This window comes from Lolium perenne, chromosome 3, assembly GCF_019359855.2.
Source record: "Lolium perenne isolate Kyuss_39 chromosome 3, Kyuss_2.0, whole genome shotgun sequence".
NCBI classification, from domain to species: domain Eukaryota; kingdom Viridiplantae; phylum Streptophyta; class Magnoliopsida; order Poales; family Poaceae; genus Lolium; species Lolium perenne.
Window position 1 is genome coordinate 242349718 of NC_067246.2, and position 60948 is coordinate 242410665.

At 41.7% G+C, this 60948-nt stretch overlaps 3 protein-coding genes across 4 annotated transcripts; 2 read left to right on the forward strand and 1 right to left on the reverse strand.

The window, feature by feature from the left end:
* The first annotated feature begins 30675 nt into the window (after window positions 1-30675).
* On the forward strand, window positions 30676-33502 carry LOC127343805 (uncharacterized). 2 transcript variants are annotated; one of them, XM_051370002.1, is made up of 4 exons: window positions 30676-30801; window positions 32234-32300; window positions 32404-32616; window positions 33062-33502. In XM_051370002.1, exons 1-3 carry the CDS (start codon window positions 30716-30718, stop codon window positions 32587-32589), a joined length of 339 nt encoding a protein of 112 aa, XP_051225962.1. In that variant the 5' UTR covers window positions 30676-30715; the 3' UTR covers window positions 32590-32616; window positions 33062-33502. The 2 variants fall into 2 exon arrangements, with proteins under 2 accessions (XP_051225962.1, XP_051225961.1); XM_051370001.2 differs by lacking the exon at window positions 33062-33502 and having other exon boundaries at window positions 32404-32935.
* Window positions 33503-35223: 1721 nt separating this feature from the next.
* LOC127343804 (hexokinase-6) lies at window positions 35224-40665 on the forward strand. The gene is made up of 9 exons (XM_051370000.2): window positions 35224-35673; window positions 36991-37138; window positions 37233-37415; window positions 38017-38091; window positions 38292-38447; window positions 38731-38829; window positions 38903-39033; window positions 39747-39828; window positions 39925-40665. Exons 1-9 carry the CDS (start codon window positions 35378-35380, stop codon window positions 40267-40269), a joined length of 1515 nt encoding a protein of 504 aa, XP_051225960.1. The 5' UTR covers window positions 35224-35377; the 3' UTR covers window positions 40270-40665.
* LOC127343803 (uncharacterized) lies at window positions 40634-44390 on the reverse strand. Its single transcript, XM_071828422.1, has 2 exons — window positions 41437-44390; window positions 40634-41365 (listed from the first exon to the last, which is right to left on the reverse strand). The coding sequence occupies exons 1-2, from the start codon at window positions 44147-44149 to the stop codon at window positions 40908-40910; spliced, it is 3171 nt and encodes a 1056-aa protein (XP_071684523.1). The 5' UTR covers window positions 44150-44390; the 3' UTR covers window positions 40634-40907.
* Between the last annotated feature and the right edge of the window lie 16558 nt (window positions 44391-60948).

A 60948-nucleotide genomic window follows, 5' to 3' on the forward strand; every position in this document is an offset into this window, starting at 1 on the left:
ATGATCAGTATGAATAGTAACTTTTGAATCAACAATATAAGATCTAAATTTATCACAAGCAAAGACTACAGCTAATAATTCTTTTTCAGTCGTAGCATAATTTCTTTGAGCAGCATCAAGAGTTTTACTAGCATAATGAATAACATTCAGCTTTTTATCTACTCGCTGTCCAAGAACAGCGCCTACAGCAAAGTCACTAGCATCGCACATAATCTCAAAGGGTAAGTTCCAATCAGGAGGTTCAACTATAGGAGCAGTTGTTAAGGCTTTCTTAAGAGTTTCAAAAGCTTCCTTACAATCATCATCAAAAACAAATGGTACATCTTTTTGAAGAAGATTAGTAAGAGGCTTTGAAATCTTGGAGAAATCTTTAATAAATCTCCTATAAAACCCAAAGATGACCAAGAACACTACGAATACCTTTAACATCCCTCGGATAGGGCATCTTCTCAATTGCTTCAACTTTAGCTCTATCAACTTCAATACCTCTCTCAGAAATTTTATGTCCCAATACAATTCCTTCATTAACCATAAAGTGGCATTTCTCCCAATTAAGAACAAGGTTAGTTTCTTCACATCTCTGCAAAACTTTATCAAGGTTTCGCAAACAACTATCAAAAGAATTCCCATAGACGGAAAAATCATCCATGAATACCTCTACAATACTTTCACAAAAACCATGAAAAATAGCAGACATGCATCTTTGAAAAGTAGCAGGAGCATTACATAAACCAAAAGGCATGCGTCTATAAGCATAAGTTCCATAGGGACAAGTAAAAGTGGTTTTCTCTTGATCTTTAGCTTTAACAGCAATTTGTGAAAACCCAGAATAACCATCAAGAAAACAAAAATGACTATTTTTAGACAATCTTTCTAACATTTGATCAATAAATGGTAAATGGTAGTGATCTTTCTTAGTAACTTTATTAACTTTTCGAAAATCAATGCACATTCTATACCCTACAACTACTCTTTGAGGGATGAGCTCATCATTATCATTAGGCACAACAGTCATTCCTCCTTTCTTGGGAACGCAATGTACAGGACTAACCCATCTACTATCAGCAATAGGATATATAATACCAGCTTCAAGAAGTCGTAATACCTCATTTCTTACCACTTCCTTCATCTTCGGAATTAGACGACGCTGATGTTCAACAACAGGCTTTGCATCATCTTCCATATTAATAGCATGTTGGCAAATAGAAGGAGAAATCCCCTTCAAATCATCAAGAGTGTAGCCAATAGCTCCTCGGTGCTTCTTCAATATTTCCAATAACCTTCCTTCCTCAATCTCTGAAAGCTTAGAACTAATAATAACAGGATATATTTTCTTATCATCAATATGAGCATATTTAAGATTATCAGGCAAAGGCTTTAAATCAAAAACAGGATCTTCCTTTGGTGGAGGTGTTGTACCCAAATCTTCCACCGGTAAATCATGCTTGAGAATAGGTTGGCGAAGAAAAATTTCCTCAAGCTCATCTCTTTATTTCCTAAAAACTTCACTCTCGCTATCCTCCAAATGTTGCTGCAAAGGATTATTAGGAACAAGAACAATAGATGCACATTGCTCCATTTTAAGATCATTACTAGGCAAGTCAGCTTTATAAGGAGTTTTAGTAAATTTAGAGAAGTTAAACTCATAAGATTCACCAGCAAATTTAGTCAAAATTTTCTCTTTCTTGCAATCTATAATAGCTCCACAAGTATTTAGAAAAGGTCTACCGAAAATAATAGGACAATAATCACTAGCAGCAGAACCAAGTACCAAAAAGTCAGCAGGATATTTAATCTTACCGCATAAAACTTCCACATCTCGAACAATACCAATTGGAGAAATAGTTTCTCTATTAGCCAGCTGAATAACCACATCAATATCTTCAAGTTCACAAGAATCAATTTCGTGCATAATCTCCGTGTAAAGCTCATACGGAATAGCACTAACACTTGCACCAATATCACATAATCCATAATAGCAATGATCACCAATTCTAACAGATAGCATAGGAACACTAGCTTGTTTGGGTTTATTAGGATGTGAAACAATATTAGAAGCATCTTCACAGAAAATAATATGACCATCCTCCACATTTTCAGTCACAAGATCTTTAATTATTGCAACAGCAGGTTCAACTTTTATTTGTTCTTCAGGTTCTACAGGTTTCTTTTCACTTTTATGAACCGCACTATTTATAACAGAGTACTCCTTCATTTTAGCAGGGAAAGGAGTTTTTTCAATATAAGCTTCAGGAATAACATGATCAGCAGTTTCAACTATAACACATTTATTAATAGATGAATCAATTTTATCTTTATACGGTTCATGATACTTATCAAAATTCTTCTTTGGCAATTCATAATGAGAGGCAACAGCTTTATAAAGATTTGCAGCAACTTGAGAATCAAGACCATATGTAGCACTCATATCACGAAATTTATCAGTATCCATAAAAGCTTCAATGCATTTATAATCATAAATTATACCTGATTCTCTATCCTTGTCGTTCTCCCATCCTTCAGTATTTTCCTGGATCCGATTAAGAAGGTCTCTTTTAAACTCTTCTTTGTTGCGTGTAAATGATCCAGAACAAGAAGTATCCAGCAAGGTCTTGTCTTGAAAAGAAAGTCTTGCATAGAAATTATCAATAATAACATTACCAGGAAGCTCATGAATGGGGCATTTGAGCATTAAAGACTTCAATCTCCCCCAAGCTTGGGCAATACTCTCTCCATCATGAGGCCAAAAATTATATATGCGATTCCGATCCTTGTGAATTTCACTTGGAGGATAGAACTTAGAATAAAACCGGGGCACAATATCATTCCATTCAAGAGAATCCCCATTATCCAAGAATTTATACCAATGCGCCGCCTTACCGGACAGCGATAAAGAGAATAGTTTCTTCCTCACTTCATCCATAGCAATACCTGCACATTTGAATAACCCGCATAATTCATGCAAAAACAGTAAATGATCACCGGGATGGACAGTTCCATCCCCTTCATAGCGGTTATCCATAACACGTTCAATAATTTTCGTAGGTATTTTATATGGTATCACTTCCTCACCTGGCGCCTCATCCACTACCGTTGCAGTAGTAGTAGATTTCCCAAATAAAAATTGAAGAGAAGATCTCTCCATAATGACTTATAGCAGCGGCGAGAAATAAAATCAGCACAATGATAAAGGTTTTCCTTACCAATTCCACTTACCAATAGCGCTTCACTCCCCGGCAACGGCGCCGTAAAAATAGTCTTGATGACCCACAAGTATAGGGGGTGTATCGTAGTATCTTCGATAAGTAAGAATGTCGATCCCAACGAGGAGCGAGAAGGTGTTGACAAGCAGTTTCGATGAAGGATTCACTTGTAAATGCTCACGAGACAAGTATTCTGTGGGGTTTTGATGTAACAGTTGAATAAAGTACGAGTAAGTAAAGTGCGAGAGTAATAATTGCAGCGAGTGGCCCAATCCTTTTTAGCACAAAGGACAAGCCGGTTTGTTTACTTATAATGACCAAGCGTTCTCGAGGACACACGGGATTTTAGTCTAGTGCTTTCGCTACATACGGCTAAATAATCTTCATTGTTATGATAAGTGTTGTGTGGGTGAACCTATGCTAATGTACCGCCCTTCCTAGGACTAATACATACTTGTGATTATACCCCTTGCAAGCATCCGCAACTACAAGAAAGTAATTAAGAATAAATCTAACCACAGCCTTAAACTCTGAGATCCTGCGATCCCTCCTGCATCGATATACCAACGGGGGTTCAGGTTTCTGTCACTCCGGCAACCCCGCAATTAGCAAACGAATGCAAGATGCATTCCCCTAGGCCCATAAATGGTGAAGTGTCATGTAGTCGATGTTCACATAACACCACTAGAAGAATAACACCACAACTTAAATATCACACCATTGAATATTACTCATCCATAGTTCACTACTAACATTTAGACTTCACCCATGTCCTCAAGAACTAAACGAACTACTCACGAGACATCATACGGAACATGATCAGAGGTGATATGATGATGAATAACAATCTGAACATAAACTTGGTTCAATGGTTTCACTCAATAGCATCAACAACAAGTAGAAATCGATACCGGGAGAGTTTCCCCTATCAAACAATCAAGATCAAACCCAAATTGCTACGGCGGTGACGAGGTGCTGCGGAGGAGATGGCGGTGATGATGGTGGAGATGATGATGATGGTGATGGCGATGATGTCCAGCTCGATGACGGTGACGATGGCGTCGATTTCCCCCTCCCGGAGGGAATTTCCCCGGCGGATTCCTGCCCGCCGGAGAGCTCTTTTCTCTCTGGTGTTCTCCGCCCCGCAGAGGCGGCTGTCACTCTTCGTGAGGAACCCTCTGTGGCTTAGGTCTTTGGGACGAAGGGTTTCGCGAAGAAAAGGAGGCGAAAGGGGTCGTGGGCCCCCCAGACCACATGGCGGCGCGGCCAGGGCATGGGCCGCGCCGCCCTAGGGTGTGGGCCCACCCTGGGTCCTCCTGGTCCCTCCTTCTGGCTTCCTCCGTCATCTTGAAAAATAGGATTTTTGGTATAATTTCCTCCCACAGTTGATCTTCCGAAATATTGCATTCTGACGGTGCTTTTTCCAGCAGAATCCTGGCTCCGGTGCTTGATCCTCCAATAATGATGAAACATGCAAAATAGATGAAATAACATAAGTATTGTGTCCCAATATGAAATATATCAATGAATAACAGAAAATTATGATATAAAATAGTGATGCAAATTGGACGTATCAGCTATCACAAGGTAAAGTGCATAAGTAAAGAGCTCGGGTATAGAGATAACCGAGGCACGCGGGAGACGACGATGTAGCCCAAAGTTCACACTCTTGCGAGTGCTACTCTCCGTTGGAGCGGTGTGGAGGACAAGTCACTCCAAATGCACGAGGGCCACCGTATTCTCCTCGATAATTCCCACCAAGAGGGATGTCCTCGATCCACTATGTAACCTTAGGGAGGTTACCGAACCCGCACAAAGCTTGGGGCTATCTCCACAACTTAATTGGAGGCTCCCAACAAATTGCCACAAAGGCCTTGCCCTTGAAGAATCTCCACAACTTAATTGGAGTCCCCAAGAATACCACTAAGATGCCACAAAGGCCTTGCCCTTGAAGATTCTCCACAACTTAATTGGAGTCCCCAAGAACACCACAAAGATGCCACAAAGGCCTAGAATCCGTCTAGGGTTCCAAGAACCCAAGAGTAACAACTTTCTTGCTTTCACCTCCACGAATCACCGTGGAGAACTCAAACTGATGCACCAAATGCAATGGCAAGAACACCACAAAGATGCTCAAGTCCTTCTCTCTCAAATTCCAACAAAGCTACAAAAGCTATTGGGGGAATAAGAGAGGAAGAACAAATAAGAGGAGGAACACCAAATTTCTCCAAGATCTAGATCTAGTGGATTCCCCTCACAAAGAGAGGGATTTGATTGGTAGGAATGTAGATCTAGATCTCCTCTATCTTTCTCTCAAATAGATGCAAGATTCATGGGAGGGAGAGGGAGATAGCAAGCTCAAAGAAGGTCAATAATGGAGGCAAAAACGAGCTCAAACGGTTGGGGAACTTTGGGGAAGAAGACCCCCTTAAATAGGGCAAGAGAAATCTGCCCGTTATGCACAAAACTCGTCAAACCGGAACTTCCGGTCATTTGGGGCGGAACTTCCGCCCCCCGGAAGTACCGGCCAACTTCCGGGTGAAGTAGGGCGACCCCGGAAAGCTTACAGTATGTTTTCTGCGTGCAGAATCGTCATTTCCGGAAGTTCGGCGGAAGTAGGGCGGAAGTTCCGGCCACCGGAACTTCCGGCCAACTTCCGGCCAAAAAATTGCTTCACGGAAACTTAAATAACTTTTGCATCCAGACTCCGATTTTGATGATCTTGGGCTCGTTTCGAAGCTAGTAACAAGCTCTACAAGATCATGCAGGGAACCATCATAGTCCAGTAAGTTAGGATAGAAACAAATGATGAAAGGTTTGACCTATCTAAAAAAGACATACAGGTAAAACCTCCAATCTTGAAATTGCAACAAGTTGTCCATGCAAAAACCATTTTCGATGAACTAGAGCTTGTCATGAGAATAAGAACAAGCTCTAAAACATAACATGGATAAGATCCAAATAAAACCAAGAAATATGATGAACCAAACTCGAAAACGCAACAAGTGATCTATGTGAAATCCGTTTTCGATGAACTAGAGCTTGTCATGAGAATAAGCACAAGCTCTAAAACATCACATGGATAAGGTCCAAATAACAACCAAGAAAGATGATGCAAGGATGCAAAGGTTTGAGCTCTCTCCGAACGATACGATCGAGTTACTCACTCGAGAGCCCTCTTGATAGTACGGCAACTAAACTATAAACCGGTCTCCAACTACACTATGAGACCGGTGAGAAAGAAACCCTATCAAGAGCAAACCTTATACTTGCGCATTACACTTGAGCTTGATGACGATGATCTTGACCTCAATAAGATGGAACACCTTTCTTGCTTATGCTTGATTGACGAAGTCTTGTGGATTGCTCCCCCATAATCCACCATGGGAGAGCTTCTTCTTCGGCGCATCTTCACATAACCATGAGCACCATGTGGATTGCTCCCCCATAATCCACCATGGGAGAGCTTCTTCTTCGGCGCGTCTTCACATATCCATGATCACCATATGGATGGCAAGACTCAAGCAAAGGATCTCTTCAAGATGGCTCATCTTGAACTTGCACTTCATTTCTCCATGGCAAGCTTCAAGCTTATGAACTCTTCGAGTTGGCTCATCTTGAACTTGCACTTCATTCTTCATTCTTCATCATGTTGATATCTTGAAGTAACTTGAGGGCTCGCTTCATCTTCATCTTCAAGACATACTTGACACTTGATATCCTTCATCAAATTCTTCTTATTGCAATCTTGAAGCCAACAAATGGTTCAAGAATTGCCTATGGACAACTCCTACAAATATAACTCAATGCAAACATTAGTCCATAGGGATTGTCATTAATTACCAAAACCACACATGGGGGCTCCATGCACTTTCAATCTCCCCCATTTTGGTAATTGATGACAATCTCTTTGAGAGGGTTTATATAAGGAATTTAAGTATATAACTCAATGCAAACATTAGTCCATAGGGATTGTCATTAATTACCAAAACCACACATGGGGGCTCCATGCACTTTCAATCTCCCCCATTTTGGTAATTAATGACAATCTCTTTGAGAGGGTTTATATAAGGAATTAAAGTAACAAATAAGTTGAATATATAGAGCAAACTCCCCCATAATATATGCATGTGTGAATGATCTTGACTTTCATTGCATATATTGGCATTCAAAGCCTAGTGGAGTTTCCTCTAAATATTCAACTATGCAAAGCAACAAGATGCAATGCAATAAAGGCACATGCTTAAGCACAAAGCAAAGACATAACCAAATTCCCTTAAAACCTCCAAACTTCTCCCCCATTGGCACCAATTGCCGAAATGGGTGAAAAATTTAGAAGGCCAATATAGTGAGAGTTCCTCCATAGCGTGTGCATTTCTCATAATTTGAGTGGAATCAAATGCACATATCCAATGACGAATATTCGGAAGGAATCACACTATAGATAGGATCAAAGATTGCAAAAAGATAACAAAGTCAAGAAGCTTCAACAAATGAAGCAAGCAACCAAATTAACCACAAGGAAGATACCAAAAGAAAGATAGATATTATGATAAGATCAAGAAGATTGCTCCAAATAATATGAGGAAGCTCCCCAAGGTTTGTGCACAAAACTAGACAATTTGCATTGGAGTATAAGGTGCACAAACATGGAATCATCACTCCCATAATATCATTCAAAAACAAAAGATACCAAGTGAATCAAACTCTAATGATTACCACAAGATAGTGCTCTAAATCAAATGAGGAAGCTCCCCAAGGTACATGCATAAAATAAAATGTTGCATTTGAATACAATATGCATAACATGGAATCCTCACTCCCTCATTACCATTTAAAACACAAACATTTGCAATGGATCATAGATAGAAAAATAAGCTTAACACTTGCAACAAACAAATAGTTGAGCAAAAAGTAAGAGGCACCATAAAAAAAAACTCAACCAATAGGATATGTGAAAGGCATGACAAAGCATATTATAGGACTATTACAAGGATGAGAAAATAGCATCATCATAGTATTCAATGAATTATATTGCTTAGCATGACCAATCAACATGCAACAAATAAATAAGATATCAAATGGAGATGTATCATCTCTTATGTGTATAAGTTTCTCTAAGTGGACAAAATCACTAAGATATTTATCCACAAAGAAACATGCACGCACAAAATAGACACACAAGACATATAGCATGATATCCAAGACGAAGTCATGCAATATACCAATAAGAATTTTTGCTTAATAGCATGGCCAAAGGCTCAATTTTATCTTATTGTACATTCATGAACTTCAACCACAAACATCTAAAATACATCACAAATATCAACAAGGGATAGAAGATAGTTGGGATGCATTTGAGAAAGGCAACAAGTATCACAAACGAGGATACCAAAAGAAATAACTAAATTTGCACTTTCATCTATATTGCACACGTGAGAGCCTTGAGGAATTGATATGCAATAAAATTGCTAGATAGACATAGTTGGGATGGATGAATCATGAGCATGATTTAAAATACTTCCCAACAAATGCACTCATCTCAAATTACTCACATTTACAATAAAGAGGTTTCATAAAAACTTTTTCAAGAAGCACAATATTTGCAAATCAAGAGATTCATGCCAAGATGCAACCATAAGGTTGGATACAAGAAAAGTATGCATGAGAAGATACTTGTTACCAAGATAGCATTGGTGTGGATGTAGTAGATATGTGTTCGTTGACCATCCTAGCTTGCCTCAAGTTACCATTGAGTCACCACTTCTTTCCAAGAGTGAGACAAGCATGCAATTCATATCCATTGTACCTAACACAAAGGTAAGTACAAAATGGTCCCCAAACTAATTGGGTCCTTAGTAGTTAGACACACTACAACATATAGGAAAAACTCCACAATTCTATGTGCATATAGATATGAAATTGAATTTCATGCACATCTTAGCAAAATTAGGATTTGATGGAGTTTACCCTATATATTGGATCAATGAAAGTGACACATGCCATAAGATATACATATATTAAATATGCATGCACAATACTTTCAAGGACCAAAGGAAGATACAATTTGGACAAAACACCAAATAAATCAAGAGACAATGGTTGCCCAAATTATATCAAAGAATCAAATCAACACAATATTGACTCCAAAGACTTATCTCATTATAAGAAGCTAATTAAGCGTAAGCACAAAGGAATGAGATAACCAACTCCCAAGAGAGCAAGGTTCCAACAAATAAACCAAACCCTCGACATTTTTTATGATGGCACAAAGTACCAAAAAGAAAATTTATGTCTCCCAAAACCAAATTTTTGATAATGATCAAGAGAAGTTTAAGCATTATAACAAATATAGGAGAGCTCCCCCAAGATTAGTGCATTATCTAGGATTTAGAATATGGATACAAAATGCACAAAACTAGGATCATCACGCTACCTATATCTACTAAAATGCTAAGAAAGTTTGAATAGGCAAATTAGATCAATGAGATGCAAGGAAGACACATGGGAGTCAAAGCACAACAAATTCATGGCAATAAATACGGCAATTTAAACACAAGAGAAAAATGTAGATATGATCAATAAATATCTACCTCATAATTGATTACCAATTGTCCTAGGACAAGAGATATTAGGAAATATTTCCCGGTGGTAGTTTGTAAGTATACATAAGATCATATTTACAACGAACAAAGCATATGGTAAAAGATAAGAGTTAACCATCATGCAAAGAAAGTTTCTTGATAGCTTCATTTAGTCATACCAACATGCAAGGCAATTAATAGTATTCATACCAACATGTAAAGCAATTAATAGTATTCATACCGACATGCAAAGCAATTAATAGTATGACTTGAAGCACATGGTTTTCCAAAAATGTATTGAGGGACACGTTGTGAAAAACCATGCCAAGAAAAACTTTCACAAATAAGATCCACAAAGATATTAGCAAAGAAGCCATTTAAGCATATTGGAGCTTGTTTGAGCAAACATGCCACATAGGAGAGAGATAAATTACGGTATCAATTCTATGTAACACAACCTCAAATGTTCACATTTTCTAGGCTTGTAATATGCAGAAAGCTTATTACTCCCCCATAATGTGATAAGGAATTTATTTTCACAAGAGGCAAATAAGATCCAACTAGAGATATTAATGGACATTAGAATTTGAATTTCTCATGAAGATGACATACCACATAGCGACTAGATAATCTCGCAATATCAATTCTAAGTGATATTCCTCATGTACACACATTGTTTAGGATCATGAAATTCCCAAAGGAATATCACTCCCCCAAAATGGGATAGTCCATTAATCGCTCATAAGAGCCATATAAGATACAACAAGATGCAAAGAGGTTCCAACACAAACACAATTACATGGTGTGCAACCCAACATGCATAGACTTGATTTCTCAAGCAAAAACAAGTAGGAAGCACAACATATACAAACACATGTTATTAACAAAACTAACACATGCAAAGGGGCGAGTAACTTTCAATATAAATGAGTTGAGAACATGTTACCGCAAGGAGGAACATTGAATATATGATAGAAGCAAGATAACCAAAAGACTTGTCTTGAGATAATATAAATGATGAAGATCCCTTAATTCTTCATGATGTAGCCAAGTCTCCAATGCCCTCCAAAAAGCACCTATTGATCAAATTTTGGATTGTTGGTCCCCAACTAAGTTGGGTCCTAAGAGGTTAGTCACAATAGGCTTGGCAACCCAAATGGTTCTTTTCTTGACACCACTTTGAGCACCAACAAATTTGGCAAACACATTGCCACCCTCATCCTTACGAAGAGAATAAACATCATCAATGGTGATAGAGTTGGATGAGGTACCAATAGTGCAAAAGGAGGAGATGTGGCCCTTCTCACGGCATATGTAGCAAGTTCTTTTCTTCTCCTTCTTCTCACTAGATTTCTCCACAATGGGAGCATTGGCTTGAATCTTCTTGGGAAGTGGCATTTCTTCAACTTGAGGTTGAATATGAGTTTGAGCTTGAGGCCGCTTCCCTTTTTTCTTCTCCTTCAAAGGGCAAGATCTAACATGATGCCCTTCAATTTTGCACTTGAAGCAAACAATCTTGGCCGGGTCTTTGACTTGTAATTGGCCCTTCTTAATCTTGTTGTTCTTGGACTTGTTATTGTTGTTGGAGTTGAATCCAAGTCCACTCTTGTCATTGGGGGATTGTTGCACACTTAACATCTTGTCAAGTTTGCATTTCCCTTCATGACCCTTTACCAAGTCGTTCTTCAAAGAAGAGACTTGGGCCTTGAGCTCTTTGACTTCCTCTACATGGTTAGTAACAACACAAGTACTAGAGGAAGTAGAACCTTCATTGTTAGAGCAACAAGGCAGGGAAGATAATTCATCACAAGATTTAGCAATATTATGAGTGGATGAATTACTAGGACTAGCACATGGCAATATAATATTTTGAGTAGTAGTGCTAGTACCCACATGAGGCTCACAAGGTGTTGCCTTAGATATTATAGCCTCATGAGCTAACTTTAGCCTATCATGAGAGGCTAGAAGATCCTCATAGGAGCTAGAAAGCTTTCCATGATTTTCATCCAATTTCCCATAATTGCAAGTTAGCAATTTAAGTTGAGCCGTTAGCTCAACATTCTCCTTCAAGATAGATGCTTCACAAGAAGTAGAGTTAGTAGCACACGCATCATTATTAATAGCAATGGGAGAAGGCAACTTTTCATGCTCTTTTAGATAAGAAGCTTTAAGTTTCTCATGCGACTCGGTGAGTTTGGTGAGCGCACTCTCAATAACCCTTGAGCCCTTTTTGAGTTGCTCAAAATCCTCAAGGAGTTTAGCATTAACAAACACAAGCTTATCATTTTTTAGCTTTAGTTCATTTGCCACCTCAAGAGCTCTATCATGGTTTTCCTTTTCTCTAGACAATTCTAGAGCAAAGGTTTCCTCAAGAGCTTCCTTGGTGGTTTGTTCTTCTTCAAGTTCATCCTTTAGAGAGGCCACATCATTGGCGTACTCACGTTCAAGAGCATCCTTTTTATCAATGGTGTTCTCATGCATCCAAATGAGTTTTTGGCTCTCAATAGCGGTAGTCAAGATTTCAAAGAAGTGAGAGCAAGCAATTTTATCTTTGCAAATAACCTTGAATACACTCTTACCCTTATCGCGTAGAGAGACAACCCAATCCTCTTCTTCATATTCATCCTCGTCCTTATCACCACGAGACATATTAGGTTCCATGGTAGGAGGTACCGTGGAACCCTTGGCCATAAGGCATATATGAGGACCGTGAGATAAAGATGAGGAGTTACTTGAGGCTCCTTTCAAGATCTTGTCTTGACCAATAGAATCTTTGGTTTCCTCTACATTGTTAGACACACAACAACTAGAGGAAATAGAAGCATTTTTATCATGGCAACAAGACAATGCAAGCATATCATCATTAGATTTATTCAAGCAACTTACACATGATATGCAAGGACTATCAACACAAGCATGTAAATCATTTCTAGTGCTAGATGTGTTTGAGTCCGTAGATGAAGCATTGCAATGAGATAGAGATGAAGAATCATCAATAGTAAGCTCAATATCAACATTGCAATTTTCATCACCACTCACCATATCATTACCTTGTGTCTTGACACACTTTGGTGAAGTGGATGAAGATGAGAACTCATCACGGCCGGAAGTGGAAGCAATACAATCATCCTCAATAATATTGGACACATCATATTTATCTTGAAGCTTTGTCCATAATTCATGAGAGCTCCCAAAAGGCATGATTGACGAAGTAACTACATTGCTCACAACAATGGAAAACACATGAGAAGCAAGAGCATCGAGGCAAGAGTTTTTCTCCTCCTCAAGAGATAAATTTTGAGGATCCTTAGGAGAAGAAAAACCCATGCCAAGATATCGCTCCATGTCCGGGGACATTCCCCGTAAGATTTTAAGCACATAAATTTTCCATAGATCATAATTTGTGCCATCAAATATAAACAAGTTATTGTGCGCTAATCCCCTAACCGACATCTTTACTCTCAAGGCGGTGAAGCCTAAGAATGAGAGACCTTGCTCTGATACCAATTCAAAGGACACAGATGTCGCCTTGAGGGGGGGTGAATAGGCGATTTAAAACTTTTACGAGATGGGCTTAACAAATACGCAATAAAACTAGCGTTTACTTTGTCAAGCCCAAAGCCTATATACTATGGTTCACCTATGTGCACCAACAACTTATGCTAAGCAATACAAGCAAGTACATGATAGCAAGATATATATAACTTCAAGCACGATGGCTATCACAAGGTAAAGTGCATAAGTAAAGAGCTCGGGTATAGAGATAACCGAGGCACGCGGGAGACGACGATGTAGCCCGAAGTTCACACTCTTGTGAGTGCTACTCTCCGTTGGAGCGGTGTGGAGGACAAGTCACTCCAAATGCACGAGGGCCACCGTATTCTCCTCGAGAATTCCCACCAAGAGGGATGTCCTCGATCCACTATGTAACCTTAGGGAGGTTACCGAAACCGCACAAAGCTTGGGGCTATCTCCACAACTTAATTGGAGGCTCCCAACAAATTGCCACAAAGGCCTTGCCCTTGAAGAATCTCCACAACTTAATTGGAGTCCCCAAGAATACCACTAAGATGCCACAAAGGCCTTGCCCTTGAAGATTCTCCACAACTTAATTGGAGTCCCCAAGAACACCACAAAGATGCCACAAAGGCCTAGAATCCGTCTAGGGTTCCAAGAACCCAAGAGTAACAACTTTCTTGCTTTCACCTCCACGAATCACCGTGGAGAACTCAAACTGATGCACCAAATGCAATGGCAAGAACACCACAAAGATGCTCAAGTCCTTCTCTCTCAAATTCCAACAAAGCTACAAAAGCTATTGGGGGAATAAGAGAGGAAGAACAAATAAGAGGAGGAACACCAAATTTCTCCAAGATCTAGATCTAGTGGATTCCCCTCACAAAGAGAGGGATTTGATTGGTAGGAATGTAGATCTAGATCTCCTCTATCTTTCTCTCAAATAGATGCAAGATTCATGGGAGGGAGAGGGAGATAGCAAGATCAAAGAAGGTCAACAATGGAGGCAAAAACGAGCTCAAACGGTTGGGGAACTTTGGGGAAGAAGACCCCCTTAAATAGGGCAAGAGAAATCTGCCCGTTATGCACAAAACTCGTCAAAACCGGAACTTCCGGTCATTTGGGGCGGAACTTCCGCCCCCCGGAAGTACCGGCCAACTTCCGGGTGAAGTAGGGCGACCCCGGAAAGCTTACAGTATGTTTTCTGCGTGCAGAATCGTCATTTCCGGAAGTTCGGCGGAAGTAGGGCGGAAGTTCCGGCCACCGGAACTTCCGGCCAACTTCCGGCCAAAAAACTGCTTCACGGAAACTTAAATAACTTTTGCATCCGGACTCCGATTTTGATGATCTTGGGCTCGTTTCGAAGCTAGTAACAAGCTCTACAAGATCATGCAGGGAACCATCATAGTCCAGTAAGTTAGGATAGAAACAAATGATGAAAGGTTTGACCTATCTAAAAAAGACATACAGGTAAAACCTCCAATCTTGAAATTGCAACAAGTTGCCCATGCAAAAACCATTTTCGATGAACTAGAGCTTGTCATGAGAATAAGAACAAGCTCTAAAACATAACATGGATAAGATCCAAATAAAACCAAGAAATATGATGAACCAAACTCGAAAACGCAACAAGTGATCTATGTGAAATCCGTTTTCGATGAACTAGAGCTTGTCATGAGAATAAGCACAAGCTCTAAAACATCACATGGATAAGGTCCAAATAACAACCAAGAAAGATGATGCAAGGATGCAAAGGTTTGAGCTCTCTCCGAACGATACGATCGAGTTACTCACTCGAGAGCCCTCTTGATAGTATGGCAACTAAACTATAAACCGGTCTCCAACTACACTATGAGACCGATGAGAAAGAAACCCTATCAAGAGCAAACCTTATACTTGCGCATTACACTTGAGCTTGATGACGACGATCTTGACCTCAATAAGATGGAATGCCTTCCTTGCTTGTGCTTGCTTGACGAAGTCTTGTGGATTGCTCCCCCATAATCCACCATGGGAGAGCTTCTTCTTCGGCGCATCTTCACATAACCATGACCACCATGTGGATTGCTCCCCCATAATCCACCATGGGAGAGCTTCTTCTTCGGCGCATCTTCACATATCCATGATCACCATATGGATGGCAAGACTCAAGCAAAGGATCTCTTCAAGATGGCTCATCTTGAACTTGCACTTCATTTCTCCATGGCAAGCTTCAAGCTTATGAACTCTTCGAGTTGGCTCATCTTGAACTTGCACTTCATTCTTCATTCTTCATCATGTTGATATCTTGAAGTAACTTGAGGGCTCGCTTAATCTTCATCTTCAAGACATACTTGACACTTGATATCCTTCATCAAATTCTTCTTATTGCAATCTTGAAGCCAACAAATGGTTCAAGAATTGCCTATGGACAACTCCTACAAATATAACTCAATGCAAACATTAGTCCATAGGGATTGTCATTAATTACCAAAACCACACATGGGGGCTCCATGCACTTTCATCAAGGCATACCACAAGAAGCATGTTTATCGGATTTCGTGAAGAACAAGCTACAGAAGATAGCAAGGTAGAATTCTTAGGCAAACCACATATTTAGATAATCACATCATCATTCCTTGAGTAGAACCATAAATTATAATCCAAGACCTTGTGGAATGAGAGGGGTAATTAGTATAACCATATCCAAATACTTCTAGTGATACTTTAGAAAGCCAAACCTTTGATCATCACATCTTAGTAATAATCATAAACCCTAAGAACTTGAAGTAGAAGCCATTAAGAATAAGCTGATCATGTATAATCCATGACCATGCTTTGGAGATATATAAGGATAAGTTAAACCCTGGGTGATAAGTAGATATCATCCATCACATGAAATCATAGGGAGAACACTAGTAAGCAATCCTAGATTTATATCTCAATCCTCACTTCTGAATCACCTGGTGATCATAAGTAGAATCCTACCACATCTACATTCCACTTATTCCTCAATTAAAGAACACAAGAAAACCTTAGAGCCAAACCCTATACTTAATATGGTGAGTAACCATTCATCCTTATAACCAAAGGTAACCATAATAAGAACCATAGCCACCCTAGATACTTCAATGATAGATTGAAGATAATAATAATAGTAGTTTAATGGTATAAGATAAAACCAATTCTCAAGTCCTTAGTAACTAGAGGAGCACATGAAATATTAAGCAAGTGACCATCTTATCATGGATAGGGGAGACTAAACCCTAGCCAATGCAATATGGTGTCATCTCATCTCTATAACCTAGGATTATATCTCAGCCTAGTTTGTGCATCCCTTGGGTGATCACAAATAAAACCTAAGCCACAATGTAGTTCCAACTCATGTGTCAATAGGTAAATATGAATAAAACCCTAGAAATTGCAGTCTAATTAAATCTTATGTTTAATTATGGAACATAAGATGAATCTAGTGCTAAATCCTATAATTGAAACCCATGTGTGGTGATCAACCGCTCATCCTTGTAACCAAGACCAAACCATGATGGAAACAATACCTACATTAGGTACTTTTAAAGATAATGATAGTGTTAACCTTACAAAAAGGGGTTATAATAGAATTTATAAAACCCTAATAAATTGGTGCTCACATAAAATCATATGTAAGTCATCCACTTCTCAAATAAGAAACCAAATCCTAATAACAACCTCTAAAATACTTTGAGTTGAAAGTATCAACTCTAATAATTCAAAACAAATGTGATTCTACAAGAAAAAAAGAAATCAAAATAAATACATAAAATCATGCCTAATTGAAAATTGCAATAAAGACCACATATATTAAATGATTATTCAAAAAATAACTCAATAATGTAGTGATCCTTTTATTAGTCATAATGAAATTCAAATTGTCAAATACCTTCAAGGCATAACATGATTCAAATTTGAATTAAAAACAGAATTCAAAACAGAAAAAGAAAAGAGAAAAGAGAGGACTTACCAGGTTTACCTGGACGGCCACCGAGCCCAACAGCAGCCCGTGGAGCAACCTACCAAAGGCCAAGACCACCAGAACCAACCCAGCCCAATACCGTTTCGCTCGGATAAGAGCGAAGACGACATCTTCGTCTTCATCTCTGCTTCGTTCGCACGCACAGGCGATCGACACCGCGACGAGGTGAGCCACGTCCTACGGTCGCTGCCGCCGTTGTTGACTGCCAGCGCACGCTGGAGAAGGTATAAAACACGCAAAAACCCTCAAATTCCTCTCTCTGCTTAGTTTTTCCCCATATCAAAACCATAGCCAACCCGGCCTCCGATCATCGCCGTCGTCCGGAGCCTCCCCACGCCTCGCCGTGACCACTGTCGTCACCGCCATGCTCGACATGGCCACTGTGCAGGAGGAATCTACCCCGAGTGTCCCGCAGCATCGTCAACGACCTCGTCTCTCCGACGACCGGGGCTAGCAAATTCTGGCGATACAGGCCTCCAACAACCTCTCTGTTGCTTCCAGATTGCTCACGGTGAGCCACTGACTCTCCCGAGCATCCTCGCCCTCTTCCTAGCGCCCTATAGCGTGCTCGCGCCATATGCCTGTGAGCACCGCCGCGGCACATCATCGCCGGCCATGCTCCGGTGACCAAATCGGAGTGGCGCCGCCACCATACCGTTCACCGCATCGCGCTGAATCGATTGGGCCTAGTAGCTCGTCCGCGAGAGCAGCCTAGCGTCGGTGCCGTCGTCGACTGACCGCCGGCCAGTAGCTCCAGTGCCACGCTAGCGATTTTGACTTCGGTCAATGTCGCGTGGCAGCTGACTGCTGAGCGCGGAGTTGGTGAAGGAGAATTTATGCGCAACGTTGAGTGGAACCCCAAGAGGAAGGTATGATGAGCACAGCAGGAAGTTTTCCCTCAGTAAGAAACCAAGGTTTATCGACCAGTAGGAGAAAAACGTTCTCTCCCGAGGTGTTGCGAACCAACTCGTGGCAGGGTGCACTACCGGCGTCAGCAGCAACATGGAGACCTGCACACAAACAACCAAGTACTTTGTCCCCAACTTTCAACGAGGTTATCAAGCTCACTGGTTTTGCTGAAAACAAAGGATTAAGTGAACCGTATGAAAAAATAATTGTTTGCAGAGAACAGAACAGAAAATGATGTAGAAGATTGCAATTAAAAGAAGAAGGACCGGGGTTCACAGTTCACTAGAGGCGCCTCCCCAATAAAATAAATATGATGGGTAAACAAATTACAGATGGGAAATTGACAAACAGAGATTTTACGCTAATGGTTGGTGCAGAATACATGCTATGAAAGTATGAGGGCATTACAACAATATACATAGACCGTAATCCAACTGCATCTATGACTAATAATCCACCTTCAGGATTGCATCCGCGACACCCTCCAGTATTAAGTTGCAAGCAACGGACAATCGCTTTAAGCAATGTGTGTAAAGTAAACGATGAAACTACCCTTGAATAGAACACCGTTGTTTTCTCTCTAGTAGCAATAGCACATCTACAACCGTAGAGAACGAAGTCACTTCCCATGGTTAAAACCCACTATCGAGCATAAATACTCCATCTTGAAGTCACTAGCATCTACTTGGCCAGAGCATCTACTAGAAATGGAGAGCATGCAAGATCATAATAACATAATACATAATCTCAACCAAAGAAATCTCTCTATAATTCGGATCCACATAAACCAACATGTAGCCATTACAAATAGATGATCTTGATCATGTTAGGCAGCTCACAAGATCTATACATGAAGCACAACAAGGAGAGGACAGCCATCTAGCTACTGCTATGGACCCATGGTCCCGTAGAGGACTACTCACGCATCACCTCGGATGAAGACATGGCGATTTAGAGGCCTCCGGTGGTGATTTCCCTCTCCGGCAGGGTGCCGGGATGGACTGCAGAACCCTCCCAAACTAGGGTTTCGGTTGACGGTGGCGTCGGAACTTTTTGTGGATGGAGGCTCTGGTCCCTGGTGTTTTCCCGATACGAGAAATAAATAGGCGGAGGGTGGAGCAAACGAGGCGACGAGGCGCTGATACATCTCCGACGTATCGATAATTTCTTATGTTCCATGCTTGTTTTATGACAATACCTACATGTTTTGTTCACACTTTATATCGTTTTGATGCATTTTCCGGAACTAACCTATTGACAAGATGCCGCAGTGCCAGTTCCTGTTTTCTGCTGTTTTTGGTTTCAGAAATCCTAGTAAGGAAATATTCTCGGAATTGGACGAAATCAACGCCCAGCATCTTAGAATTCCACGAAGCTTCCAGAACACCCGAGAGCCGCCAGAGGAGGGCCCTGTGGGCCCCACACATGCAGGTGGCGCGGCCCAGGCCCTGGCCGCGCCACCCTATTGTGTCGTCGCCCTGTCAGCCCTCCGACTCCGCCTCTTCGCCTATTTAAAGGTCCCTGACCTAAAACTTCGATACGAAAAAGCCACGGTACGAGAAACCTTCCAGAGCCGCCGCCATCGCGAAGCCAAGATCTGGGGGACAGGAGTCTCTGTTCCGGCACGCTGCCGGGACGGGGAAGTGCCCCCGGAAGGCATCTCCATCGACACCACCGCCATCTTCATCACCGCTGCTGTATCCCATGAGGAGGGAGTAGTTCTCCATCGAGGCTAAGGGCTGTACCGGTAGCTATGTGGTTAATCTCTCTCCTATGTACTTCAATACAATGATCTCATGAGCTGCCTTACATGATTGAGATTCATATGAGTTTTGTATCACTATTCATCTATGTTCTACTCTAGTGATGTTATTAAAGTACTCTATTCCTCCTCCATGATGTAATGGTGACAGTGTGTGCATCATGTAGTACTTGGCGTAGTTTAGGATTATGATCTCTTGTAGATTATGAAGTTAACTATTACTATGATGGTATTGATGTGATCTATTCCTCCTTTCATAGTATGAAGGTGATAGTGTGCATGCTATGTTAGTACTTGGTATAATTACAATGATCTATCATGCACTCTAAGGTTATTTAAATATGAATATCGAATATTGTGGAGCTTGTTAACTCCGGCATTGAGGTGCTCTTGTAGCCCTACACAATTAGTGGTGTTCATCATCCAACAAGAAAGTGTAGAGTGGTTTTATTATGTGATCAATGTTGAGAGTGTCCACTAGTGAAAGTACGATCCCTAGGCCTTGTTTCCAAATACTGCAATCTCCGCTTATTTACTGTTCTGCTGCATGTTTACTTACTACACGCCAACAAGCACTTTTCTGGCGCCGTTACTACTGCTCATATTCATTCATACCACCTGTATTTCACTATCTCTTCACCGAACTAGTGCACCTATACATCTGACAAGTGTATTGGGTGTGTTGGGGACACAAGAGACTTCTTGTATTGTGGTTGCAGGGTTGCTTGAGAGGGATATCTTTGACCTCTTCCTCCCTGAGTTCGATAAACCTTGGGTGATCCACTTAAGGGAAACTTGCTGCTGTTCTACAAACCTCTGCTCTTGGAGGCCCAACACTGTCTACAAGAATAGAAGCGAGCGTAGACATCAAGCACTTTTCTGGCGCCGTTGCCGGGGAGGAAAGGTAAAAGGCATTCACACTCTGGTCCCAGGTAACCAAACACTTTTCTGGTACAGTTGTGAGTGCTCGAAGCTATTTCCTTTAGATCCTGCAATTGCATCTTTTTGTTTCTTGTTTACACTAGTTAGGCATAATGGACAACAATGAGCTTCTTGTTCTATTTCCTGATTTAAGACATGGATGGTTTGATGCGGAAATTAAAAAACCTATGGAACCTTATTTGCATGCTAGTAATAATGATATTAGTTTGAACGCTTTGAACACCATTGTTGCTAATGATATGGAAAATTCTAAGCTTGGGAAAGCTGGCTTTGATGAGCATGATATTTTTAGTCCCCCAAGCATTGAGGAGAAAATTTACTTTGATGATACTTTGCCTTCCATTTATGATGATTATAATGATAGTAGTCTTTTGGTGCCACCTACTATGGAGGATAAATTATATTATGATTATTATACTATGCCTCCTACACTTGATGAGAATAATAATGATAGCTACTTTGTTGAATTTGCTCCCACTATTACTAATAAAATTGATTATTCTTATGTGGAGAGTAATGATACTTTTATGCATGTAGCTCATGATAAGAATGTTTCATGTGATAGTTATATTGTTGAGTTTGCTCATGACATTACTGAAAGTTATTATGAGAGAGGAAAATATGGTTGTAGAAATTTTCATGTTACTAAAACACCTCTTTATATGCTGAAAATCTTGAAGTTGCACTTGTCTAGTTTTCCTATGCTTATTGCATTATGCCTACATAACTTGTTTATTTACAAAATTCCTTTTCATAGGAAGTGGGTTATACTTAAAAGTGTTTCATATTTGCTTTTTGATGCTCTCTTTTGCTTCAACTCTTATTTCTTGCGAGTGCATCATTAAAACTGCTGAGCCCATCTTAATGGCTATAAAGAAAGAACTTCTTGGGAGATAACCCATGTGTTTATTTTACTACAGTACTTCGTTTTATATATGTGTCTTGTAAGTTGTTACTACTGTAGCAACATCTCCTTACCTTTATTTTATTGCATTGTTGTGCCAAGTAAAGTCTTTGATAGTAGAGTTGATACTAGATTTGGATTACTGCGCAGAAACAGTTTTCTTGCTGTCACGAAATTGAGTCCCTACGTCTGTAGGTAACTTAGAAAAATAAGCCAATTTACGTGCGTGATCCTCAGATATGTACGCAACTTTCATTCAATTTGAGCATTTTCATCTAAGCAAGTCTGGTGCCTCTAAAAAATTCGTCTTTACGGACTGTTCTGTTTTGACAGATTCTGCCTTTTATTTCACATTGCCTCTTTTGCTGTGTTGGATGGATTTCCTTGTTCCATTAACCTCCAGTAGCTTTGTGCAATGTCCAGAAGTGTTAACAATGATTGTGTCACCTCTGAACATATGAATTTTTAATTATGCACTAACCCACTAATGAGTTTGTTTCGAGTTTGGTGTGGAGGAAGTTTTCAAGGGTCAAGAGAGGAGGATGATATATGATTAAGAAGAGTGAAAAGTCTAAGCTTGGGGATGCCCCCGTGGTTCATTCCTGCGTATTTCAAGAAGACTCAAGCGTCTAAGCTTGGGGATGCCCAAGGCATCCCCTTCTTCATCAACAATTTATCAGGTCACTTCTCTTGAAACTATATTTTTATTCGGTCACATCTTATGTACTTTACTTAGAGCGTCTGTTTGTTTTTATTTTTGTTTTGTTTGAATAAATTCATGCTTGTGTGGGAGAGAGACACGCTTCGCTGGTTCATATGAACACATGTGTTCTTAGCTTTTAATGTTCATGACGAAGGTTGAAACTGCTTCGTTAATTGTTATATGGTTGGAAACAGAAAATGCTACATGAAGTAATTGGTATATGGTCTTGAATAAGTTGATACTTGGCAATTGTTGTGCTCATATATATTATGTTTAAGCTCTTGCATCATGTACTTTGCACCTATTAGTGAAGAAATACATAGAGCTTGCTAAAATTCGGTTTGCATGATTGGTCTCTCTAAGTCTAGATATTTTCTGGTGAGGGTTTGAACAACAAGGAAGACAGTGTAGAGTCTTATAATGCTTGCAATATGTTCTTATGTGAGTCTTGCTGCACTAGTTCATACTTGAGTTTGCTTCAAACAACCTTGCTAGCCTAAGCCTTGTATTGAGAGGGAATACTTCTCATGCATCCAAAATCCTTGAGCCAAAAACTATGCCATTTGTGTCCACCATACCTACCTACTACATGGTATTTTCTGCCATTCCAGAGTAAATTGCTTGAGTGCTATCTTTAAACAATTCAAAAGTTATTACCTCTTATTTGTGTCAATGTTTTATAGCTTATGAGGAAGTATGTGGTGTTTATCTTTCAATCTTGTTGGGCAACTTTCACCAATGGACTAGTGGCTTCATCCGCTTATCCAATAATTTTGCAAAAAGAGCTGGCAATGGGATTCCCAGTCCTAAATTAATTAACCTTCATAATTTTACAAAAATAGACACTCCTCCATGGTATGTGATTGTTGGACGGCACCCGAGGATTCAGTTAGCCATGGCTTGAGAAAGTAAAGGTGGGGAGGAGTGTCATCTAAATAAAACTAAAATAAAAAGGCACTCCTTCATGGTCTGAGATTGTTGGCAGGCACCCGAGGATTCGGTTAGCCATGGTTTGTGAAAGCAAAGGTTGGAAGGAGTGCCACCCAAAAATAAAAATGTTTCATGGGAGCCGCTCTTTGAAGGTTTGATTGGCAAGGGGGTTAGAGTGCCCATTACCATTCGTTGACAACAACAAACACCTCTCAAAACTTTACTTTTATGCTCTCTCTTTGTTTTCAAAATAAAAGCTCTAGCACAAATATAGCAATCAATGCTTCCCTTTGCGAAGGGCCTTTCTTCTACTTTTATGTTGAGTCAGTTTACCTACTTCCTTCCATCTTAGAAGCAAACACTTGTGTTAGCTGTGCATTGATTCTTACATACTTGCATATTGCACTTGTTATATTACTTTATGTTGACAATATTCATGAGATATACATGTTACAAGTTGAAAGCAACCGCTGAAACTTAATCTTCCTTTGTGTTGCTTCAACACCTTTACTTTGAATTTATTGCTTTATGAGTTAACTCTTATGCAAGACTTATTGGTACTTGTCTTGAAAGTACTATTCATGAAAAGTCTTTGCTATATGATTCAGTTGTTTACTCATTATCTTTACCATTGCTTTGAATCACTTCATTCATGCTTTGCAATAGTATGATTAAGATTATGTTGGTAGCATGTCACTTCAGAAATTATCTTTGTTATCGTTTACCTACTCGGGACGAGTAGGAACTAAGCTTGGGGATGTTGATACGTCTCCGACGTATCGATAATTTCTTATGTTCCATGCTTGTTTATGACAATACCTACATGTTTTGTTCACACTTTATATCGTTTTGATGCATTTTTCGGAACTAACGTATTGACAAGATGCCGCAGTGCCAGTTCCTGTTTTCTGCTGCTTTTGGTTTCAGAAATCCTAGTAAGGAAATATTCTCGGAATTGGACGAAATCAACGCCCAACATCTTAGAATTCCACGAAGCTTCCAGAACACCCGAGAGCCGCCAGAGGAGGGCCCTGTGGGCCCCACACATGCAGGTGGCGCGGCCCAGGCCCTGGCCGCGCCACCCTATTGTGTCGTCGCCCCGTCAGCCTTCCGACTCCGCTTCTTCGCCTATTTAAAGGTCCCTGACCTAAAACTTCGATACGAAAAAGCCACGGTACGAGAAACCTTCCAGAGCCGCCGCCATCGCGAAGCCAAGATCTGGGGGACAGGAGTCTCTGTTAAGCACGGCTGCCGGACGGGGAAGTGCCCCCGGAAGGCATCTCCATCGACACCACCGCCATCTTCATCACCGCTGCTGTCTCCCATGAGGAGGGAGTAGTTCTCCATCGAGGCTAAGGGATGTACCGGTAGCTATGTGGTTAATCTCTCTCCTATGTACTTCAATACAATGATCTCATGAGCTGCCTTACATGATTGAGATTCATATAAGTTTTGTATCACTATTCATCTATGTGCTACTCTAGTGATGTTATTAAAGTACTCTATTCCTCCTCCATGATGTAATGATGACAGTGTGTGCATCATGTAGTACTTGGCGTAGTTTATGATTATGATCTCTTGTAGATTATGAAGTTAACTATTACTATGATGGTATTGATGTGATCTATTCCTCCTTTCATAGTATGAAGGTGACAGTGTGCATGCTATGTTAGTACTTGGTATAATTACAATGATCTATCATGCACTCTAAGGTTATTTAAATATGAATATCGAATATTGTGGAGCTTGTTAACTCCGGCATTGAGGTGCTCTTGTAGCCCTACACAATTAGTGGTGTTCATCATCCAACAAGAGAGTGTAGAGTGGTTTTATTATGTGATCAATGTTGAGAGTGTCCACTAGTGAAAGTACGATCCCTAGGCCTTGTTTCCAAATACTGCAATCTCCGCTTATTTACTGTTCTGCTGCATGTTTACTTACTACACGCCAACAAGCACTTTTCTGGCGCCGTTACTACTGCTCATATTCATTCATACCACTTGTATTTCACTATCTCTTCGCCGAACTAGTGCACCTATACATCTGACAAGTGTATTGGGTGTGTTGGGGACACAAGAGACTTCTTGTATTGTGGTTGCAGGGTTGCTTGAGAGGGATATCTTTGACCTCTTCCTCCCTGAGTTCGATAAACCTTGGGTGATCCACTTAAGGGAAACTTGCTGCTGTTCTACAAACCTCTGCTCTTGGAGGCCCAACACTATCTACAAGAATAGAAGCGAGCGTAGACATCAGGCGCCAATACATGGGCCAGGCGCGGCCAAGGGTGGGGCCGCGCCTGCCCTATGTACTGCCATGTGGCAGCTCTCCTGCGCGTGTCCTTCTGGCTCCGTCTTCGTCCCGAAAAAATAAGACTTTGGGCTTTTGTTTCGTCCAATTCCGAGAAACTTTCATGTACAACTTTTCTGAAACACAAAAACAGCAGAAAACAGGAACTGGCACTGCGTTAATAGGTTAGTCCCAGAAAATGCTAAAAAGTGTGGAAAAATGCACATAAAACATATAAGAATTGTAACAAAACAAGCATGGAGCATCAAAAATTATAGATACGTTTGGGACGTATCACTAACGTGGACCACTGGCCCACTCGTCAGTAGCTGTGGGTAGCTTTAGCCCATGTAGATTTAGTAATTTTTCTTGTTTTAATTCAAATTCAATAATTACTGAAACTTTGCAGATATATATAAAATTCATCTTAGCTCAGAAAAATACAAATGAGATATCAAAATATTCATAAAAATAAAGTCTATCCAATAAAAATATAATATGAAATTCTTATTTTTAAAAAAATTTAATTGTTTAACCTTATTTAATTAAGCCTTTTCTTTTATTCTAAATTCAATTAAAATTCAATAATTAAGAAAAGTTTTTAAAATAAAGAAAAATCAGTAAGTAAATAAAGAAAACATTAAAATTAATTTTCTTTACATGTTATCTTGTTAAATCCTTATTAGAGGGATTTAAACCCTAAATGGTATTTATCCTAATTATTAATTTTCTAAAAATTATAAAATTACTAAAACCATTATTATTTGGTTTCAAGGTTAATAATAAATGCAACTTTATAACCAAGTAATAATTTAAGAACTACATTACTAATAGGAAACCCTAATTCCATGTTGAATGAAATTACAACCTTATCATTTCATGTGAAACCCTAAAACCCGAATTCCATTAGGAACATTAGCTCCATTATTTCATGTGAACCCAAATTTTCTTATAAACCTAAACCCTAGGTTATAACATGTGATCATGATACTTTATTTTCATTCATAGCTACACAATTAGCAACTAAATGCATGTCTATGTACACATAAAATGCACTTTATATTCTATGTTCTTATCCAAATAAAACCAGATGATTAAATAGGATCAACCAAGTATAAACCCTAGTTCCTACTACCAAGGCTACCATCATTAACTATCCATATTCAGCATCATACCATTGTGATGAATCCTAATAACAACCATGACCAATATTTTGCATTATGTACCATGCCCACTAAACCCTAATAGTGTTAGATATTTATAAACCATCCTATTTAAGAACCAATTATTCCTTACTTAGTGAATCCAACAGCAAACCCTAGACACCATCAGCCTTAATTGAAATACTTATTATTACTTAAGAATTATGTTCTTCAAAAAATATTCTTTTAAAGAAAATAAAGAATCATCACCAGTCCTGCCTAATAGGACCTATAAACCCTAGTTATCTATCAATAGTAAGATGTACCAACCTTGATAGCAACCATGTATAATTAATTGCTTAAGATGTGCTTCAATAAAATCATATAGGCTCTAGATGCCGATGAATCCAACTTTGTTGTGATCCATCTAATCCTTACTCCATAAACTACTTGGAACCATAGTAAACCATATAACCCCACAACCATAATTATCATACTTATGTTTCATTAAAGAACATGTTCTTCAAAAGTTATTCTTTGAAGTATATGATAAGGAATCATTAACCATGCTATATAGTACTAAAACCCATAATTGTTCATTACATGTTAAGAGTATACCAAATGCTATTGTTATGTGCTAGTGATGTTATTGTTATGATATACTGCATTACTTGTTTATGATACCAAGTATTCAAACCTTAATAAGAACCTTGTTTGTGAATCACTCTAAAAGTGCAACACACCTTAAATCAGTCATACCAACTCACTAATCCTAAATCATCGGGGTTAGGTCACGCTTAGAACGACTGCATTTCATATCTATGCATTATAGCATATTTGCCAATCTTTTAAACATCGTACTTACCGGACGATGATGCTATTTCAGAATTTGAAATTATTGAGCATCGAAGACCTTGACTGCATAATCTTGCATTCAAGAAAGGCAAGTTCATCGCTTGCTCATGTCAATTTGAATATTTTTATCAAATTACTTGCAAAGTACTATACTTATCACTCTTGCATGAAAAGCAAAAATGCTAATTTCATAACTATGAATATGACTATGTGGTGGGCAATGGAACCATGGTATGGGTATGGTGGAGGTTCCATTGCAAGGGTTTGTGTCCATCTAGGATTAAACAACAAATGTCGTCCAGTGATTCTTGTGCCGTAAGACCCGTGTTAACCATAAGATCTGGAGTGGGACGGAGTAGTCAGTTGTACTTCTTCCTCTCGTACAGCAACAGATGCACTTATCGTAGCAGTTGTGTCTTGCGAGAGCAACTTGAGGGTGGGGATCCCATTCTAATTCCCACGGTAATGTGGTCTATGAGGGGTTGCAACGACCGACGAAGGTATCAGGTCGAGAACCTGATAGTTGTCGAGGTCGGAAGGTATCCAAGGGGTACGCTGACCGGCGAGGACCTAAGGTCGGAATTGCAACAAAGGGTGGGTGTGCGAGATCGCGAAGGAATACAATATTGACTAGGACCTTATACCGGGCCTCACACCACGGAAGTGTGGACGGGTCGCGCGCCCGGTTGGCACCAAGGTTAAGATCTCTTATGGGTAAAGCAACACACCTCTGCAGAGTGTATCAAATCGTGACATGTCACTCCTTATTCCAGGATATGGAACTGTGAACGCGGCCGGAAAGGAACTCCATGAAGTTCTAGACACCCGGTGAAGGCTGACGGACATAGCTCTTCAGAATAAAAGCAATCTTTTGAAGAAATGATTACAAAAACTTGCATTGCCTTGGACTTTCTGGTCCATGGTTGTAGCTAGTGAATTAAACACCTCTTTCCTATAATGAATTTGTTGAGTATGCTCGTACTCATCCCACCTTAAATCCCCTGCTTAGATATGGAGGCATCAAAGGAGAATCTAGAGTGCAACTCAAAGGCCAAGGAGTCAACAACTACTTCAAGAGACATGACCGTGTTAGAAGAGTCAAATACCACATCCAACAAGGAGAAAACCTAGATTAGCAATAGAAGTGAACTAGCTTCCTAAACCTAGCTCCTATTTAGCTAGAATCCATTCATAGCCTCTATAGCTAATCAAATTATCCATAGATAGAGTTCGTGATAAGATTAGACTACGAGTCGTTCTTCTAGAGTTTATTTGCAGTCTTACCTCATTGTAAAGTAGGAGGCTATGTTGATCTTATGTAAAGAGTAGGTGTTGTAATTCTATAGACATGCATTGGACCCGCATATGTTTCTGTTGTACCACTCTGAGCGATGTAATACTAGTGGAACGGTGTTTCATTGGTGTTATGTCAACGAATTGCATACTACACCATGCAGTGGTATGTTGGGTCACCACACGGAGAAAGCAAAGGTGGAGTGCACAGTGGATCGACCCCCCTCATGTCGGAAGGCGTGAACGAGAAGGAGGCGAAGAGGCTCGCCATGAAGGTCTCGCAGGAGCACACACCGACACCGCGACAAGCGCCACCTAGGTATGTTGCGGCGGTCATCCCTGAAAGGCTTCCTGAGGAAGAGGCCCTTCGGGTCGCCATGGAGGCCTCTCGAGCGGCGACCTCCAGCACCACGATCACTATGAGAGCAGTGGCCCGAGCCTGTCTCGTCCTATCCTCCTCATTCTGCAATGGCGTAGCCGCTACTTTTATGGGTACCCAGCTGGCCCTGGGAGCAGTAGCCACCATCTTCCCCGACGCCCATCCTCCTCCGCCGCCGGTGGACCATATGTCGGCACGGCACCCACCTAACCGTGTGTTCTGCTGGAGATCGTGGACCCACCTAGGACGACGACGAGGAGTAGACCATAGGCTAGGGTTTTGACCCATTTTACCGTGTTTTCCTCCATTATTATTTATGTATTTAAGTTTTTTTACCAATGCAATTTATCTTAAAAAAGCATTTTCCTCGGTCACCGGGAAGGCCCGAACCTAAACGGACAAGAGACATGGTGCGGCCGGTTTTATGTCCGCGACTCTATGCAGACGGACCAAAATAGATACATTTGGAGACAGAAAAAGCTCAACTGTGACGCATGGATGGAGCAAGAGGGGCAAGATTTGTATACATTGTCAGAACGCGGTGTGTAAGCCGCACGAGTAGAAAATATGGGAGGCCACCCATGCTACCCTTCAGTTCTACGGTGGCATGAAGTAAATATTTTTTTTGAGACATCTTACCTCCTAACTCCTTTTTAAGGTAAACTCTTTGAAAGTATCATCGAGTTAGGATTAAATTTTAATGTATTGTTGGATAGTGCTTGTCATTATATTTCGAACAACATTGACTAGAACTTATTTGGAGCTTGGGTGCTCAACTTATTCAAATTTAAGTTTCAGCATTTTTTTTCCTATTTTCACGAACCAGGATCAAAACTGAGCAGACTAAGAAATAAGGGGCATGAACTTAATTTTTTCCTTTAATGTAAGTGTGATTGACTCTCAGCCGATTGAAATCACAAAAAATTAATTGCAACTCTTGACTAACACGAAATTTAAAGCAATTTAGCAACCATGTTGCAAGCTGCAACTCATGTCGCAACTTAGGTAGAACGAATCACGAAGCAATCTAATAGTGTGGGAGTCCACTTATAATTAGCAAAACCGTTTAAACTGAGATTTTCATTTAGAAATCCTTAAAAATAATCTTTTGGAAACAACGCCCTAAGAAATGTATTGGGCCCGATTTATAAGAAAGCAATTTTGGAGGCCCAGTGGTCATAATCTAGCTCAAGCTGCAGCCCTGCAGGTCTCGGCCCGACAATGTAAAACTTCTATTTGTGGGCTGAGGCCTGAGAGCCACCCGGTAGATTGGAGAAGTTCTTTTTTGCGAATTGGTAGATTAGAAAAGTTGCGGCATGGCGGCGGAGGGAGCGGAGCTTGGTCCCCCGGCGTCCGCGCAGCCGCCGGCACCGAAGCGGCGGAAGATCGAGCCTTCTCGGAGGTACCAACCGCTTCGCGTTTTCTCGTGGCCCTTCCAATTATTTTCAGTCTGACTGCTGCCAAACTCTCCAATTTAGTGGATGTTTTGCCTAATCTCTCACGGCCGCGCTGCGCCGTCCTTCTAGTTTTGAGAAGAATTCGCAACGTTTCCGACCTTGGCGTTTGGGGCATGCCAGTGGTGGGGAGTGGCTACAGGTGTAGGTTTCTTTTAGGTAAAGATTCCGGACTGGCCTGCCGACTAGCTGATCCTGTGACTCTGCATATCTCTATATGTTAGATTTTGGTGCTCTTTAAAAGGGGCTTTGGAATGTGGCAATGTAGCTGTTTATCTATATTTCTAAAAGTGTCGATATTCCCTTGGGACCTTGTTGATCGAAACCAATATCGGTCCCTTTTGCATTTCTGTCTCAAACGGATAATATTCAGGCAATATTATGGGCTGTGGTGTCGACCACATTCTTTTACGAAGTTGTCGACCACAATTGAGTGGCGGAGTGGGTAATTTGATAACATAAAGCTTAGCTCTCATGTACCCAGGGGTGAATTCTTTGGGGCGCGTGATCCCGACCTGAAAAATCAACTGCACATAGTATTGTCTGCCTCTCTTTTGCTCATGGTTCGGTCCATCCAACCATGCAATCCATGTAGTTCAGAATATCTTAAATAAAAACTTGGTGCAATCAATCTTTTTAAACAGAAGGCGACAACGCACAACTTTAAATTAGTAAAGCCCCAAACGGCGAATGATGATACAAGGTGCTGAGGGAATCAGCTTACAAGGAAGAACAGGAACAAGCAAGCAAAACATAAACAAGGCGCTTCGCTTGAACCTACTCTACTGCCTCGTCAGCTGCAACAATCGCTTAGATCGAAGGAGGTGCAGTCGATTTCAAGTTATGTAGATCCTATCTTGATAACTATGACAAGTCATTACCACCATTAAATCATTGAACCAAACTAGCTATTCTGTTGATTAACTTTACGTTGTGTGTCTATATCTGATTGTCACTGTTAGGTTTAATGACATTATCGGCCTAAATGCACTTGAAGGGCACATCCTAAGTTGCCTGAATTGAGAGTGAAACCAACCATATGCTAATTAGTTACTTGATGCATTGACAGTCACCATGAAAATCTGTTGTACCTTACAGTAAATTGTGCATTGAAGCTTCCTACTCGCTACTCAATCTTTTTTGCAGTTCAGTGTCATGTTGTACTTACTACTTCCTCTGTTTTATAATTCTTGTCGTGCTTTTAGTTCTTGAACTAAAACCACGACAAGAATTGTGAAACGAAGGGATTAGCTATACTAAGAGCAGTGATTTTGTTGGTGTTGACTACAGGAAGAGGTCTACTCCTTGCTGTTGATTGCAATTTGTCATCAAACCAATTTCTTGTCTAGTAAATATATTTCGTTATGCTTTGGAACACAGGAGTAGACCTCCTCCTTCTCAAGATGCTCCTGATAAGGACAAGTTGGCGGCATCATCCAATTCATCGGTATGCTCTAATTCCTGACACGTTGATTGGCAATCAATACCTTCTCTCCTCTTTCTTGATTTCTCCTAACATCCTTTTTTTTATGTGAACACCACTTTTCCAGGTTTCAGCTACACCGGTAGCGAGAGTGGATCTCAACAAAGTTATAGAGGCAAAGAGATTTGCTGTCTTTCAAGCACAGCACGAGGGATGCCTTGGAAGCTTCAAAAGCTTTGATTCTCTGTTTGGAAATTATCTTGTTCCTGTTACCCCAAGCGATGACTTCTTCGAACAGATTTCAAAGAAGTAATACAACAGAGTTGACAGCTGTGAAGAGGTAGGACAATGATTCTGCTCCATGCTAGGTATATCAACTGTCTAAGATCTGTTCCTGCTAGATTTTTTATACTAACAGAGTAATGCTAGCTAAGACTTCAAAACAAACTCTATGAGTACTCTACTTTAGAAATTGAAGTTCTGTTCTTCAAAAGGGTAACTGGTTTTGATGTACGGCTGTAGATACTCCTACCTTGTAAGATCTTCACCGTGCCAAAATGTAGAGCTACTAATTGTACAAGTGGTGCACAAGCGTTACTTTCTGGCAAGCATTCTGTAGTGCCACCTTTTATTTCTCAGTGGGAATTTTCCCCAGTCTAGGCTATCCTTCCAGCACCCAGGAGGATGTACATCTGGACGGGATCATTTTATTCTTGTAGTCTTCCATCACCTAACAAGCTTTCCAATTATTGACGTGGTTCTCTCTACCACTTCTTTCCTTCCAGCCAATTCAACAAATATCTTTGCAGCATGGAGAGTTTCAAAGGAGATTGTCTAAACACTAAAGAAACCAGGGAACAGTTGGCATGTGAAACATGGTTAGGGAGTACGTTCGATTTCGGAACCCACAATTCGCTGCGAGTATCAAAGAAGCACTCTGTTATGCTCGTTTTTATGACAGCTTTTTTTGGGAGGTCTCAGTTGCGAAACCCTTTGGGGAGCCTCTGCGATTCATTCTTTTCTTTCTCCCGAAGCTCGTGCATGAGATTTTCCATTCCACAGGAGAAGAAAAAGAGTTGTATAATTAATTAAAATAGAACCAGATAAATACAAGGCGAAGTGGAACACACAAATAGAGAGTAGTAGGGTTATTTGTATTTAAATTTAGTTGCTTTTCATTCAAACGTGTAACATGTAATAAAATTTGAAGGAAAATCTCAATTTATGCCGTGTTTTTCATTCTTTACATTAGTTCATTGTCTTGGAAAATGGTAGGGCAGGATCAGCCGTTGGGCTGGCCTGGCCAGCCGGACCGCCTCCCAAATTCTATCTGCTCACCAACCCGCAGCCGACCAAAATGAACAGAAACAGACCGTTTGGGTCACCGTTTTGGGTTGATCCACTTGAAATGCCCTTAAGCCAAGCGATACTTACTACCGCCTCCCAAATTCCGTCCGTAGTAGTAGTTATAGAAAGATCGGTATTAAGTGATGAAATAGATCGGTGTTAGAATTTAGTTTAATGCACAAGAAATGAGACGAGTGTGTTCAATCCCCGTGGTTTGTCTCTATGACCAGGTTGTGTTCATCAGATGTTATACTCCCTTTATACCTGTTTATAGGGGTATTACGCATTTCAAAAAATAAGTTTGACTATAAATTTGGTCAATAAAATATAACCTCTATCTATAAATAGATGCCAAAAGTTTATCTAATTTGAATGCATCTTGTCACGATTTAGTGTATAGATACATTCAAATTTGAATAAATCTTTAGCATCTATTTATGGACGGAGGGAGTATAAGATATATGCTACAGAAATTATACCCATTGAATTCGTATTCAAAAGAGGATTCAATAGTATAATTTTGTGATATATATCTTACATTCTGTTGATCAAATTAGTAGTCAAAATTTTTTATCTCGAAATGCGTAAAACTCTTTAAACCGGTATGTATGGAGGGAGTACGAGTTCCTAAGCTAGTAGGTTGAGCACGAAGTTTATGAGATGATCATGTTTCTACTCCTAGTTGCTTGCGTGTGTTTTAACCTAGATACTGCAATGGTGTCCTTTTTTTTCCATGTTTTTTGGATGGTGCGAAAAAAAAACCATGGTGTATCTTATCATCGAGTGTCTGCCTGTAGCACGTTACGTTGGCCGGTTGGCGCGCGAAAGGCGGCGCGACGCAAACGCAACGCACGTATATTCGCTCCTGGTTGGCGGCAGCCCATCCACCGCTCCGTCCGTCCGCCATGCCCCGTGCCGTGCGGGTGCGAGCCGGGGGTCGTCGCCGGCTCGCTCGCCGGCCACGCTGCTGGCGGCGATAGGGTGCGATCGCCGAGGCGCTATTCCGTTTCGTAGCGGGGTGGTGGAGGTATGGTTTTCGTTCGCGCGCGCCCTGGCCATTTTCGTAGCGGGGTGGAGGCATGCTGAACCCACGGAGGAGTGCGACTTCTCCATTCTCCAGCCGTTGCTGCGTCGACACGTCTGCCCGTGCCGTCATCGTGGCGTCAGCTGCACCCCGCCGCCGGCCCTACGCCGCACGTGACACGCATCCCGCCGCCGGTTTCTCTCAACACGTACGTCCTCGCCTAATCACTTGCTTTCTGCTGACAGAACTAATCAGCCGCACACGTTGCATCCGGGAGAATTTGCAGTCGCGTCCTTGTGCTGTACCCAGCCTAGACAGCGGTATGTCACCTGTCGGATACTTGTCCTGTCTCCTGTGTGTGACGGGCTCGTTCGGTTCGTCAGCTTGTTAGCATCTTTTCACACAAAAGACCTCGCAGAGACATTGATATTACGCCCCGCAGCTCCACAAAACCAGGCAAAGGCATGCTGCATGCAGCACCACCCCTTGTCCCGCCGGCCGGGGCAATCCAGACCGTCCCGTTGCTTCTTCGCGAAATCTAGTCCGTTGGTGCGCGAGAGAGTGCCAACAGGCGAGGGGATTTAATTCGGCTGCAAAACGCCCAGTTCGTGGTCCTCGTCCCACTCTCCCACTCTCCCAGCCCTGCGCAAGGTGGGAAAGAGTAGGACAGAGCAGAGACAGCAGGGGAGGCCCCGACTGACCTGCTCCAGTGTCCGGTCGTGTGGGTGCCATGGCGAAGGGGGCGGTCGTCGGGACGGCGGTGGTGGCGTGCGCGGCCGCCGCGGCAGCGGTCGGGGTGGCGGTGGTGGTGTCGCGGAGGAGGAAGCGGAGGCGGGACGCCGAGGCCGGGAGGCGGAAGCAGGCGTCCGACGTGATCGAGGAGGTGGAGCAGGCCTTCGCGACGCCCACGCCGCTGCTGCGCGGCATCGCCGACGCCATGGTGGAGGAGATGGAGCGCGGGCTGCGCGCCGACCCGCACGCCCCGCTCAAGATGCTCATCAGCTACGTCGACAACCTTCCCACCGGGTAAGGCCCTCTCCATCCTCCTCTGCTTCTTCGGTTACATCGTCTTTTTGGTGACACCAACGGTACCTTTGTTGTCACTGTGTGCGCGCGCACAGAGTGAAGAAGTTTGAGATTTTTTTTGGTGGCTTGGTGAGGCGCGATTTCGATAGAAATGTTGAGGTGGACCTGTGTCATCTTACTATTGGGACGACCGTGCCTTGGCCCTGAGGCGGCTTGGAGCATCACTTTAGAAAAACGTAGTTCGTAGCGGAATTGGGGACGTATTGTAGGATTTTGCTTGAACTTGATACTTGTACGATTCATATTGATTCTGGACGAAGAAGGATGGGTGTTTTTTTTTTTTTCGCTCTCTGGGTTGGGACCATATATCGTGCTCGCAAGAAGAATCACTGACATGTGTCAGGTTTGGGTGTTCTTCTCTGATTTGTGTGTTTTCAGTCTCTCCAAAATGGTGTGGTCCCACGTGTCTTCCCCAATTCATTTACATGGTCTTATTTGGTTGCCGGATTAAAAAAAATTTTGCAGCAACACAAAAAACATAGGAATTGGACATCATGCCATGTTGAGTCTTTGAATTCGAACACACGTTTGTGTGATAGAAGCTGTTTGGTTGAGCCACAAGAGAAACGTAAAATTATTTCTCAAGGATTTAGGTGCATGTCGTAATTCTATTGAAAGTGCCGTGTAGTCCTACAAACCAATTAGGCTTGCTCTGTAGGAAAAATCCATAACAAATTTGAGACCCAATGAATGGACCATCAATAGTTTGTACCTACATGTCTAGCTTATTTAATGATTCAAACAATCGAGGTATGATTTTTCGTTTTTTGAAGGTGAGATCCGGGTATAAAGTATCGATGCTCCATCTTCATCTATTTGCTGGCATGGAGAATTCATTATATGACTTATTCCAAATGATCACTTAATACTTGTATTGTCTTATACTTCCACGTTCTCGAATACCCAGGACTCCTACTCCGCTGACAGTATTTTGCCACACATTTTAATCTCGGAACAGTACTGTTTTTCTGACTACCTAAATTAGTGACATATAAATGATTATTTTCTGAAAAATACTTTGATAGTGTTATGCTTGCCTTTTGTTTTCACAACATTTCATTTTGAATTATTTTTCACAACATTTTGGAGACTGAAAAATCTAGAGTGAGAAGTAGTTGATAACATGCAAACTCTAATGGCATACACGTGCATGTGTCTAAAAATGAAAGATGTTGTGCCTACCTCTTTCTACAATCTTCTGTACTTGTTTCCTCTGGTACCATTTTGCTATTCAATGATTTGTCTCACTTTCTTCAGGGATGAGCATGGACTGTTTTATGCACTCGATCTTGGTGGGACCAACTTCCGAGTTCTACGGGTTCAGCTTGGAGGAAAGGAAAAGGGTGTTGTCCAACAATATGAAGAGGTGGCAATTCCACCTCATCTGATGGTTGGGACTTCCGCCGTAAGTGCTTTTTATTGCTCTTTTGGAGTCCACTGTATTAGATTTTATTTTCATTTTTACATGGTTTACTCACATTTTGAAAGCACAAATGCAGGAACTATTTGATTTCATTGCAGCTGAGCTGGAAAGGTTTGTTGGGACTGAAGGAGACGATTTCCACTTGCCGGAGGGTAGGCACAGAGAACTGGGGTTCACCTTTTCTTTCCCAGTACACCAAACCTCAATATCGTCAGGCACTCTCATTAAGTGGACAAAGGGATTTTGTATCAATGGCACGGTAAAAATCAAATTACCTTAGTACATAGTTTGCTGGCAGAATGATATACTAGTAACCCTTTTATGTTACTTTGATGATTAAGTTTGTTCTTTTGATTCCCCAAAACAGACACTAATTGGACAAAGAATTAGCTTTTAGCATTAGCACGCTGCTTTGTTTTGACTTCTTGGTACTCTCCCTGGCAAGTGGCCTTCCACCATCCTGAATTGTTTTGAATATTAGAAATGTTTTTAGTCCAATGTTAGTATGTACTATTTTTTGTTATGATTGTGAACATATGTAGTCCAAACTTACAAGATGTTCAGAAAGCTTAATATGGATGTGATGTATATGCTTCTCAGGACTCTTGGCATTTCTGTCGACTGCCAAGTATTGTTATCATTGGAGACACAAGTTCTGTTAAATCGTAATACTTCTTATCTATATCTGATTAACCTTGACACACCAAAATAAGCCCTATTGATCTTTCTGTTTTCTTTGACTAATGTGGGAAGTTCTAGCATCTTAGAATGAACATGGATGCTCGTTTTAACCTTGTTTATTAGGATACTACTAATAGTTAATAGATGACGTTCTGTATGATTGATTGCCGTGAACTCAGGTTGGGGAAGATGTGGTGGCTGAATTGAGCATGGCTATGGAGAGGCAGGAGCTTGATATGAAAGTTACAGCTCTGGTAAGTAAGCTCACTTGTTAATTAAATTGAATAGCACCTTAAACATTTCCATGCCAGCCTTTCGGACGTTCTATTTCCTATGCATTCTGATGCTGGCACTGATTATTATATTCTATTTGACGGTGGAACACAAATGTTGTGCACTTATTTTATCACCAGATAATTTCAATATCTTCAAATCTGACAGCATGTTTGAGCAGGTCAATGATACTGTAGGAACATTGGCTGGTGGAATATATGCTGATAATGATGTCGTCGCTGCTGTAATATTGGGCACTGGCACAAATGCAGCGTACGTCGAGCATGCAACTGCAATTCCAAAATGGAACGGACCACTACCTAAATCAGGAAACATGGTTAATGCCTGGCTTCTTTTTAATGCTTGAAATATTGAAGTCCTTTGAACCTTTTCCAATCGTATATATGCACTATTTTTTTTGTCTTGTATGGTATTCACTTCAGGTAATATCTTAAATTAGATGCATTTTAAGCATTCACTTTCTTTCTCAGAAAACATAATAAAGTCTTAAGTCCAGTCAAATCAAATTGAATATCTTTATTTTCATGAAAAAATCGGGTCTATCAGTCACATTCAGGATATGCCTCTACTATTTCAATTTGATGTTTGGTACTCTGCAGGTAATCAACATGGAATGGGGAAACTTTAAATCAGACAAGCTTCCTCGTTCTGACTACGATATAGCCTTGGATTTTGAAAGTTTGAACCCCGGCGAGCAGGTATTTTTGATCTAATCTGGTTATTTCCAACTATGTGTGGGTATGTGTAATCTTGTCAGATTCTGTTTATCAGATATATGAGAAGATGATTTCTGGCATGTATCTTGGAGAGGTTGTTCGAAGAATCTTGCTTAGGCTGGCTCATGACGCTTCGTTATTTGGAGATGTTGTTCCGCCAAAATTGGAGCAACTATTTGTACTGAGGTGCACTTCCATATCCCACCTACTGAACTCTAGCTTGTTTAGCAGTAAGAAACAATTAAATTATGATTAAACAAATATAGATTGTGCGACATGCATACTCTAAACTATTTTGCTGATTATGGTTCTATTTGTGTATAGATACTAGTACATAGTTAATAATAAGCATAAACTTTAGAGACAAATGTCTAATGTTTTTGTTTTTTGGCTTTTTTTTTTTTTAGTTTTCTAGAGAAGGAACACAGAATTGATTTCTCAACTTTCGTATACTCCTTGAGATTCGCCGTTTCCAAGCACTCAGCCAGCCTTGTTGCTCCAACCCAATCCCCAAAGTTAATCATGAACTTTGCAAATCACAAATGTCTGACAGTATGGCCATGGCGAGTTTGTGGCTACTGGATTCGGACCTTCGAGCTCCCAAACTCCCATTCCACAAATAAACTTCAGTCTGATCCTTGAATATTAATGAATAAAATAGAAATAATAAAAAAACCAATGATAAGTTGATAACCAATGATATAACGACAGTATGACCATAGATAGGAGGCACGCTATGACTACCCCTCGACATAATAACAAATCATATAATGTTATTTTTTGCTTGAATAGCTTAAAGGCCCAACAAATAGACTTTCCAACGGTCTCGTGAGTTTGTTTCACATAATTTAGGTTACCGCAGAAGCTTTCTTAAGTAACTCCCAGTTGCGGTGTTGCAGGACTCCGGATATGTCAGCCATGCATCATGACACCTCACATGATCTCAAACACCTGGGAGCTAAGCTGAAGGATATTCTGGGGGTATGATGATACACATGCTCAAAAGAGATATGATACTGTTAAATCTTACTTTCAGCAGCCAATGACTAGTTGTTTTATGCTTGAACGTATATTTAGGTTGCCGATACTTCCCTTGAAGCAAGATACATTACTCTTCACGTCTGCGACAAGGTCGCAGAGAGAGGTGCACGCTTGGCTGCTGCTGGTATATACGGTATCCTAAAGAAGCTGGGCAGGGACAGAGTGCCGAGCGATGGTAGTCCCAAGCAAAGGACTGTTGTCGCTATAGATGGTGGTCTATACGAGCACTACAAGAAGTTCAGAGCCTGCGTGGAAGCGACGCTGGCAGACCTGCTCGGGGAGGCTTCCTCGTCTGTTGTCGTCAAGATGGCAAACGATGGCTCTGGCATTGGTGCTGCTCTTCTTGCAGCTTCACACTCTCAGTATACTGTCGAGGAATAATCGTAAGGGAGGGAGGGGGCTCCTACGGCAGCTTCTGTGGTTTTTGCAAACTTATTTTGTCATTTCTCTATATGATAGTTCCCCTCGCGCGATTCGCGTCTGCTTTTGCTATTCTGCAAACACCTGATGAGTGCCTGTGCAGCGGTATAAATAGCTAGTATTGCGCCGATGAGTTTCAGAGTTCGGATTTCGCCATATGGAACAAGCGTTGGCAGCTGCAGGAAAGAGGAAACGGAGGTTAGAATGGTGCCGTTCCTTTGCTGCCGATTCATTCCCCCAAACCTGTAAGTTTCTATTGCGATGCAATGTTGCAAACCAAATGGAGCATGCTTTAATTCAGAATAAGGAGGGTGGTATAATCATATAATCGAAACATTTACGACTTCTTATGATTAATATTTTCCATATGTATGTAATGTACAATGCATTTTTAAGCTTTCTAAACTCAAAATGGTTTGGTCATATATGAGCAGCTAGCAAGGGAAGTAAGTAGTGTCCAATGTGTAGTCAAGTTCAGAGTTCAGACTATTGTGCCTGCCTATAGCTGTTGTCACATATTGTCACATTTCGTTAGGACAACAGATATAGCATAGGACACTAACGAAAGTTGCAGGTAGTTGCCTACTTGGCTCCTTTATTCAGACAATGCTGTCGAAGTCACTATTCTCCTCGCTGTCGGAACCTCTAGAGCTCGAAAGCTGTTTTCGCCGGCTGCCGCGCTGCGGCAGCAAGAACGGAGCTGCTTCGTACTCCCGGCCTGGCTCCGTCTTGCCTTTCTGGTGCGTCTGCTCTGAGCACCTGAGCAGGATCTGCAGCACTTCCTTCATGGACGGCCGCGACGACGGCGAGGCGCTGGTGCACAGCACGCCTAGCCTGAACACGGCCTCGATCTCCTCCGAGCACCCAGCGTATCTGATACGACTATCCGTGGCGTCGGGTATGCTTCCTCCTGATTGGTACAGGTGCCGTGCCCATTCCGCCAGGGACCCGTCCTCGCCGCCGTCGTGGGCCGCCCGGCCGGTGGTGAGCTCCAGGAGCACCACGCCGAAGCTGTACACGTCCACCTTCTCCGTCACCTTCCTCGTGTAACCGCACTCTGCACACAAGCATCGTCAGATAGAGCCCAATAAAATCCTGGCCAGAGAAGGTTGGTTGATGATTCCTTACCGGGAGCCATGTAGCCGAACGACCCGGCGACGGCGGACATGGTGTTGGGCGTGCCGGCCTGCACCAGCATCCTGGCCAGCCCGAAGTCCGCAATCTTGGCCCGGAACTCGGAGTCCAGCAAGATGTTGCTGGTCTTGACGTCCCTGTGAACGATGGGCGGGGTGCACTCGTGGTGCATGTAGCAGAGCCCCTGCGCGGCGCCGACGGCGACTCTGATCCTCGTCGGCCAGTCCAAACCAGCCTCGCGCCGCCCAGACAGAGCCCTCGTCATAGTCGGAATGGTTTTCCCGGCGCTGTGGAGCCACCCGTCGAGGCTGCCGTTGTCCATGTAGTCGTACACGAGGAGCTTGGCGCCGGAGTCGGGGCGGGAGAGGCAGCAAAGCAGCCTGACGATGTTCTTGTGCCGGACGCCGCCGAGGATGCTCGCCTCCGACTCGAATTCGCGCTCCACCTTCTCGTCCACCTTCCCGGCGCTCCGTATCTGCTTCACGGCCACGGCGCCGGCGTTGCCGTTGTACCGGTTCGTGTACGCGGCGCGGTAGACGCGCCCCGACCCGCCGCTGCCGACGAGATTCTCTTCGGTTAGCGCCCGGAGTATGGCCGCCTCCCCGAATCCAAGATCCGTCTGGTAAGGCGTGATCTTCCAGCAACTGTCCTGTGCCGCGCGCTTCCGTTTCTTCATGTCGCGGACGGCGAAGAAAGCGAAGGCCACGATGAGGACGAGGAGCGCGCCGGCAGCGACCAGGAGGCCCGTTCGCAGAGCCGGCGAGACGCCGCCTGAGGAAGCGCCGGCTGCTTTCGAACCCGCGGAGCAGGAACGCACGCCGGAAAGGTAGCCGGGCTCGAGGCCGGCGTGGCAGAGGTCGGGGTTGTTGAGGAAGCTGCGATCGTAGGCAGCGATGGCGAGCTCAGCCGGTACCTGGCCGTCGAGCTGGTTGGATGACAGGTTGAGCGAGGTGAGCTGCAGCCTGGCAAGCGGCGGTGGTATGTCGCCGGAGAGCTTGTTCGACGACAGGTCAAGTGCGCTGAGCACCGGCATGGCGCCCAATTCCGCCGGTATCTTCCCCGTGAGCTTGTTTCTGCTGAGGTCCATCTGCGTCAGGAAACCGAGCTTGGCTACGCTCCTCGGGATCCCGCCATAGAGCTGGTTACCGGACAAGTTCATGATCTGCAGCAGCGGCATGCCCTCGCCAAGATTGGCCGGCATCCCTCCTGAAAATTTGTTGTTCCCGGCGGTGAACACACGGAGTCCAGCAGCCACCGCTGGGATGTTCCCACCAAACTGATTGTTCCCTATGTCTAAAGTTGTGAGGCTGCTGCACATGGTGGCCGGCAGAGTCCCGCTGAGCCGGTTATTCCGCAGGAGCAGCTGCGTAAGCTCTGTCGCCCTCCACAGCGCTTCAGGGACCTCACCGGAGAGCTGGTTATTGTCGAGCTTCAGGTTGGCGAGGGTGGCGCAACCGGCGAGGCCTGCCGGGATGGAGCCGGTCAAGCCGTTGTCTTGGGCGATTAGCGCCTGGAACTTGCCGTTGGCGCACAGCCCCTCCGGTATCGCGCCGGTGATGTCGTTGTCAAAGACTTCAACAGACGTCAACTCAGATGACGGGTCCTTGCCGAGGTCCGGAGGGAGCGTGCCGCTGAGGCGATTGCTGAACAAAGACAGCTTCACCAATGAAGGCAACAGGCCGATGCTCGCCGGTATCTCACCGGAGAAGTTGTTCATGTAGAGGTTGAGTGTTGCAAGGCTCGGGAGGTGACCGAAGGCGTCCGGAATCGACCCAGTCAGCATGTTGGCGGTCAGATCGATCGCCTCCAAATTCACCGCCCCGAAAGCACCATGGACGACGACGTCGCCGGTGAGATTGTTTTTGTACAGATTCAGAGTCTGCAGCTTGGTGAGGTTCCAGATCCCCGGAGGTATGCTCCCGGTGAAGTTGTTGACCGAGAGGTCGAGAAACTTTAGGTCCGGCATATCCGCCACATAGGTCGGGAAATCCCCACGGAGGCTGCAACTCGCGACCCCGAAGTATTTGAGCCTGGTCAGGTTCTTGAACGAGGCCGGCAGCTCGCCCGCGACAAAGGCGTTGTTGTCGAGCCACAGGAGCTGAAGTTTCGTCAGCTCGCCGAGCTCCTCCGGGATCGTGCCGGTGAGGCTGTTTCTGTACAGCGAGAGCGACTGCAGGTTCGTTAACCGGGACAAGGAGGTGGGAATTGTACCGTTGAAGGTGTTGCCGCTGAGGATCAGAGAGGTGAGGTTCTTGCCTAGCCCCGTGCCGATGTCGGCGGGGAGCTCGCCGCCGAGGTAGTTTTCGGACAGGTTGAGGTACCGGAGCGAAGCGCAGCGGTACAGGCTGGTCGGGAAGGCGCCGCTGATGCTGTTGTTGAAGAGGTCGAGGCTCGTGAGGCCGGAGAGGCCGCCGACGGCGTCTGACACCGGGCCGGCGACGTAGGTGTTGGCGAGGGAGAGGTTCGTGACGCGGCCGGACGAGGCGTCGCAGGCCACGTAGGGCCAGGTGCAGTGGTCGCCCTTGCCGTCCCATGCCGCGAGCACGGACGGGTCGCCCCACGCGCGCTTGATCTGGAGGAGCAGCTGCTTCTCGTCCGGTGCGGTGGTGGCGGGCTGGGCGGCCGCGCGGTGCAGGAGGCAGCCGAGGAGCACGGGCAGGAGGAGGAGGAGGAGGAGGTGGGACGCGCGGCGTGGTGCGGACGCCATTGTTGTTGGCCGGTCTCGGTGTGTTGCGTTTCCCGCCAAGGCCGCCGCGGTGGACGCGGACAGAGGAGAGGAGTTGGTTTTGTATCAGTAGCACGTGGTCAGCAATGGCGGCGCGAGCGTCAAGTGCTCGGCGATGTGCTTGCTTGGAAGCATCGAACGGCGGGAGTACGTGGTTTTTCTTCGGACTGATGGTGGTTCTAGCGGATTGGGCTTGTTGGGAGAAGATGCAGGTTCATTCAGACTAAACTGAGCTGGGTCTGAAATCTAGAAGAAGTGGTGCCCTGTGATATTGCCTTGACTCGGCCGGTCAAAGTCGTTGCTTTCCGCTACTCATCGTCTCTCTGGTGGTCTGATTGCTGGCCCGTAGACGGAACGCAAAGTAAGCGAGTTCACACATTAGTGGCCCACCGTGCAGAGGTGAAATGCTCTGGTTCGTTGGGTGGTCAAGCCCGCTAAACGCAGAAAAGTCTTGGATAAAGGTGAGAGGTTGTACGTGCACGACTCGTCAAACTTCTAGTGGGTCAACGGTCGTCATGGCAAAGCAAAATGAAGGAAAATGCGAGGTGCCTCACTTTGCACGTGTGGTGGGCTCACCCTGTCACGTTGCAGCTAGTGCATCTATTTTTCTTCACAACTATATGCAGCTAGTGCATCTAGGTCCATAGTTGGTTGGATGGTTAGGAGGGTAGTAACAATTCGAACTCAACAGAGTTTTAATTCTAAATTTGACATATGGTGTCTAATTAAAAGACGGAATATTTTTCAGTGGGAGGTGATGTTCCCATCGACAGCGAGATGTCAGTGATGTTATGCAGAAAGAAAAGAATTCCGAAAAAGTTTCCATACGTTCATGCTCCCTTTGTTTTAAATCAAATACGTAAAAAAAATATAAACATTCACAATATTAGATCTCGCCTTAGAGCATCTCCAGCCACGTCCCCCAAAGCGTCCCCCAAAGCGCGCCGGATTGAGCGTTTGGGGGACGTATTTCGTTGGTGCCGCGTTTGGGGGACGTCGCTCCCCAGTCGCGTCCCCCAAACGCCGCCCCCAAAATTTAAATAGATAGAATAAAACTCTTTACTAATATTTAAATCGGTTCAACATAAACAAAATACATATAAAACTTTGAAAAACATAATTAAATTACATATAAATTATTTTAAACTACTACTTCTTCTTCTTCGATGATGGCCCTGCCTCGTCGTCGTCATCACGGTGGCGCTTCCTGCTCGTCACCTCTTCCGAAGAGGCGGTGTCGGCCGACGCGTCGGAGTCCTCCTCGTTGTCGCCGGTGCTCGCCGGCTGCGCCTTGGCCTTGGCGGTATTGGCCTTCGCGTCCGCCTCCGCCTTCGCACGGGCCACCGCCGCCTCCTCTGACTCTTGTTCCTCCGCGTCCTCCTCCACGCCCAGCCATTCCTCCGCGCTGTCAAGTGGCGGGAGGGAATCGTCGCCGCTGCTGGGCGTCGGAGCTTTGTCCCACCAATGGCGCCATCCAGCAGGCTTTCCCTCGCTGGAGGTGTCGGACGGGAGCTCGGAGATGTAGCTCATCGTCGTTGGAGGTGTCGGATGCGGCCGGTGAAGATCCAAAAGCGCCGACGTACGGGTCTTTATATTGAGCACGGGACGGCGGCGCAGAAGTCGAAAAGTGCAGCGGTTGCTCTTCCGAGGAGTCCCGACTCCATTCCGGCGGTTGCCGCGTCGTCGACGCGGTTGCCAATGCAACGGTTCCGCTTCCCGGGAACTGCCACGCGGCCATGCACGACGAGCCGCGTCCCTGCGTCGCCTGGGAAAACAGGGACGCCATTAACGTCGCTTGACCAAAGGTAGGCGACGGGGTTTTAGCCTTCTGTGCCGCTGACGGGTCGGCCCCGCCACTTCCCGCCTCTCATTTCGTTGTGTCCGGCGTGCCCGGTGCGTCCCCTGTGGGACGGGGACGGGCTCGGGGCGCCGGACAAAAATGGGCTTTGGGGGACGCGGCTGGAACGCATTTTCTGTCCGGCGCGCCCCAAATCCCTTTGGGGGACGCTTTGGGGGACGCGGCTGGAGATGCTCTTAAGGCATGTGTTGCAAGATAACATGGCCATGATCTAGCGGTAAGCTCGGAAAGGGGGCGCGAGGACACACCAGCTAGATGGAAATGAGGGGTAGCGGAGACGAGAGTAGGGCACGTGACTATTAGGTGGGCCTGCTATGTCCATACCAGTCACACGTTCCTTCTTTTTCAGATTCACATGGAATACTCCCCGAGTGACATTTCAAGCGAAATGAAACCATAGAGTTCCAAACTTCTTGTCCAACTTCTAAACGTCGGGGTGTTCCTTTGCCCTCTCGCTTCCAATATATTTGGCTGGTGGGACGCGGGTGAGGTGGCAATACTGGTAGCACACCATAATAGAGCACGCGGCAAATAAACCTCTTATTGGTAGGGAGTGGCATTTCAGTCCACTACAGAACAAATTAGCAATCATATTCCTCGTGGATCGATATCGCCTTTTTAGTTTTGCAAAAGATGAAAGAAAAATGATAGAAATTACAAATTTCAAAACCCTTTGAGACTTCTATGTGTTATGTGTCCTAGTTGTTGGGAAAAATAATATATATAAATTTCAACCTATTTTGAAAAATAGCATCATCTTTCGATAAAATGGCTTTAGATTGCATATGCCCTCCGATGAAAAAGTTTTTTATATAAAAATGTATCTAAGGAAAAATTTACCTCCAATTTCAACGTCTATGGTTGTTTTACCGATTTTTTAAAATCCGCTAAATCGAAAAGAAAGAATCTCCATTTTATTTGTTACACATATGCGGGAGAAACCTTAACCGCAGCCTATTTTCATCATTGAACACAACCTCCTTAAAAGTAAACTAGAAAGATCCGGTAAACATAAAATAAAATAAACTAGCAAGTCTTGTAGACGTTTTCTTTATACCATTTTAGCAGTACTTTCTAAGGTTCGATTAAACCTAGGTCTACTAAGGAAAAAACTTATCATAGTATAATTTGTAATCCGGATTGAAGGTATCACCCTACTTCATATATATTTTTGGGCAACAACATAGCTGCCCATAGAGGCTAACATTGGGAAATCATCGGCCAGCAGCGTCCCTCAAACTGAACTAAGTTAAAGTTTAATGGGACGGGTGGAAAAAGAGGGAAGTAGCCCATAATATCAAGGGTAAAAAAATCAAAGATAACACATAGTGCCCAAAGCTGACATGAGGAACTCATCAGCCATCATCGTCCCTCAACGTTAATATAGTGGCAGGGGTCGTGAAAAATGTCAAATATCTAGAAACCACATGTAATTTTTTTTATCAAAGATAGCACGCGTATGTTCTATAGGGAGGCTGACATCGGAGACCCATCACCCAACAGTGTCCATCAACGTAAACAAGGTGAAATTAAAAGTAAGGGGTCGAATAAAGGAAAGAATTCTCTCAATATTACAGGTAAAAAGTAATGTAGAAATCTCAAATTTCTTGTACAGAGAGGCTAACATCAGGGACCCATAAGCCAGCAACGTTTCTCACCATGCAACCTCTGCAAAACATGGAGAAGCTGCTCTACTTTGCCTTTCCCTGCTTGCAAGGTATGCAGCGTGTCAAGGCCACGTTGCGAGCATGCAACAGCTGCCCCACCGCATGGAACCGAAAATTGTGGCATCCCCTTATCATTATTAAAAGGAGGATTTCCCCGTTGTTTGAAGGTAGGAGGCTCAAACAGGGAAGGAACCAGTATCTCCTTCCTCGGGAAAAAAATGTATCAGAGAATAACCACCATATACAGTTTATTGCATATCCTAGGGTTTTGCACATCGCGACATGAATCTATGTAAAAAATGTGTCTCTGTGTGATTGTGAGCTCCTTCTCGATCATCGATAGAGCTCGTTGTGCTCTGCGCCCCCGCCCTCTAAACCCCGATCCACTCGATTCGAAGTGCACATGATCCCCAAATCTAGTCGAGTTTTTGCTTGAAGAAGAGGTCGCCCAGTTCGTGTTTCCGTCTGAAAGAACATCTCTCCACCATTATGGTTTTGTGTGTTTGATAACAACATGTGTAATGCTCTAATGCGTTTAAGTGGTGCAGATGTAATCTATATTGTTTACATGTTGAGAAGAAATAAAAAGGAAGAACCATTTGTTTAAAAGGAAGAAGGGAAGTTACTGCATCTGCATAGGCCGGAAATTCTGGGCCAGAAATTCTCAGAATTTCTGGGCCCCAAAAAACGGTTAGGACTTAAGGGTCCGGAGCCCCTGGATGCCTCCGCATTTTGGACGGAAATTCCGGGGGGGGGGGGGGGGGGGATATTTCGGCCCGTACTTTGGCAGGAATTTCTGCCCTTGTTTCTTCACCAACGACTTGATTTCAAGGGTGTATAAATACCCCCTTCTCACCCAAGTTGAGGTTGCTCGATTTGTTCATGTTTTTCACCTCCATCTGAGCCACCAAAATCACTTGATCTCCTTCCTCAACCACCCAAAGTTCTTGATCTTCGGAGAATCGAAGGAGAAGATTGTAATATCCCAGGATTTGGGGTTACAAAAATAGAGGAAAAAGATGTGTGCATTGCATTCATGCATAGAAAATCTGGGGAATTTTCGCGCTTTAAAGTAAAACAGTCACAGTAACTGAAGTTTTACTTGACCTTGGTGGAATTGAAGTAGCTCATCAAGTCAAGGGCTATAAACCTCAATGTGACTTTGCTAAAATCTTGTTTTGGGTAGAGATAATTTGATCTAAGGGGTTAGATCAAATGGAATTAAAATCAACACAAGAACTTATTAATCAAGGATCAACTACTAGATCTTATTAAAGATCATAACATGGAATTCCTTCTCATAACATATGAACATACATCTATTTGGAAATCAAGTAACAATAAATGGACAAACCATTCTTCACTTATCTTTTCCATGTCTTAAACTAATCTTTGATGCTACCATGAACCTCATGGTATTCATTCTATTTCAATCTTGGAAACAAGACAATGATATACACTCTAGAAATATATAATTCTTCTCTATTACATATTATTATACATCAAACCTAGAGAGGTGAGAGTTCTACATTATTTATTAGAGAGGCAATAACAAACTTTGAGTTCAATCTTGGATATACATCCTTGTGTTTAAGTCATCATCTTTAAGAAGAACCCTAGGATATTATTCAAGACATTCCTAGAGAGAGAAGCCATTTATGTTAAACATAACTATTGACAATCACATCAATCCCTATGGAGCCTAACCTTAAGTTAGTATTAAAGTCCTTCCCAAAATGAGAGAGACCATTCATACCTATTCTAGCCTTACATATTAAGGAATCAAGGACAACCTTTGAACTAAAGTATTAGAAGGTAAACCATTTCATCTTGGAGTGGTGAGATAACCAAATACCAAATGGAATAAGACTATATCCAGGAATTAGTGAAATAAGGATAGGACTACTCCAACTAAGTTAGACAATTGAATCTTTAGCTTAGCTACCTAAATAAATATTAGGAGTACACCATAAACTCTAGAATAACTATTCCTATGAAAGAGAGCTCAAGCTATTGAGCTACACTCAAGTTAGTTGAGGCAACACTTAAATTTAGGGGAGAGAACTATCCATAGGTCCTGATGATTAAATCATCACTCCTTAAGTAGGACTATAATTTATTATCTCAGGCATCCTCCAGGGATATAAACTATTGAGACAACCATAGTATGCCTATCCTAAAAAATAAAATAGAAGTGTTATACCTTAATTGATCAAGACAATGCTTGATCATGGAAGTGAGAACCTCATTTAATGAGAGATACTTTAGGAAGTCAAACCTTGATCATTATAAATTGGGTAATGATCATAAAACCTAAGAACTTGAGGTAAAGATATTAAGAACAAGTTGATCATGCCTAATCCATGATCATGTTCTTGAAGTATTGAGGATAAACCCTAATAGGATAAGTAGATATCATTCACCACCTGAAATTATAGGGAGGTAACTAGTAAGCAACCCTAGGCTTATATCCTAAGCTTAACTTGTGAACCACTTGAGGATCATAAGTAGAATCTTACCACATCTATATTTCATAAACTAAAGAACCTAAGCAAACCTTAAAGTCAAACTCTATACTTTATATGGTGAGAACTCATTCATCATTATAACCAAAGTTAACTATAAAAAGAACTATAACAACTTTAGTTACTTTAACAATAGATTAAGGATATAATAGAAATCTCTTGGTATAAGATAAAAACAATTCTCAAGTCCTTAGTAATTAAAGGAGAACAGAAACAACTAAGCAAGTAACCATATTACCATGGTTAGGGGAGATTAAACCCTAGCCAATGCACTATGGTGTCATCCCATATCTACAACCTAGAATTATATCTCAACCTAGTCTGTATACCACTTGGGTGAGCACAACTAAAACCCAATGAAGCCATATTTGAGTTTCAAACCATGTGTCAGTAAGCACATAGAATTAGAACCCTAGCATTGCACTCTCATGCTTAATTATTGAACATAAGAGACATCTAGTGCTAAACTCTATAATTAGAACCATAGGTGGTGATCAACCACTTATCATTATCACCCAGACCCAACCATGATGAGAGTAATGTCTACTCCAGGTCATTCAAGGTGTTATTAAATATAATCCTAGTGCCACCTTTGAAATATCATTGGAAAATAATTTGAATATTTTCAAGATGGTATTCAAATTCATGTCAATAGAAATATTTAAATCCAAATACCAATAGTAATTAAGAAACCAATGTTTTAGTTTATATTAAATTTGTTAATACACAACAACAATCTTGAAGTGCCTGGAATGAATATTACTTGAATTCAATCAATCAAATTTACAAAATATGATTGAATTCAAAACAGTATTTAAATTAACAAAATGGAAAACAGAAAAAGGAAAACTGAAATAAAAGAAGATGTAGAAACAGGCTCACCTAGCCGGAGCAGCCCAGTAGCAGCCTGCAGAGCAGCCCAGCAACTCGGCCCAAGTCACAGCCCAACAGGCCACCCACGTACCCCTTCGCCAAAATAACAGAGGGAGGAGTCATCCTCATCCTCTTCGTGTGCATGGAGGACAGCATGACGGCGTGCTCCTCTTCTCCTCGTCGCTGGCGGCTCCTCCTCGACCGACGGCGTGATGAGGTGCGCCCTGGCGCCGTATAAAGGCCCACGACGAACCCTAGTCCCCGAGTTTCTTCCTCCTCTCCATTTTTTCCCCATACCGAAACCCTAACCGGCTCCGGCACCGACCATCGCCGTCGATTGGGAATGTCCCAAACCTCGCTGTGACCACCGTTAGAACCGCCGTCCTCGGCATGGCCACCATGTGCCAGGAATCGAGCTGAAACGCCTCCAATCGACCACGTCTGGCCGTCTTCTCCGACGCCGGCCATGGCTCAATCCGGCGATACAAGCCCCCATCCACCTCGCCGTCATGCTCATCGTGCTCAGGGTGAGTCACCAGTGCTCAAGCACCTCTTATCCTTCTCTATTACGCCCTCAAGAATGCCCGCGTCGATAGCCTGCGAGCATCGCCGCTCGGCCTCGCCGTCGAACTTGCTCCGGCGACCATCTGGAGGCGGCGCTAGTACCACTAGGACCGTCGTTGCGTGCTGGTTCGAGTGGTGCTACTCATCCGTCCGCGCGAGCCCGGGAACGGCGCCGCCGCCGTGGATTTTCCGCTGGCAGTGAGCTCGTTTGCCACGTTTCGAATTTTGACTTGGTCAGCCCCACGTGGCAGCCAACGTGGCATTTACCCCACATGTCTGTCACCGCGGGTAGGATTAGTCTGGGTACGTTTAGTATTTCTAGTCATTTATAAATTCCAGTAAATACATGCAAATTTACTAAATTCTAGAAAATTCATTTTAACTCGGAAAAATATAAATAAGACATCAAAATTCTTAGAATAGTAAACTCTATCCAATAAAAATATAATATGAAATTTTTATTTTTAATAAAAATTTAATTATTTAATACTTATTAATTAAGCCTTTTCTTTTAAAACCTAAATTCAATTAAAATCCAATAATTAGGAAAACTGCCTAAAAATAAATAAAAACCAGAAAGTAAATAAGGAAAACATTAAAATAAATTTTCCTTTACTATTAACTTATTAAATCCTTATCATGAGGATTTAAACCCTAAGTAATAATTATCTTAATTATTAAATCTTTAAAAATAATAAAATACAAAATCCAATATTTTTATTTCAAAGTTATTAATAACTTTAACTTTGCAAACAAGTTATTAATTCAAGAATTATAGGGTAATTAGTAAACCCTAGTTCCATAAGAAAGAAAACTAGAATCTCATCATCTCATGTGAAACCTAAAACCCTAATTCCATTTAGGAACCTTAGCTCCACTATTTCTTGTGAACCTTAATTTGCTTCTAACCTAAACCCTGGGTTAGATCATGTGATCATGGTACCTTCTTTCAAATCATAGAACCATAGTAGCAACTAAATACTTGTCTTGGCCACATAAAATGTAGAAGACCTATCACTAATATATGGGTATCCCATGTGTTCATCTTCGTCAGACCTAAATAATCAAGTAGGGTCAACCAAGTGTAAACCCTAGATCCTATTACCAAAGCCATCATCCTTATTTATACCTATTTAGCATCACACCATTGTGATGAACTCTATATATCAACCATGCTTAATATTTGGCATCAATTGTAATACACCCTAAACCCTAATAGTGTAACATGTTTATAAACCACCTTATTTAGGAACCAATTATTCTTTACTTAAAGAATTCAAAAGTAAAACCTAGACAACCTCAACCTTAATTGCAATACTTCTTATTGTTTAAGAAGTATGTTCTTCAAAAGTTATTCTTTTGAAGTAAACAAGAAGTAGTCATCCACCTTGCCTAACAGGACCTATAAAACCTAGCTATCTATTACCACTAAGATATATCACCATGATAGCAACCAATAATATCTTAAGATAATTATGCTTCACTAAAACCATACAAGCCCTAGTTATTGATAGATCCAACTTTGTTGGGATCCATCTACTACTTACTCCAGAAACCAATTAGAACCATAGGAAACCATAAAACCCCACAAACCTAATTATCATACTTGTTCTTTATTAAAGAACATGTTCTTCAAAAGTTATTCTTTTGAAGTATATGATAATTAATCATTAACCATGCCATATAGTGCTAAAACCAACCACTATTCATTACATGTTAGGATTATACCAAATGTTATTGTTGTGTGCTATTAGTGTTATTATTATGATATATTACAACATCTGTTTATGATACCATGTAACCACACCTGAATAAGAACCTTGTATGAGAATCATTCTAAAAGTGCAACACACCGAAACTAATCATTACCACTCACTAATCCTAAATCATCGGGGGTTAGGTCACGCTTAGAGCGATTGCATCTCATACTTATGCATTATTGCATCTTTGCCAATCTTTTAAACATCGTCCTTACCAGACGATGATGCTATTTCAGAATTTGGAGTTATTGCGTATCGAAGACCTTGCCTGCATAATCTTGCAGTCAAGAAAGGCAAGTTCATCGCTTGCTCATGTCATTTGAGTATTTTTACCAAATTACTTGCAAAGTGCTATGTTTATCACTATTGCATCAAAAGCAAAACCACTATTTTCATAACTATGAATATGACTAAGTGGTGGGCAATGGAACCATGGATTGTATTGATATGGTGGAGGTTCCATTGCAAGGGTTTATATCCATCTAGGATTAAACAACAAATGTTGTCCAGTGATTCTTGTGCCGTAAAACTCGTGTTAACCATAAGATCTGAAATGGGACAGACTAGTCAATTGTATTTCCACCTCTTGTACATCAACGGATGCGCTTACCGTAGCAGTTGTATCTTGCGGAGCAACTTGAGGGTGGGGATCCCACTCTAATTCCCCACGGTTATGTTGTGCATACCGTAGCAGTTGCGGCTTGTGGAACAACTTGAGGGTGGGGATCCCACTCTAAGTCCCCACGGTATTGTGGTCTATGAGGGGTTGCATCTACCGGCGAAGGAGTTTGGTTTGATCCCAGATTGTTGTCGTGGTCGGGGGCCATCCTTAATTGGTATAAGTACACCGGCGAGGACCCAGGGTTGGGGATGCAACAAAGGTTGGGTGTACAAGGTAGCGGAGGAATATAATTGGCTATGACCTTATACCGGGCCTCACACCAAAGGAAGTGTGGACGGGGAATATGCCCGGTTGGCACCAAGGTTAAGATCTCTTATGGGTAAAGCAACACACCTCTGCAGAGTGTAATGAATCGTGACCTGTCACTCCCTGTTCCGGGTTTGGAAGTGCGAACGCTGCCGGAAAGGAACTCCATGAAGTTCTAGTAAACTGGTGAAGGCTGACGGACATAGTTCTTCTGAATAAAAGCAACCTTTTGAAGAAATAATTATGAAAACCTGCATTGGTATTAGACTTTCTGGTCTAATGTTGTAGCTAGTGCATTAAACACATCTTTCCTATAATGAACTTGTTGAGTACGCTCGTACTCATACCACTCTTAAATCCCCTGTTTAGATATGGAGGCATCGAAGTAGGATCTACAGTGCAACTCGAAGGCCGAGGAGTCAACAACTACTTCAAGAGATAGGACCCTGTCAGAGGAGTCAGATACGACATCCAACAAGGAGAATACCTAGTTTAGCCATAGAAGGGAACTAGCTTCCTAAACCTAGTTCCTATTTAGCTAGAATCTATTCTTAGCCTCTATAGCTAGTTAAATACTCTACAAATAGAGTTCGTGATAGGATTAGACCATGAGTCGTTCTTCTGGAGTTATTTGCAGTTTTACCTCATTGTAAAGTAGGAGGCTGTGATGATCTTATGTAACAGAGTCAATGTTGTAATTCTATAGACATGCCTTGGACCCGCATATGTTTCTGTTGTACCACTCTGAGCGATATAATACTAGTGGAATGGTGTTTCATTGGTGTTATATCAGACTTGCATACTACACCATGCAGTGGTATGCCGGGTCACCACAGTTGGTATCAGAGCAAATGCTTTGACCCTAGGATTAAAACCCTTTAAAGGAGACCTATAGGATTGGTAGTGTCTATAGGAAGTTGTCTTAGATGAACCAAATACTCTTATAACTTGAGATGGATATTCACTTGAGAATAATCCTGACACACTTGAGTCAATATTTCTTCCCTATCTTTCCTAAGTTAGTTAGCTAAACATATAGCACACCAGTGAAGTCTTAAAACAATAGATGAGTAGGTCACAGTTGGTATACAACACATGGTAGTCCAAAGAGAGGATACAACCATAAGGAAGATATCCTATTGGAAGATGTGTACCAACACTTGTTATGGTTAAGTAAGAATTATCCAGACTTGTAATAGGAGTGATATCAAGTGATAAAGATAAGTATAGTAGGAAGAAAACCTACTAGAAGGTGTAAACCAATACAAGTAATGGGAAAGTAAAATCTATCCAAACTTGTGAAACAATTGATAGTAAGTGATAACTATGAGTCGTATGAAGTAGTATAGACCATGATGAGTCAATCATGGGAGGTAAGGAAGAGAGATAGGAATAAAATATGCCTACTTACATGGTAGAGATAGAAATCATATATGATTCACCTGAGAATCGTTATGTGATGGACTAGAATATCATAAATACTTAGGAGGAGTTTGATAAGAAGTTAGACGCGGAACAACAGAGTAAGATTTGTGTTCCAAAACCATGGGAACTGTGTCAAGTACATCAGAACCCTAGTTATATGGTAAGAACATATGGAAGTATATGAGATATATTTCCATAGTTATGTGTTTAGAGTAGCAATGTTAGAGCTTAGACATATCATGTGAAGTAGTCCTCAACAAAATGGAAGTTAAGTAGTACTTCCAGAGAAAATCAGGTTAACCTTAGCTATCCTAGACCACTTTGTTTCAGGTTTATCTCATTGCAAATGTGCAATTACGGTAAATGTTGAGATAAATAGTAGAAATCCACATATTCGTGCTAAGTATCACGATATAAACCAATCTTACGTGGTGTTATATACTACACATCTCAGCTTGATGTTTAGAGATGTCCTACTCAACTATTTTATTCAGGCTTATGGTGGTGTGTATTATATGCACAAATAAGCTGAATCTTCTTGGATTTTATTGGATTTTCATTGTTTGATAGATCCATACATGAAGTTTGACTTTGATATGCAAGTGCATGTTGCTATATCAATATCTTACTTGATGTTAAAGATCTAGAGGGTAAGGGTAAACGTGTGAGGAAGTGACGAATTCTGGAAGATTCTGAAGACAAGATGAAGGTTCATCAGAAGAAAGGAGTAAAGCTGTGGGAAGCAACCACAAAACTCTGAAGGAAGTACCCACCAAAACTCATGCTTAGCCTCAACAGAGGAGTACTTTAGTATGGAAGAAGCATGAAGGTGAGAAATCTGGTGATTATGGTGAAGCTCAAGCAGAACCATAGTCATCATAGAAGAGGGAATGCATGGGAAATCACTTAGGATACTATATTCATAGTGTCAGCTAGTGGTTTTCTTGCAAAATAAACCCTAAATGAAGGAAGATGATATATGAAATCATAGCAGATATAAGAAGACCATAGTTGATATCAGAAGACCACAATTGGTATAGGATCAATACTGCGAGATAAAGTAGAGGATGTCTCGTCCAGTTGATCAGAACCTATAATAGAATCCATTTTTAGATAACAAATAGCCACAATTGGTATCAAGTAGTCCACCATTGGATTATTTGTACCAAGAAGTTGTGAACAAATAAAATTTTGTTAGCTAAATAACAATGACCTATAATCATTTAGTCGAAGGATTCACATTGGATGTCCACAATTGAGTGGATACGCCACAAACATTCTTCGTGAGACTTTTAGAAAAGTATAAACCATAAGTTAGACCTAGACCAATATTCTAATCATAAGTCCAATAGTTGGAAGAAAATGAGTTAAAGAACATAAGAAAACTCTAAGGGGGGTAGAGTAAAGATTGAGTTGGATATACAATTACTCAATACTTTAAGCTAGATAGAAGCAGAAGGTCTGAACTGAGAGGAAGTTCGATCTTATTTTCATAAGATTGTTGAACACTACTTTCAGAAGGATGTCAGACCAGAAGCCGAGGTTCATACCTCGAGGAAGTAAGAAGTGGACTATAACTTGAGAAAGTGAGTAATATTTACTCAGAAGTACGATATATAGCTCAAGTCAGCTAAGTTTAACGAAGTTGGACGAAGAAGATACTGTAGACCAAATACAGCTCGAGAAGGCCAAAGACTGAAGGAGTTTAACAATACCAAAATCAAAGACTAATAGAATGATTCCTTTCATGGAACCTAAATAACCCAAAATAGTTATAGGTGTCAACTATAAACCATGATTGGATGGACTAAATGAGTCTAATCCATTCTTAGGGAAATAAACCATAACGACCATTTCCATGGTAAGTACCTTACCAAGTACCATTATTGCACTTTTGGTAGTAAGGGAAAACAAAGACATATTTATCAATTAGGAGTTTATTATCAAATTAGTCTTCAGTTAAGACTAGCAGCACCAGAAGAAGTCCCATCATTGAATCTTCAATGAGAAAGGAAACAAGATTATAATATTGAAAGAAATCATGGAACTGAAGTAAGAAACCATGATTCAGAGACAAACCCTAATGGATTCTAGGAAGAATCTGGACAAGGGATATATTCAATGATATCCAGTAAGATCAATACGGAGTTCGAGAAAAGTCGTAGTCTGCACAAGTCAGATCCACACTCCGGAAACGTGAGAGAGTTCAAACTTCGAGGACGAAGTTTAGTTTAAGGGGTAGAGACTGTAATATCCCAGGATTTGGGGTTACAAAAATAGAGGAAAAAGATGTGTGCATTGCATTCATGCATAGAAAATCTGGGGAATTTTCGCGCTTTAAAGTAAAACAGTCACAGCAACTGAAGTTTCACTTGACCTTGGTGGAATTGAAGTAGCTCATCAAGTCAAGTGCTATAAACCTCAATGTGACTTTGCTAAAATCTTGTTTTGGGTAGAGATAATTTGATCTAAGGGGTTAGATCAAATGGAATTAAAATCAACACAAGAACTTATTAATCAAGGATCAACTACTAGATCTTATTAAAGATCATAACATGGAATTCCTTCTCATAACATATGAACATAAATCTATTTGGAAATCAAGTAACAATAAATGGACAAACCATTCTTCACTTATCTTTTCCATGTCTTAAACTAATCTCTGATGCTACCATGAACCTCATGGTATTCATTCTATTTCAATCTTGGAAACAAGACAATGATATCCACTATAGAAATATATAATTATTCTCTATTACATATTATTATACATCAAACCTAGAGAGGTGAGAGTTCTACATTATTTATTAGAGAGGCAATAACAAACTTTGAGATCAATCTTGGATATACATCCTTGTGTTTAAGTCATCATCTTTAAGAAGAACCCTAGGATATTATTCAAGACATTCCTAGAGAGAGAAACCATTTATGTTAAACATAACTATTGATAATCACATCAATCCCTATGGAGCCTAACCTTAAGTTAGTATTAAAGTCCTTCCCAAAATGAGAGAGACCATTCATACCTATTCCAGCCTTACTTATTAAGGAATCAAGGACAACCTTTGAACTAAAGTATTAGAAGGTAAACCATTTCATCTTGGAGTGGTGAGATAAAAAAATACCAAATGGAATAAGAATATATCCAGGAATTAGTGAAATAAGGATAGGACTACTCCAACTAAGTTAGACAATTGAATCTTTAGCTTAGCTACCTAAATAAATATTAGGAGTACACCATAAACTCTAGAATAACTATTCCTATGAAAGAGAGCTCAAGCTATTGAGCTAAACTCAAGTTAGTTGAGGCAACACTTAAATTTAGGGAAGAGAACTATCCATAGGTCCTGATGATTAAATCATCACTCCTTAAGTAGAACTATAAGTTATTATCTCAGGCATCCTCCTGGGATATAAACTATTGAGACAACCATAGTATGCCTATCCTATAAAATAAAATAGAAGTGTTATACCTTAATTGATCAAGACAATGCTTGATCATGGAAGTGAGAACCTCATTTAATGAGAGATACTTTAGGAAGTCAAACCTTGATCATTATAAATTGGGTAATGATCATAAAACCTAAGAACTTGAGGTAAAGATATTAAGAACAAGTTGATCATGCCTAATCCATGATCATGTTCTTGAAGTATTGAGGATGAACCCTAATAGGATAAGTAGATATCATTCACCACATGAAATTATAGGGAGGTAACTAGTAAGCAACCCTAGGCTTATATCCTAAGCTTAACTTGTGAACCACTTGGGGATCATAAGTAGAATCTTACCACATCTATATTTCATAAACTAAAGAACCTAAGCAAACCTTAAAGTCAAACTCTATACTTTATATGGTGAGAACCCATTCATCATTATAACCAAAGTTAACTATAAAAAGAACTATAACAACTTTAGTTACTTTAATAATAGATTAAGGATATAATAGAAATCTCTTGGTATAAGATTAAAACAATTCTCAAGTCCTTAGTAATTAAAGGAGAACAGAAACAACTAAGCAAGTAACCATATTACCATGGTTAGGGGAGATTAAACCCTAGCCAATGCACTATGGTGTCATCCCATATCTACAACCTAGAATTATATCTCAACCTAGTCTGTATACCACTTTGGTGAGCACAACTAAAACCCAATGAAGCCATATTTGAGTTTCAAACCATGTGTCAGTAAGCACATAGAATTAGAACCCTAGCATTGCACTCTCATGCTTAATTATTGAACATACGAGACATCTAGTGCTAAACTCTATAATTAGAACCATAGGTGGTGATCAGCCACTTATCATTATCACCCAGACCCAACCATGATGAGAGTAATGTCTACTCCAGGTCATTCAAGGTGTTATTAAATATAATCCTAGTGCCACCTTTGAAATATGGTTATAATAAAATCTACAAAACCTTAACAAGCAAGTGCTCACATAAAATTATGTGCAAGTGACAACATTCCCAAATAAGAGGTCAAATCCTTAGACACATTTTAGCACATGAAATCATGCCATTAAAACCACCTTCTTATTTACAATTCAGTAATAAATATTACCATGAAATTGTTTCTTGCAAAGTAATACCAAATAAAACCTACATATCACTAAGTGAGAAAAATATCATTGGAAAATAATTTGAATATTTTCAAGATGGTATTCAAATTCATGTCAATAGAAATATTTAAATCCAAATACCAATAGTAATTAAGAAACCAATGTTTTAGTTTATATTAAATTTGTTAATACACAACAACAATCTTTAAGTGCCTGGAATGAATATTACTTGAATTCAATCAATCAAATTTACAAAATATGATTGAATTCAAAACAGTATTTAAATTAACAAAATGGAAAATAGAAAAAGGAAAACTGAAATAAAAGAAGATGTAGAAACAGGCTCACCTGGCCGGAGCAGCCCAGTAGCAGCATGCAGAGCAGCCCAGCAACTCGGCCCAAGTCACAGCCCAATAGGCCACCCACGTACTGTTATCACCAGATTTTAACCACGTATTGTTGTGCTTAGAAAATGTACGAGGAAATTATTCATGAATCGGCCTTGTATGAGGAGTTTGGGCTAAATTGCCCGTGTATCCGTAAATATAGTAGGATACGTGTCGGTTAGGATTAAAAGATAGAGTTTAGCTCGTACACTGTTGGGATTATTCCCACGTTAGAA

Bases quoted from the DNA above. Each gene is read 5' to 3' on its own strand.
- LOC127343803 (XM_071828422.1), bottom strand. From the start codon at position 44,149: ATGGCGTCCGCACCACGCCGCGCGTCCCACCTCCTCCTCCTCCTCCTC. The intron at 41,366-41,436 runs GTAAGGAATCAT...GCTTGTGTGCAG, and splicing joins GTTCGGCTACATGGCTCCCG to AGTGCGGTTACACGAGGAAG.
- LOC127343804 (XM_051370000.2), top strand. From the start codon at position 35,378: ATGGCGAAGGGGGCGGTCGTCGGGACGGCGGTGGTGGCGTGCGCGGCC. The intron at 35,674-36,990 runs GTAAGGCCCTCT...CACTTTCTTCAG, and splicing joins GTCGACAACCTTCCCACCGG to GGATGAGCATGGACTGTTTT. The intron at 38,448-38,730 runs GTTAATGCCTGG...GGTACTCTGCAG, and splicing joins TACCTAAATCAGGAAACATG to GTAATCAACATGGAATGGGG.
- LOC127343805 (XM_051370002.1), top strand. From the start codon at position 30,716: ATGGCGGCGGAGGGAGCGGAGCTTGGTCCCCCGGCGTCCGCGCAGCCG. The intron at 30,802-32,233 runs GTACCAACCGCT...TTTGGAACACAG, and splicing joins AAGATCGAGCCTTCTCGGAG to GAGTAGACCTCCTCCTTCTC. The intron at 32,301-32,403 runs GTATGCTCTAAT...CCACTTTTCCAG, and splicing joins CGGCATCATCCAATTCATCG to GTTTCAGCTACACCGGTAGC.